This window comes from Anopheles marshallii, chromosome 3, assembly GCF_943734725.1.
Source record: "Anopheles marshallii chromosome 3, idAnoMarsDA_429_01, whole genome shotgun sequence".
Classification (NCBI taxonomy): Eukaryota; Metazoa; Arthropoda; class Insecta; order Diptera; family Culicidae; genus Anopheles; species Anopheles marshallii.
In genome coordinates this window covers 81,145,524-81,217,612 of record NC_071327.1, presented here as the reverse complement: position 1 = coordinate 81,217,612, position 72,089 = coordinate 81,145,524, and the positions used below count along the sequence as shown (strand labels likewise).

At 45.0% G+C, this 72,089-nt stretch overlaps 1 protein-coding gene across 1 annotated transcript; it reads left to right on the top strand.

Moving 5' to 3' along the window:
• Positions 1–22,529: 22,529 nt before the first annotated feature.
• On the top strand, positions 22,530–66,918 carry LOC128714962 (uncharacterized). The gene is made up of 6 exons (XM_053809844.1): positions 22,530–23,201; positions 35,023–35,060; positions 36,601–36,694; positions 39,997–40,248; positions 40,918–41,743; positions 66,809–66,918. The coding sequence occupies exons 1-6, from the start codon at positions 22,530–22,532 to the stop codon at positions 66,916–66,918; spliced, it is 1,992 nt and encodes a 663-aa protein (XP_053665819.1).
• The last annotated feature ends 5,171 nt before the right edge of the window (positions 66,919–72,089 follow it).

The following is a 72,089-nucleotide window of genomic DNA, read 5'->3' as shown; positions in this document are numbered from 1 at the left end:
CTCTCGCCCAGTACGGTAACCGCTCAAATTCCAACATCTACTTTAGATGATAGCGGACCGTTGCACAAGGACGAGTAGATACGACCCAAAAGAGGCCAGCAGCAAAACCGTGGTAAAACAACGGAGAAAAACATCAAACCCTGCAGCAAGCAAGGCAAGGACCAGCGCTACACACCGCCCGAACATTGGCCAACATTAGCCGGAGCACTCGTTTCACAACCAGCAGCCGGGCAGGCCAATGATCGGTTGGTTGGGTATGAAAGGGCCGGGAGAGGGTGGGAAGGGCAGCAATGTCCTGGTTGTAAAAACGAAGACAGACCGAGCCGATATGCCGGGAATGTTACGGCCATTGTGAACCAAAATGGATGGCAAACGATGGTGAGGTGGAGAGAGAGAAACGGAAAAAAGGAATACTTGTGCCGCCCCCTTGCTAATGTCCCTTTCCGATGGCACAGTTCCGCTGATCGGTCGTCGCCTGCTGCTGCCACAGTGCCTCCATTGTGCCTTGTGCATGATGGCACGATTTTCCAACAGGACGAGTACGACATAACGTGACCGTTTCGCAGCGAACTCACGGGGGCGCTCTACTGAACAAAAAGGAAAAAAAAAACACACACACACACAAGAGCCCCGAAAATGTCGTGAAAGCGTGCGGAGCGCGGAAAGTGGTTGTGAGGACAGTACGAAGTGCGGCATGGAAGTGAGTAAATCCCTGGCAGTAAATCCAGGTCAGCACGCCGTTATGCATCGTCCGTTTTTCGGGTTTCGGGCAACGGGCTGCGATACCAGGCAAGGACCAGCATAATGCTTTCCCAAAACACAAGCCTCACATGCAGCGATGTGCGATGTGGAATGCGTTTTGCGACTGTTCGACCCTATCAACACACACACACAGACACACACACGCATGCTTTGTAAAGAGGGGTTCTTGTCTGGGGAAAGCTTCATGGAGGCGCCTGGTGCCTGGTCGATCGAGTAAAGCGGAAAGATAAACCCAAAAATCCTACACCATGGACGTACACGCGGGATTGTCCGGGGCTTGTGGACCCCCTTTCTCGTCCCCATCTATCATGGGGTGGGTGTGAAGCGTAAACAGTGTACAGCGAGCCTTTGCAACGTTTCAGATTTACGAGAACAACGCGCAGAGGACCCGCCTTGCGGATGGTTTGTACGGTCGGTTTGATAAACGGCATTGTCTTGCAATGCGACAGTTTGTAGCCACTGCATCCGTTCGCTTTTGCGGCTTGGTGAAAGGTACACGGGACGGATGCGCGTTTATTCGCCAACCAAGCGACCTTTGTCCGTGACTGGTTCTTCTCTCGCTTCCCTCACGCACAAACTCGCGCACACACACACACACCGACACTTGCAGTGGACCATAATGAGGAAAGTGGCCCCACGGTCTGTTGCGGTGTTGTTTACACTTCGCTGCTCCTTTCAATCTTCACAAATCACGAATTGTGGCCACCGTTGCAAACGTTGTGTCAAATTGTTTTGCCGAGCCTTTTTCCTGCACACACTGTGTGACAAGCCATTTTATCCATGCCACCCGGTCGGTTGGGTTCCCTCGTTTTCTCTGCTTTATTACCGCCCACGTTCATCCTAATCTTAATCGTCCGACTTTACAATCCACCGCAAAACCCCAGAGTGCAAGCGAAGCCGAGCGAGCCACAGCGTGAAGCGGTCCGATCCGATAAGAAGCTTTCGGGAGGAAACGCAACGGACACGGCACGAGGGCAACGGCAGGCTACTTATTTGACCTCTAAGCTCTTGACTCGTGCTCGACCTCGTTGGATGATTTGCACACAAATTTTCCGGCTCGAAAATGCAGCGGGCTGCGGGACGACATTTTGTAATTCAAATTACGGCCGAAGATGATGCTCGCGACCAAGCGAACTAACCATCATGGTGGTAAACATGCTCATAACTTGGCTTGTACCATCGGATATCAAAGGAATCGTGCTTTTCGTGGGGGGTGTTGAGCTTGTAGGGGAGGTTACTTTGGGCCCCGAAAGGCAGTAACAACCGTGGGACAGATAATTATTTAGCATTGTCTTATAGTTTTATGGTGGAGTTGTGCTACAATAACTTTTGAATTATTCAACATTTTCCATCTTATTCTTCAGAATTTATTCTGAAAAATGGACCAACATTTTCAATGGAGCTTCTTTCACTGAGAAATTTCGGAAAAACAAGGTAAGAATCACCTGGAAAATGAAAGCTGAATAGCAATGAAACTCTCTTCGGTTACTCGCGCCCCAATGAAGACCTATTATTTGGCTTCTCTATTGACAGTGCCCAGTACTTCGACTGGATTTAAACCATTCCTCACCCCAAAAAGGCAAGAAAAATGGTTTAAATGTGATGGTTTTATGCTGAGGAAGATATATTAACATTGACTATCTCATTTTTTGTAGAAATAGCTTACCTTAATAGTCAGTCCAGCCATTTCGGGCATCCACTAGTAGGTTGAAATTTTGTTTCCGCGCTCGTTCGGAAATGCCTACACCGCTACAATGATGGTCTTTCTACCTCCGGCGATTTAATTTCAGCTCCAACCGATACACACGATCTGGCACGCTACCGAGCCTCTTGCAATATTCCACTTCAACCAATCACAAACCGCACGCACGCACTAACACGAACCACTTCAATCCGTTTAATTATTAAACACAAACACTTTGTCCATCCCTTGTTGGCGTCATTTACTCATCCAAAACCCTCAATCCTTTCTTACGAGAAACACATTCGAACACTTGCACACGAACACTTTAAATTAGTAAACCGAATTCAAAATTTGGACAACAAATAATCTTCGGCTTAGAGAGAGGGGGTACTTTAACGGGGGAGCATATGGGACAAGGAAATGTCCCGCTTTTCACACCCGACACATGCTGCAACACGCGTAAACACTGGGACTATTTTTCGGCGGAAGGCTTTCCAAAGCTGCAGCGCCCGCTATTGTACTTCTGTTGTCACTCTACACTGCAACACGATCAATCTATTTCCTAATGTTTTCGGGACACAAAGCGGTCCGAGTCATACAATTTTCACCGCTGTTTGATTCACTATTTTGCACCGCACTCTTTCATACGCGTTTCATTGCGAAGAAGTAAAATACGACTTGTAACGGCCTCACACCTGCAATTAGGGGTTCAAAGAGAAAGGAAGCATAAAACAAAACATACCCAGACAGTGTAAATTCCAATAGGGGATAAAAGAGCACACGATAACGCTTTAGCAAAACAGCAAACGTCACTGTGCTCGAGAACCGTTGCCCGTTTCGATTGTTCCATACACCCGCTGGACCAACAGTGCCAGACACCCTGTGGGTCACCACAGCAGAGCTGTCACGTTGTCGTCCAACTGTGAAAAGCGTCCCACTTTGGTCAGCCACGCCGAGTGACAAGTGGAAAAACTATTTATCACCCCAATCCGGCCACCACCGACCAGCAACTCCACTTCCCCCGCCCGTCTCCGATAGTCCGTTTGAAAGTTTTATTTCAACTGTTTGCACTTTTCGCCTTTTTTTCCCCGTCCATTGTGTTGTAGCACTCGTTCACTGACTCGTTTGATCATTGTTACATTGTCACACTGCCACTTTGACTTGATCATTCCTCCGGCTGGCTAGCGAACATCCTTCGTCCTCGCTGGATGACGTTTCTTAAGGGCGTATTTGTGCAGCTTCACGACCCGTACGACAATTGGATGTTTCTGCTTGCCCTTCACCCCCCTGTGTTTCGACAACGCAAGACACGGCGGCACACGAAAGGCAAACGGATAAAAGGAACATCAAATTTTGTTCCCGATCCCGGTACTGCTTCTTAACAGCCCGGTTGAGTGATGACGATAGGAATCTCCCATGGCGAAAGCACGTCGGTTTATGCTCCTTCTTTTCCGTTCATTGCATTGGACTGGCGTTGGCAGCGGAGAGCAACCTAAAAAAGGAAAAAAAAACCCCGAGCTGCGCGATCGATGCCATTCATTTCCGTCCGTTGAACGGTCCCGCAGCTGACAGTTTGGAGCTGGCAGCACTTCCGGCTCCGGGCCACCGGACAATGCCGGAATGCAGCTGGCTGGCCCTTTGCTTTCGAGCGGTTTGATCTTTTTACTTTAGCTCCAGTGTGGACTGTTTCGAGTTAACAGCATCACCCGAAGGGCAAATGGACCAACTAGACGACAACTTGGCCGACGTCGACGACGAATCGTATCGCCGTTATCGGAGCCTTATCTTCTTATCGTTCGAGCGGAATGGGTTGAAAATGGAAAATCCTTCCGGCCGGGGGGATTGAGCCAAAGCTTTCTATCCCTTCCGCCGTGCTGCGTTGTGTTATTGTTTCGCATTTTATTATCGTCTCTCGTCGCTGGGCTTGCTGCTGCTGCTGCTTCACTCGACCTCCACACGTAGATGGCCCTTGTCCTTTTTTTTGTTGCGTCTTCAGCAGGATAAGGTTTCTTATCCCGCGTCCATGCCTGCGAGCGGTCCGTTCTGGTTCGTTTGTTTGAAGTGTTTTCTTATGTCGGTATTGTTGTGGATGCGGCCAGCAAAACCAGGCGAAGTACAATCACGCTGCCGGATTGCGTGGTGCCGTGACCAGGAAAAAATAGTTTTTATTCCTGGAAGCGATGGATTCAACTGTCGGATGGAATTGTACGAGAAAAGGGATTTTGTACTCTCGCTTCGGAATGTCCCTTCTTAAGTACGTTTAATCATGTCTCACTATCAGCGATAGAGCCTGGTGCGCCATTTGCCAACGACTGTCTGTCAAAGGGAAAAAAGGGAAAAGAAAGGAGATTGTTAGTAAACGCCCGTACAATAAGCTCTCACTTCCGCTCGTCCAAGATGAAATGATTTTACGAAGAAAATAGAAAATTAATACACTATACTGCACACAAGGGAAACGATAATGCTAGTTCACTTCCCGTTTGATGTTAAATGGTCGCTTCGAGTGATATTTCCGTCACTGAATAGCTTCGATAAGAAAATATCCGTAACGACACGATCCGCTGACATCGGTGCTTCCGGGGCTAGTTAGACGAACCGGGGAAACAATGGCACAAAATTGGATTGCGAAATAATGATCGATGCATAAATGCAATTACATTGATGGAATCTCAGCTCTCATTCGTCGCGGGACGGTGTACTCCAACGCCACACAGCAGCCGATTGAACAATGATCGAACGGCATTCACAAAACAAAAGAGCGATGATGAAATTGAAACAGATGAAGCGATTGAAATCGACGCTAAAAAGCATTCAGCAAGAGACTATTACCGATTTCTTCACGTGGAAACTCGCAACCGTACCAGTGCTTTGAAGTGGTACTGCAATTTCTGCAGAAATATTTACAACTTTCAGCTCTAGATCGTTGTGAAATCACTCGTAAAGTGTTCTAGCTCGGAAGTAAACTTTTCCTACATACAAAATTTTCTTTTAATAACTTTGCTGCATTATTACAGTACTATTACAGCTTCACCCACCTCCATTTAGGCAACTTGAGCAACAAAGGCTCACTCAAGAATGAAAATTACTCCGGCTAACTTTTACAACGAGGCCAACACAGGGCTACCTCATCACCGCCGGAAATCATTCGAAGTAAATGGGGAAACAAGTTTCGAATACCTCCGAACCGGTCGCTAGCGCTTCGGTCAGTGCTGTTAAAATAGCATTGCTTAAATAATTCGTTATCAGCATCACCTATTTCCACCGTGCAGCACCACCTCCACTCAGCGAAAAAGTTATACTGCCAGCTCATGGGGCTCATCCGTGGGTCAAATATCAAACCTCCGAACAGATAACACACCGCTCCCCCCCTGCACCCATCCCTTTCGTTATCCTCTCAAAAACCGGACGGATGCGCCCACCGGATGCCGGGGGTTTCAGGAGCGAAATATTTCTGCGCGCTCTGTAAATTGTGCATCGCACTGTTAATGATAAGTTATTTATGGACGGTATTTGCACTGTGTGTGTTGTTTTATTTTATTTTCTATCCTCTTGATGCTGATGCTCACTGGTCTATGGGGCAGGTTGATGGACGCGGAGGGCGGTTTAGGTGCTTTGTTTATTTGGCTAAACACTGACACCGGTTTCGAGTGGGGGGGAGGAGGTCGAAACGTGTTCCAAAGCGCCCAGTGTATAATGCCAATTCTGGTGGAAACATGATCTCTGCCTGCGGGTAAGAGCTCAGCTTCCGGAAGACGGCAGTACCGGAGGCACATTCCACGGTGCAGGGAGAAGATTAAGTGTCCGGTTCAGTGAGTTTTCGGGTGTGAATGATGGCGTGTAAAATTTTGCCCACTCAGTAATGTGTATTCAGATGTGTTGAATTTTTGGCGAGCGTCAACTATACACCAAGAGAATTAAGGAAGAAAAAATAAAATGTTCCAATTTAAGCCAAGTTTATGAAAGTTTGCAAATTATTTTAAATAATGTAAAAAAATATCGACATAGTGAAACTAATTTGTAAAGTGATTGGCATAAATTCAGACTGATTAGTTTAGTTACCGAAACAGGAATAAAAATGCCTTCTTTTACGCAATTTGTAAAACACCTCGCCTACAGATATGCAATTGACGTAGCAACATAACATCATCATGATTGTATCTAATCTTAAGCATAATCGCCCCTTTTTACACACAACCATCTAGAGGATGTTTAAATGTGCTCGTTTACTCTGTAAAAACCATTAGCTGTCCGTGTCACGTTGCTACTGCTCGGTTCCAACCAAACAATGCCACGCTTGATCGTGCCCTGCTGTTAAAAGATTTCCCTATCTCAGCACAGCGTTGGGCGCGGAACTCTTCTTCGGCACACGTGCCAAAACAACTTCCCAATCAGTTGCCCAATTCATGATTTGTATTGACAAATTTCAATAGAAAATTTGTGACTTTCCAAGCAAAACCGGCAACAAAAGCCACTTTCCCTCAGCCGAATTCCTTAGCTAGGAGTTCCTTCACCCCAGAGTAAATGTTGCCAACTGCACAACTTGAATAGGGGGCATCGATTAAAATGAAAGAAAATCTTCGCATCTCGCTGACACGGGAAAGTCACGCAAGAGCTTGCCAAATAAAACGGACCGGCTGTAAAAAATCTGTTTCGAATAGAGCGACACCAAAATGGCCGAGAACAGATGAAGAACAGAGCGACAAAAAAGAAACACGCCTATCGGTTCGACAAATTACTCGACACAAAGTCAACGCACGTTCCGTTCATCACTCACTCCCGGGGCGTAAGGTTAGACATTCCGTTACAAGCGCCGGGGCCTTGTTTTCGCGACGTAACGCCAAAACCTAAGCGTGTAATCCACCGTATTTCCATGCTGGAACGCCACCAAGCGCACTAACTAACTTCATTGAAGCTTGAAGAAAGTTGGTCCATAAGGCACTATCATTGCAGTACGGTTGGTGGGACCAACGTAGGACAAAACCAGTGGCAAAGTTTCCGCCCTTATCCGCGTAGATAATTGCTCGATCGAGAATGGGGAAGGAATGCGCGAGGCAACGAACGAGATGTCCTTTGGGCGTGATGGCCGCTGGGGAATTGGACCATTCGCATGCGTTCCGTGTAGGTCACGTACTAGAAATCCCCTAACCCAGGACCCTTCGAGAGGTAGGAGAAATGACTTACAAAAGAAGAGAGAAAAAAACCCAATCGCGACATACAATCACTATCCTCTTGCAAACCGACAAAAGCTCCACATAACACCGCTACGTGATATTCTTCACGGTTAGGTCCAGCGAAGAGCGAATTCTCCACACACACAAAAAAAACGAACCAAATATCTAAATGGCACAATCAATTCTTTCGTGTTCGGGTTCGGGAACACCTAGCACTATCTTGTTCCACAAATAAAACCACCGAACAGATCGTGCCGAAAACGAATCACTTCCACCGCTCGAAAAGAGGGAGGCCCAATAAATCGCCCAGGTTGCAGGGGCCATTATATTTAAGCCCATAATCACCGACCCAACTTTGGTCGTTTTTTCTTTTCGCTTCTTGCTGTTTACCAGATTGTCGCCCGAAAATTCCTCTGATTTAGATAATTCTTCTCCGCTCAATATTCGCGATTGGAAGATTGGTTTCGTGTTTATCTAGCGTTAACATTGTTCCGCCCCCGTCCTAGCGAACAAACGCGTCCAATTATTCTTGAGCTTAATTGTGAAAAATGTCCCACCCGGGGGGTGCTTTGCTAGTTGGTGCTCCAAAAGGTTTGCCCCTGTCTGGTGTGTCCCGGCATTGGTTGCAATGGCTGAAAGAAATATTGTAGCACTCATTACGGTTACCAGTGGCCTGAGGTGCCCATTTTCTATATAAGCCATCGCTTGTTTACTTCCCTGAGCGTAGAAAGCCAACGGGACGATTGCCGTACCGTACTAATTGGCCACCGGCGGTCAGGGTTTTGGGAACGCTCGAAACAACCCGCGATTCGGTTGGCATGATTTTTCTACGATAATTTGCGATAAGCAGCACGTAGACGGTCATGAATTAGAACACAGAACTCCACGTGCCCTTCGGAGTGCCTTTCCAGAAGCCCGGGAATCCAGCCCGGCAATCCTAATTGGGTGTTGCTACATGGTAACGCCGCGAATAACCTTGGGCGTTGGTGACCAAACGCCCCCTGTCCCTGCTAGCGTGTGATGGCAACATTTTCAACTCATAATTACAGCTTCGAACTGCACGGAGCCACAGCACTTGGAAAGGTCGGATCGGGTAGCATTTGATTGAAAATTATAATTGGGGATGATTGATTTCGACATTTACTGAAACAATCACCCGATTGAATGATAATCAAACAGTTCCAAGTATGATTTTAATTTCGGAAAGATCACTGTTTCAATAACACAAGCACGTGCACGTCGAAAAACAAACCGGCTGAAAGATGGTGCTTTAAAAATGGATTCGTTTTTAAAATGCATTTCACACACACACACACACACACACACACATCATCCCCATTTTGTTTGCACCGCTTTGTTCAACGCACAATCAATCACGACAATGGACGTGTGGGATCCGCTTTAAATGAGCCGCATTTTAAATGCTGCAATGCGTTATTTAACTGACCGGACCGCCCCAGCCCCCTTAACGTGGCAAGGTTGTACGCATCATCGCGAGATGTCGCGATGTATCGCGTCAACGAGTCTGCCTGTGCGCTGAATGTGAATGACACATTTTTGTGCTCATTAAAAAATGCACAACTCATTTCGCTCACGCATCGCGGCCAGAGTAGATCAATTACTATTCTATGCATAATGCAACAGCTCCATCTCTCTGGGCCGGCCACCTCTGATGCTTGCAGTACCACCCTGTGGAGGGTCCAAAGCTTCCGGGTTCGGTCTGTCTTGTTGCAGTGCCATTTTATGATTGAAGCAGTGCAAATTACCATTTTTTTTTTGCAGAGCGAAACATGAGATGTGACGTGAGATTCCAACGGCCAGGTGGAGTGAGACGCAGGTCAGCGATGGTATCGATACAGAAACAATAACGCAAAGAAACCGATCTGTTTGCACTGTCGGATTGAGATGAAAGAAAAATAAAGTGTTTGATAATTGTTTCCATTGTCCTTGTCTTTCTGTGGGCGAGCGAAATATCTCTCCATTTCACTTAGCAACGGGCGCATCCTGCAGGGTACCTAAATGACACAGATAAAACCTGAATTAGGTATTCAAAAAAGTTCAGTTATGATATGAACAAAAAATTGTTTTACCCTATTAGCCACTGAGGCATTGTATAAAACAAAAATATCTCTTAATCGGCAAACTATGTCATGTTAATTGCATACCTTTGGGCTTTTAATCAATCCGCAACACAAACCGCCTACAAGTAGGCAATCATGCATGGTGCAATCGTCACTTTTTACGAAACCGTACACCCTGAGTAAGCTCAAACAACAGATTTTGTGCACCCAAAGCAAACGAAAGCACTGCCGGTATACATTCCCGCAGGTTTGCACAAACATTGGTCAGAACGCAGAACATCGGGATTTATGACAATTTGTGAACCGGCGGCACAAGCGTGCAGGTGCATCCCGTTTACCCTCCCCGGGTGTGTGATTCAACTCTTGGCGCCTATTTATTCGTGCTTCGAGCAGCTGCACTGAAACAAATAAATAAATAAACACCACAAGCACCACCAACATTTCACGACAACAATCGCCCCGGTACCGTACACGGCTGATCATTATTGCGATGATGTTGTGAGTTTAAATTTCATTTTGTTTTAATGTTGTTTGTCGCATTCACCACAAATTCCAGCCGATTGCATGCGAGGGTCCCTGTTGTTGAAAAGAGTTTTTTTTTTTACTCTATTATACTATGTTTGTCCCTAAAATGATATCCCAGTTCCCATCCCTGGTGGGATGTTATCAGGGAAGAACCGCATGAACTCATCAATGTTGACCAGTTTGTTCGGTTATTCCGCAACTTTTGTTAAGCAAACAAGGTTTCACACTAATGAAAATAGAACTACCATCAAATACACAGCCCTACGAATGACATTTTGCCGAAAAAAAGGTCCATCTTGTTTGTGGTGCTTATGTCCAACGTTTAAAAAGCAATATTGGAACATTAGAGTCAACAAACCTTGGGACTTCCATGGATGCGGTTGCAGAAGACTCTGTAGCGTTTTCATCCTCAAGTTCTGGTAGTTGAGGCAACAATTTCATCGTGTCTTACCTCACCTTACTTCACTCGAACGTAAAAACCGTTCGATTGATTACAACCCTGTTCCGTCAGGAGCAACCCCTAGCACGAGAACCCGCTGCTCACCCCTGCCACGGTGGAAACTATTTCAATTATTTCTGTTTTGAATGGCCCGAAACCGATGGTTCATCGAATTTTGATTGCAAAACTACGAACTCCGCTGTGTACATCCACAGCCTGTCGAATGTTCGTTGGAACGGTGAAATTGTGTTAATAAGTCTACCTTTGCGGAATAGAACCACTCCAACCGGTGGTAAACTATCATCCCGAACGTCCGTTTCCGCAAACAGTTACTATTGCCCCCCACCTTATCGGTGCATTATTTGCTCGACTCTTGCCACCCCCGGGGGCAGCTTCTTGCACATCGAGAGAACGTGATCGAAACGGGGAAATAACTTCGGTGGCCGGCCACAACTTTGTTTGCGCGAGGATTTATCGGACCATTTGTTGACCACCGTCTGAAGACGGCCGTTACCTGAGTTCGTGCCATATTTCTCTCAGTGTCCATTCGACGTTTCGGTCCATTGGTGGGTTTTACAACTTTACTGCTAGGGTTTGCATTTACTAGTGAAATTTTCACAAGGTGATAGGCGGAATTGAAGAATGAACATATTAAACGTTATTTTTCTGTTCAGTTATGTCCATCAAATAGCACTACTTTGTGCTTTTATTGTTAAATGATGTAACTGAAATGTGGAAAAACGCCTAAGGCTATGCAATCGACAAAACAAAAGCGTCTTACTTCTAATCAATTTAAGTGTTCCTGTGTAATCGTCCCGTCTATTTCTTACCAGAATCGCAAATCATTATTGATGCTTAGTACAATTTTCCTAAATACCAAAACAGTCGCTTTGGTAACGAGTAACGAATCTTCCAAACATTTTCCCGAAGCGCTGTTCGCTTCATCGCTTCATGTAATCATTATTTGTGAGATGATCATTAGGGATGATTTGTTTATCATTTCCTTCCTTGAAGGATGAATATTATTAGCCAAATAAAAAAACATTATATAATCAACCAACACATCGAAAAGCTAGCAGCAACAACCACACACACAAATTCCATCGCCACTCTGCTAACTATCCGACAGTATAAATCATGTCAAACGATCGGCATAAACACTTCCCCGGATTAGACGGACCAATAAAGCAGCGTCGATAGAAGCCGGTACGGGATCGTTGTCCGTATGTCTCAATTTATTTAATCGTGTGGATTAATCCCAAAACGGTCGCTTAATGGTTCCTCAAATTTGCCAAAAACCCATCGAACCACCGTCGTGTCGGATGCATGCGGAAAAAGAACACACCACCCCATCGACATACAATTTGTCTGCACCGAGCATCGAATTGACGTGCCCATGGTACGGGGTATTGGAGTTTGTTTGGACAGCAACAACGAACAAACGAGCACAACCATAAATCATCAAATAAATGCATAACCACAGCGCTGGACCAAGATGAAATGCGATCGTTTTTAAGCACTTTGGCAGATCAAGAAGAAACTCACGATTCATCCATATTTTATTTACAATCCACTATCTTGTGCAGTCAGCTAGGAGTGGAGGAAAGGCAAGATGGAAGGCGTTGTGTATATTTTATCACCCATGTTTTGCACCACAAGCACCGGGACCACCACAAGGACATCAAGTGGAGGGACGAGCATGTTGACTGGTGCCATTGCATCAGTCACTTGGTTGCAAAAAGGACTGCCGTCCTGGGGAGTAAACATCATTCAGAGAGCTCATAACTCTACCATCATCTTCAGTTCCAGTGATCATCATATACCGGAACATCGCACTCATGGCAACGGTTGGTAATGCATGCGAGAGCAAGTATGTCACCATCCACCACGCGAACGCGAACTGGCAGAATGGGCGCAAAAAGCAAATGGTTCTCACTTTTAAAGAAACCATCATGTTCGTAGTGTGGGCCATTGGAACAGCAGCACCAACAACAACAAAAAATCTCCCCCAAAAGGACTGACTTCCTTCCGTTTGGTACGAGGTTCGATTTAAAACATTTCATCTTAATGCTTTTCCCCGTCACCGATTTCTTGGGACGGTTCACCGCGGTACGGTTCTTATAGCCCATATATGGATGAGAACGAGCAGCCCATTCTTATGGCTTTTAGTGGCAGACCCACTCATGATCTTGTGCTTGCCTGGGAGTGGATTCCTTGAGCGACGTTTTTTTTTTGTACCCTTGTGCTTTCCACACATCCGGCATTCTCTGTTATGATCATTATGGTTGCTATTGCTATAGCTGCTCCTGTCTGTTACGGGACTTCCCACAGGGGAGCATCTGAACGGGAAGGAGTTGGCATGGCCATTAGCATCATTTTGATGATATGAAGCAATTGCTTTCAGTTTGGCGCAGAAGACAGGCACAGGAGAGCATTAAAATGGCCGCTTGTCAGACGCCGGTTGTGGCTAATGTCATCGCGGTGTATCGTCGTCCATAGAGCGTCAAGTTCCCCCGGTAGGTGCACACATTTATCTTCTTGACTTTCCCGTGGACGTTTTCTGGTCTTCCTTTTCCGGGGGCTCTAGCAGCCAACCGCCGGTATGCGCACCGAACCCAGCGTGTCCCCTAATGCAGTTACCGTTTCGTGCGAAATTCGCCCACTGACTGTACGGGCAAGTAATTGAGCAGAAATTGAGAACGTTTCCCATCCGCACCAGAACCGATATGAAGTACTTTGGACGCAAGTGTACCGTAAACGCCGTTGTGCAACACCACTCGTCTGCTGGCGCGTTCTTCCATGTCCAAGACACTCAACTACACCGCCAGTCAGTTGCAGAGCTTTCCCCGGGCTGGAAGGATTGCCATTTCCAGAACACCGGCTGCCATCGACCCATGACTCGCCTCCGACGCTATGATGAAGCTGAATCCTAGAATAAACTGCCTCGAACAGGACCTGGCGGTTGGGCGCGGGTTGGCGGATGTTCACTTCAATTTCACTAATTTATGGCCATTTCTGCCCCATGCTTTCGGTGGTGCTTCCGACCATCCGACGGACCAATCGATCGCCTCCCGGGCACGCTCACTGGAACCGACACGGCCCGCAAATGGAGAAGGTTTCTTCACTTCAGCCCAACCGGCTGGGCGTAACAAATATATCTTATTTTAATCAGTTTTGCTCCTCGCTCGCGAACTCATTGATTCTCGCTTCTGGGTGTGTGAGTGTGCCGTTCTGCTGGGACCATCCGTATCCTTTGCTTCGTACCGGAGGACCCCCACGACGGCAGGGCACGTGGTGGCGCTGGAGTTGGAAACAACATTTCCAATATTGTTTTCGACATTTCCCTTCCAATATATCAATTGGCCGTTTCGGGTGCGGGACGTGAGCTGTCCCGGGGCTTTTATTTTCGGACGGCTCAACTCGTCCGAATCCGGAGTGTGGAAAGCATGCCTTCTCGGGCATTGTGCCGTGAACCATTTTCCAAACGAATACTTTAGTTCTTCCGGAGGCCATTTACGTCCAGCTGAGAGTTTCTGTGTGTGTGTGCGTGGAGGTAGAAAGGAGTAGTTGAAAGGATGCATTGGGGAAGCGGATATAAATGGTAATCGAAGTATTGGTCGGAACTCACCAGACTTTCAATAGACGCTTAATGATTGTGTGATTTTATTCTTTACGGTGCAAAACAAGCACTGTAGTCGTAGAACAAGTTTCGGACACACTAACTTTACTTTAATTCAACATTAAGAGGAAGCATTTGGATGAATCAGGTTGAATTTTACCGTTCATGTAACCCAATAACTGCGTGGTATGCTTTGGAGCAGTTTGCGCTGGTATGGAGTAAGTTGTGAGTTCAAGTCTTGATTCCATCGAGGATGCGTCATATCTAACGAAATCTTTTTCTCAACTCCTACAGCTACATAAAATTCAATTTTAAACAGTGCTAACCAAAAAAGCAATCTTAGTATTAGCAGCACCTTCGTCATACCAACACTCATGACAATCGAAAATAGATTTAAATTCACAAACTCTTTTTCCAGTAAAAAACACACTTTCACATACACTAGAACTGATCGTTTCTCTACGTGCGATAGCGTAGGAAATCTTTCCGAACGCGCACACACCATTTTTCTAAGGAGAGAGGTCGCTGCTGCATCATCTTGGGCCGGCAAAATCTTGTTCCAAATTCAGCTCACTCGCTGTGCTAAATTTCCTGCCCGACTTCCGGTCAATGCGAAAATCATAGAATAAAATGGAGCTCCGAATGAGGAGGGAAACGTTTTTCGCGAGAACACCGGTCCACCCAGCTTCATTGTTCGCATTCGTGTGCTAGCACTGCCGTAGCTTCATTTGGTATTCATAAAGGCCAACCCCGGACTGGCTCGGTGAGAAAACCGTCCGATAATAAGCTTTCCGACTGCCATTTCAAAGGCCTGGCAGACTTTCGGGTAGAATCTTCGCGATTGCATCTGAACGTTCCGCGGTCGTGCTGAAACGAACCGTTGCTCAGATGGACATGGACGGAAGAGGCCGCCGGATCCTCGAAATTGTGCCGTGGAGTATTTGTGTGCGATTGTGCTAAGAGTGCGGTTTCGCAAGCGGACGCCCCGGAAAGAATGTGGATCCTATTTCAATCTTTCGGCCATATTCCGGTCAACTTATGTACGGGCACTGGTTCAAATGGGAGCATAAGCAGCGAAGGAAGCATAATCATAGCAAACCTAAAATGCTCACAAGAAAACGCTTCTTACGCGTACGCGAGCTTTTGTGCGAGAAATGATTTCCTCCCGACCCGAAGGTTTTCCCGTTTTTGCTTTTCGTGCACAAAGCTATGGAAATGAGGGAGGGGGGAAATTTCTTGGCGGTCCTCTTTGGAAGCGTACTCTTATTCCACAGATTTTACCTTTAAGTCTTCAAAGACTTTTTCGGGTTCGGGCTTTCCGACCACTTCCGGTGCGCGATTGTTTGTATAGGCCAACCAAAGTCGAGCATTACCAGCCTTCATGGAGAGTTGAATCCTGCTTACGATCCTGCAACCGAACGCTTCTAGACGGTCCACCATACACCTACACCTGACGGCTGGAACTCGCAACAGCAAAAACTGATCTTCATCATAGAGCAATGGAGTTCGCTCGCGGCCTACAATAAAATAATAATGTATGTAATCCCCGACAAAAAGGGGTTTTGCTCGGTGCCATCTGATAAACAAAGTAGCCAAAACAGGACCGCGTGCCCTATGTCTGGTAGCTCCACGGTAACAGCTTGTGACGATACTGCTGGACGAAAGTTTTATCGTCCTCGGGGCAAGGAATAAACAAACACCACCGCCAGGACGAGTCGCGGACAGGAGGAGATCGTTTGTATGCGCACACGGCTTCCCAGTGCTAGCCACTCTCCGTTTAATAAAGATATCCGACCAAGGCGGACTGCAATTATGCTGAAAGGGTACTAAAATTTTCGCTTCGTTTCGTTTATCCTTGATTGAAGCGAGGGCAACAGCGTGTATTGAAATGTTATCAATTACGCTAATAGGCTAGCGCATCTCTTCACCCCCGACGCGCGTCTGCTGGTTGGCGTGGGGTGTACGCGATTGAAGTGAATTTTCTATTACCCTTTTTTGTATTTTATTTTTATCCACCAAACCTCGAGTGGCCCTTAACCGGTGGGCTAAATGTGACCATAAACAACAGACCGTTCATGCTTAAAAAGCCAGATAAGAAACTTTACACCGTGCTTTGGAGCTGTGGTAAGCACTACTTTTGCTACCTATTTATTACGAGCCATTAGCGCCGCGAGCCCTGTTTTTTTTTTGGGCTGGGCCAACATTCGTAACCGATCATCGGTAAACGATTTCAACTGGCGCTTCGAAGAAGTCGTTAGTGGGGTCGTAAACACTAGAAACGTTTGGCTGGTGGCGCACTGGCGGGGAAATTGGCAGACGGCAGCCATCGTTCCTTTCGGCAGATGGTAGAGTGAGCATCAAATTTAAAAGCGGCATTATTGACAATGAAAACAAAAACGGAAGTGTCGTTGAACTTGTAAAGTGTCCGGTAATAAGAGGGAGGATTTATTTTCGCTATTGAACGCTCTGCGCTGGAAGAGTTGAATGCAATTTATTCTGTTGGCTTTCTTTTAATGGCTGTGGTGTTGGGTATAGTTTAAATAGTTTAATGACAGTCATCCATAGTTTTAAAAAATGAGACAATCATTTGCTTAGTAGATTTTACATACACAATCATCGATGCTTTACTAAGGTATTTAAGCAAACATTAAAAAAAAATCATTGTTTCGCAGAGCAATATTTAGCCTAAAAGGCCAAGAAAGAGGATTTGCAATACAATTTGCATACGTTTAGGCGTTCGAAAAGTTTATACGCTGTATGAAAGCAACTCGATTTTATTGCTATTTAATAAAGACTAATGGAGTAAAATTACAACTTCCACAGCAAAACTTAACTTTGATCGTCAGATATAAATTCCTGAAAAATTCTAATGATACGGTTGCAAAACATGCGTGTAAAAAAACTCGGTTCCACATTTTTATTTTATGCACGGAATTGCACAGTTTTCGAAGTGTATGCTAAGCTTTTATGTGAGTTGCATTCATTATACCTTCCCTCAACATCAATCACAAAATTCTCGCAATTCTAGCACTAGCACTGACTTTCCGGTATGTTCTGATTTGATAGGAAAAAGCAATTAATGTGATCAACTTTTATTCCGCTTCGTTTGCACAAAATACTTGAAAGTTTGAAATGTATTTTGCATACAGTGTGGAATTTGTAATTCCAAATTTCAAGCTAAAAAATATGCAGCATTTTCCACTTGCGTTAGTTTTCACATTCTTTCACTTTACCACTCTACTGTTCGTGTAAGCCTTGTAAGCCTAAATGGATGCAATCAACATTTTGCATAAATTCCAATGGCAGAGCCAGATCAATAGACATTCTACGGTGAATTTAGCAAAACAGTACCAAAAAAAAAACTGAATGCATTATCACAAAATCCACTGGGCCAAATTCGCTTACTATCGAGATAACTCACTTTTCCATCGATTCACACAAACCGAAACGCCGGCAATCAGGTTTTCTACTATCTACCCCAATCACACATACTCACACACCCGCCCGCTAGTGCAGCACGGTAATTGGAAGTGATCTGAGTGGTAATTGGGCCAAGTGGCAACGAGAAGATACTTAATTCAAAAGTCATTATCGTATGCACATAAAATTTCCCCACGGTGGGGGTGTAGTGGACGGGCGGAGGTTGGTGAAAAGCAGGGGAGAAGGAACAGGTGCTTCTGTAATGAGGCTCCCATCGGAAGTTCCTAAGCACTTCCGGCAGCAGCTCGGTAGTCGGGTCTGATCGGAGGCTGGATTCCGAAATCCTGCAAACTGGTCGATGGAAACGCTGGAAGGAAAGGAGGTGAACACACATACACAAAACGCGCAAATACAGTGTCACAAATGCCGTGGGAAATTAACCACACGCTAGTGGCTCAATCCCCTTACGAGCGAAAAGCTCGCCTGCACCACAACTCCCCATCCGAAAATTCCATCCGAAGCAATAAATTAGTGAATTCGAAGTAAATAAAGCTTAAATGAAATCATTTTCATCCTTTGCGTTTCTAGCGACCATGTGTCCTACAATTTTCCACCTCTCTCTCTCTCTCTCTCTCTTTCTCTCTCTCCCAACTATCTTCATACACTAACTACCAAATTAGTTCCCTTCGTAACCGTCCGCTTCCGTGCTGTAATGACGCGAACAAATAAAATTTATTCCAACACAATTTATTTGCTAAAAACTTTGTCAAGCTTTGCCGCATCGTACCTCCGGCGCCCCGAGCGAACCGATGCGTAACGCAACGAAGCATACAGGCGTTACGGCTGTTAGCGCGAGGCTTACACCAGCGGGCACAGCTAATATGCTGAATGTCCCATTGATGCGCGGCACGCTCCTAATCTCCTTACCGTGCCGAGCAAACGCTAATCAATAATTTTACCGGCGTCGCTGTAAGCTGCATGAGGTGGTCTAGAAATAGTAGGCCGCGTCGAATGATGTGTACCGCGCCAGAGAACGACCGACGTGGGCTCTCTTTTGAAAAACCCTCCCGGAAGCCGCATAATTTTAATTCAATCTAGAACCCAGCTTGAGCGAGCACCGTTCCGGGTGGGAAAGCGAAATGGGTGGAGAAGGGAATGGGAATATTCCCACCCGCCCCCGTTGGCCATAGACTAGTGGCAGTGAGGTGGTGACAGGCTCGACGGCTTGCACAATTTAGCGACTACCTCGATAAATAATTAAACATGCTAATAAACTTTTCCAATAATTCGTCAGCAACAACAGCTTCCAGCGAAGGGTGGCGCATCTACGCCGGGGAATGGTCGACCAACCTCCACTCCTCTCCCGCTAATATCGACCACCTGTTTTCCGGGAACGGTTCGTCACACTCGGCGTTCGATCGAGTTCGGGTTAATCGAAAGACTGATGATGGAAAAGTTATTACCGGTTGTTAAAGCATCCGCAAGGCGCATGGCCAGGCGTGACTTCATGTTATTTGCTGTGCCCGAAACAAACGGAGTCGAAAAATTTTATGAAGCAATTCGAATATTTGCGTCCTCAAAACAGAGGGCGCTGGGAAAATGGAAATAAAATAAATGTTGCACACCCCGGCTTCGCAGTTCAAACTCGCACAAAATGCAAAATTAACGACTACTAAACAGCATCAACCAAGTGGTTCGATAATGAACGGCACAATTTGTCGATTTATTAGCGAGGACAGAGAGCATTAAAATGTTGCACGCGATGCATTTGTGCCTTTTTTTTGGTTTTGTTTTTTCACTGCACAGTAAGTGCATCAATTAATGAACCTTAATTAAAGATTGTCCGCTGATGATAAATTAGCAATTCGCTGTGTGCATCAGCAGAAACATACACGCGTACATGCGCAATGCAATAGACGAGCAATAAGTGTCATTTACGCTCATTAAGATGACAATCGTAGATTGTCAGCGTTTTAATTAAATTTACTTAAATCGATACCATTTGTCGGATTGTTCCGCTGCGTTTTATTTATTAAGAATGAGGTTAGGGAATTGTCTCGTTATCATTTACAAGTTCACGGTCGGATGATATGCGCGTTTATGCCGCTCCACATCCACGGTGTACCGGTTGTTTCCATCTTGACACAATCTTGTCTATTGTTTGTTCTGTAATGTTCTGTTGGAGGCTTTACCCGTGACACGTGCTCACGAAACGATGTAGTAATCGCACCCGTCATTATCGTTGTCTGTAGGTGATAATTTCAAGTGTCTGTTTTTACTATTTGCCCTTATATCACTAGATTAGAGACTTCAAAAGGAAATGATCACCCCGTAAAGCTGGAAGTTGGTGAGTACTTTGCCGTTATCACACAAACGTTGCATTACATATTCTATTACGAAAACGAAGGGTATGTCATGGGGACAGAAGAGTTCATTATTGTTATTTAACATGACAACAATCAGCTGGAGTCATGCGAATTGATTGGTATCGGTGGGAATCGTTCACTTTGTCATCGAATAATTTCTAATCAATGTTATAACAAATGAAACTGATCGATCGAAACTCGTCTAGATCGTACACTCGCATACAAAATCAGCAGACAGAAGACTATGTTGAAACAACAAAAAATAATACGAATCTGAAATAGAATGTTTTAATCTGGTACATACTAATCTGCTCATGGCCTATGTATGAAGAAGTGAGAAGCTCCCCATCAACCAAAAGTGCGTGCAATGAAAGATGAGCCTCAGTTTCTGCTCTTCTTGCTCATTCTCACCTATCTCACTCCGTTTTCACCCAGTCAACAGATAACGCGATAATGAGCTGTCTATTGCTGCGTTTAGTCATATTCTTATACGAGCTGTGATTTTGATAAGGTATCGGTAACTAGCAGCAAGAATGTGTATTGTCCCACACCCACATGCTTTGAGAAGAATTCTACAATCTACATACCAGTGAGAGAACAAAAAAACTCCATTCGAGCGTAATGTCACGCCGACCGGTTTAGTAATGTGATGCAACAATGCACATTTCGAAGTGCATGATTGGAGCTACGGCAACAACAACACCAACACTAACACAATTCGAAAGCATACGATCGTCACACACCTATGCACACCACACGCAGGTGCAAAAACAATACACAGCTCGATCGTGGTCGACAAACCGGTCATGCGCCGTCACGCATACACTTAAACAACACGCACCGTGTATCAAACAATCGATCAAAACACAACACGCACGCATTCGGAGGTCGCTCCAACATGCGCGCCACGCATACACGACGTGACCTACAAAGCTTCTCGAAAGTAATCGAAATATCACACACGAAATTCACTACTTAACACTGAAAAAGAATTGCTTCCCGCTTCGATTGCTTCTGTTACCTCGGAACGTATTGGTCGGTCGATCGAAGATGGAGACAAATCGTCCATCCAAGTCACCGCGGATGCTGAACGTGGAGTGGCAGATGAGATTCTCGCTCCACCAAACCAAAGCGTGACGCGCTGTACAAGAGAAAACACCATACCGCTCTCTCGCTCTCCCGATTGTACGAGCTGTTTCAGTGCTTCTCAAGCTGTAACTCTGCGTTTTAAATGTGTAGCATTCCCCATCACTAGCGAAACTATAGGAACATTTGCAAACCGGCTGACTTTTAATAGAAATTGCGGCTTCTTGATGGGTGCGGCAAAAGCACAGCAAGAAAACCTCGTTAGTAAAACTCATCTCACCACGGAATGAGATGCGCGAGTCGTAATGATTATATGGATGTGCGTTTACTAACCGTAAGCAGCGTAGGGAAGATTCTACCGCGTTATCACCCACCGCTGCGCTCCGTAATAAATGTGTTTCATTATTCTGGTTACGTTTTTATGGTCGCGAAAACGAGGCAACAAAATCTTGCTACTCCGGCCGAATACCACCCGCCAGACGACATTAACTCCGATGCAATCGGGGTTGTTAGTTTTATTTTTACGACGCTACGAAAATAGACACCGCATCCCGTCTTCCTGGTTCTGATTATTTCCATGAAAACACTCAAAAATTTGTTGCTCGTGAATTGCTAGGAACGGGAAGTGCAGCTGAAGGAGTAGTGTAAATAAGAACCCATATTGTGAAGGAAACTAGCAACTAGTCGAACATTTCATAACGCCCCATCCAAGACACCTTTGCTATCGTTAACGTGGCTCACTAGTAACGCTTGTCTCGGTCAAAATCGTTGACAGACTGCGTCAAACGTTAGTTTACTCCAAAATCAATTTTCAGTTGTTTCTGCCTCTTTGGGCAAAGTCTGTGCGGATTATTTTAGTGGACCGTGTTGATTGAAGCACTTCAAACAATCCCATCCATTCTGCTAACACGATTAAGTGCTGTATTTTTATGTCTTGAAAAAATTGGGAAACCCATTCGTGGATTGTGCGTCCCCAGGTCAGTAAAATTGCGTACCAATAAATGTGACGAAGAACAAGGGACGAAAAAAAGAAAACATTGCTGTGAGGAAGGTCTGCACGCAATCAAAACAAACCCCTGCTGGTCGGCAGAAGCTGCAGGCAGGTTTGATTTTAATCTAATAAAATTGCTGCTTGCCTGAACATATTCTGGTCAGCAGTGTATCGGTGAGACACGGGTTTTGGCTACCATTTCGACACGGGTGAAACGTATTTATTCTTCCTTTTTTGTTTTTGTCACCAAAACTGTCATCCACAGCAGCAAATTCGCACCGACTAAGTGCAAACGCAAGGACGAGTATAGTTTATTGGAGAGGAAAGATTCTGTGTATGTGTCAGGAGCGGCTCCACATCCACACCTCAACCAACGAACGGAATAATGAACTCGAACTATGTAAAAAAGTGTACCGAGGTTTTGCTGAACATACCGGCCCACAAGCCGGCCACAACCAATATTGCTGCTGCCGGTGTTGTGGTTGCTCATACCGATCCTTCCTACGCCATCCCACCGCAACAACCGCAAACGAAGACCAACCCGAACAACAACAGAGCGAGCAAAAAAGCCTCCCAAAGGGGTCGAACTGCTGCTGGTGGAGGTGTCGGTGCAGGAAAGCGTCCGATTTGGCGTCACCCCGGTGCCGGTCCGGTTGCTGGTTTCGGCCGCCCTGTGGATCGTACCACGAATGAGCACAAGTTCGTCAGACCTTGCTGTCCCTCACGCCGTCCAGACACATCACATCCCGGACGTGATCGGGTCGATTGCCGGTGGGAAGAGCAGGTCGGGCAGTCTCCTCCAACGCACGTACCGCACACTCCGACCACCGGTGACATGATTGCGGACCCGATTCAGGAAGGTCGAGGAGGAGGCGCAGATAACGTCAATCATCCGGATGGAATTGGACAGACGAACGTGGAGACGCCGTCAACAAAGGTGGGTGGCACAGCGGTGGGACGCAATCGTCCACCGGAGGAATGTCACGACCGTCAACCGGTGTCCTGGTCCGGGATACTGTCCAAAGCTAGTTCTCTTCCAGCTGTCAGCGAACGAAAGGTAAAAATCTCACTTTCATACTCTTCCTTTCCACTGTCCAATCGTCAAAAATCGGAAAATGCCGCAACGATACACGAAAAATGTCCTCCAGCACTGTAACGAGATAACGATGATTTCGTTAACTGCTATTTCGGAAACCGTCACCGGGTGGTTACGCAGAGGGATATGAAGGATTTTCCTCACCCAACCCTCCTCCAAGCACCGGTGTTATTTTCGGTGTGTCAAATATCCGGTACCATACAATCGATCGATCCCTTCCACGGATGGGTTTCCAATTTTCAGATTCCGATCCACCTGGAAGTAGTGGGACAACAGCAAAACCCTGCCGGAACCAAAATCAATGTCCTGCAAAAGGACTTTAGCCGAAAGGGATTAGCAGTGTTTGCTTGGGGATGAGCTGATGTTTTAGTACGACACTTTTCGGCCTTGCCCTTTTACGCACACACACATACACACATTCATACATATATTTTTGTAAAAGAAACATCCTCCAAACTGCTGTTATTAATCTACGCCAGCATCCGTTCTGTTTGTTTTGGATGCGAGGGCATTTATTTGGCCACGGTGAAATTGTTTTTATTCGAAAATTATTCACTACTCTTGTCTGTCTGTAATCTCGTGGACACTATACGAATTTTTATCAATTTAGAATCATCTAGCCAACTACGATCATGCGCCAGGTTGGGTAAACTGTGTGATAAACTATTCATATCGCTTTTTCGTTTTAGTGGCCATCGTCGTTGTTTAATGCTCATCAAACCCATCGCAATGTGTCACGATAAATAAGAGTTGAAAAAAAACTCTCCCAACCATCATCCGTCGTCAAAACTGGTGTTAGTTTCGCCTGGTTCCATTGCAAACTTTTTGTTGTCGCGAACCGCTTGACAGGTGACATTAATCGATGTCAATATCTGTCTTACCGTTAAAAACTAATCAGGGCTCTTATTGGGCCACCTTCTATCCGCTCATCACCTGCCCTTCCTATCGCTTGATGTAGAAAGGGGCATTTTCTTCTCCCGTTGATGAACCCGCTGGTGGAAAATGTGCCCAGAACAGCAGCGCAAAACGCCACGATTAAGCGATGCAACAACCAACAACGCTGATAGCGTTATTCATAATAATAATAATGAAAAATATTTAAGCTCACCTTCACCGACAGGCGACCCTTGCCGTGTCGGCTAATGTACCGGGGAGTTTGGTAAAAGCAGAACCCAACGTATCCCGGGGTGAGGGTGAGATGATGATGGCTTCATTTTGGCCGGTTTTCACAATTAACATCGGTCACGGTCGGAAGGTTAATAATAATGCCTACTTAGTCCGGTTGCGTTCGTTCGTTCGGAAAAACATCGAACCTGGTGGCTTAACCGTGCTTAAACTTCACAAAAAGCTAAGGACGGCCCAACATGATGGCCAGAAAACGGGAAGTTCAATTTCCCGGAATTGCGTGAAAGTTAGAGTCACCAATGAATGTGCAAACCGCTCTTCGAACGCGATCATTAATTTTGTGATGTTTCGGCTTTTTGTGTGTTTGGTTGTTCTTTATTATTTTTAGGTGTCATTATTGTTAAAAACAATGGCCCTCTGAATGGTTGTGCGGGCAAACCTCAGGAAAAAGTAGTCACCTAATCGTTATGCAGTAAACCCCGTGCCATGGACCCAGTGTATCCTTGGGTTGACATCGACAAATAGTTTTCCAACCGACGTTGCGCAACAGTTTACTGTCCTATCGGGCGCTTTGATCAATAGAAGGCCATCAAAATAAAAGGGAAAAGCTTATGGTAGTTTGTAGGTTTGTGGGTAACGAAAGGGTCGCTTAAGCGTAACTATTAATTTTCCTTTCATAGCATGTTTTACAAACCCGGCTAATGGAGCATGGTGGTTTTTTGTTTATTTGTTTTGCCACCTTGCAGCGTCTTCAGATTTCAATTAACTTTTGTATATATTAAAGTTAGGTTTTTTCTTTTTCGACGATTCCAGTTTGATAATTCCGTATTTGTTGTTGCTTAAATATGATTTACATTTAGCGGAAAACGTTTCATGCTGGATTAGGTGAAGCTTATTAGATCCTGAGTGGGTCGGTTTCGAAAGCGGAAACATTAACATACCTTTTTCCGCATCAGAAATAGCCGTCCATGGGGACATCCGTAGGAACCCGTGGCGAACAAATTGTGCTTACGAAAAGCGATTCTTTACCGATCAGCTCCTCCCGAACGTGTGCATCTTTGCCCGAAACGTCCACACAGCCACCGTGCTGTCGTGTCGGCACCAACCGACCCGTTGTGGACGGGATGGCAAAATGGCAGTGTGCAAAATAATGAAAAAATAATTATATTGATTTCAATTTTCATTATAATATGCAAATCGCCCGCATCCGGTGTTGGGTCGCACGGGTCTCGGCTTTTGGGGTCGTTCGATCGGGCCGAGTGTCCAATGCTGCTGCTCTCCATATGAGTTTGTGACCGGCGAGTGGCTACCGTTCCCTACAGATACTCAACTTAAACAATGTGCGTCCTTGCGGTGTTCCGGGCACTATTGCTGGGGAGATGTTGTTAGACTTTCTGCTCGAACGTCCGAAAAACGCACTTCGATGCGAAGGATGAAGCATCCGTCTGCTCTCCGGTCCGGTAAACCACATCTAACCCCTCGGCCCACGACCCTTTCGCCCACCTTTCGGCACACCCCTGTCTAATGAGCGATGGATAATGCTGCGAGGCTTTAATTAGAGTTTAATGCAAGAATAACATCCATTGCTGGAGTGGAGACCTCAACTTCACCGTACGCGGAACAGTGCAGAAAGCACTCAGTGAGGCAGAACACACCGGACAGAAGTGGTCTATTCTGTGGCCGTTAGCACCACGGAGCTTCGGTTATATTTTCCAGCCATTACCGTGCTCCCGTCCCACACCTGGGTGTTGTCCTATACGACCGGCGAAAGACGACACACCACCTCCGGATAAAACGAGCGAGAAAATTAGTTCCTCCGGTAACAAGAGAGCGAAGGAAAAAAAGTAGCCAGGAAACCCATTTTCGAGAACAATTTACTCGCGACACTTACGATGGGTAACCTTTTAGCGTCATGATGGGTTTTCCCGTTGTATTAGACACGAGACAAACATGACATCCGGCGGCAACCCGACGGTGTGGTGTGGGTTTAATTTCACTCTTTCCGATATTTAAATGCAGTGTGATTAACGCTTCTTCACACCTGTTCATGTGTCCAGTGAATGGTACTGTGGAGCATTTCTCTTTTGTTTTCTTTCTGCGACTTTTTTTTTCATTAGCAGCACATTGCAGCCGATTGTGGTAAGGTTCTTATCCGTAACAGGCTCAAATTATCCCATAATGACGGATGTGGTAAGTGAATGTTTTTAATGCTTATTTAAGGACACATCTCTCCTCTCCATTGGGATGGTCTTTGAAAGTGTGTTTCAACTAGTTATAGTGGTTGCTATTACAACAGGAAAATTATATTGCAACAATAACGTTTTAATTGGAATGTCTCTTTCGGATCTATTTCAGATCGTCTATCATCGTAGCACTTGATAACATTATCAAGCTTCAAAGTGTACTTCATGTATCCAGCGAATGGTAAACACAGGTTATTTATGCAATTATCATTCCTGTTTTTGTGAGGTCACATTTATGGGACGACATTAAACTAAACGTGACCTTCCCTGCTTGGGCACCGATTGATGGCATTCCGAAAGGGAAAGATGTAAACCTTTAAAATGTTACGGACTTCCGCATAGCTCGATACAGGTTGAAATTTATCATCGTAAATGGTTGATTTTTGCTTTATGGGAAAAGTTTCCCATTGCCGTTCGTTTCGGCAATCGATCGTTACATTTGCCAAGCGTACCAACGGGAAGCAGCATAATTAAAAGCTTAAGCAGCATTTAAAAATGGCTCACGAGGTCATTAAATTTTCCGTAGGAATTTCGCTCCCCGGCCGGTTTGGTGTTCATAAAATTGGAGAAACATTTGCCCGTACATTTCCCGGCTTGGTGGAGGTGCGGGACACGGATGAATTGTTCGTCCACGGAACACGTCTGCCTTGAAACCTTGAAGCTTATGCCAAGTAACTGCTGATTGTGCTTCCGTGCATCGGCACGCACCTTCCACCCTGTTCGCTTGACACGCTGATGGAAGAATGTAAAAATACATAAAACAAACCACTAACTAACACCGTATGACACGAGGGAATGGTAAAGGGAACCCGGTTGATACTGTAGCCGTGCGATCGGGAATGCAGATTAGCAGTCCCTGGGAGTGCCGGAGAGTTTGGGGCCGGGGCGCGAGGGGTCGCTCGCTAAATCGCTAAACTTTCTCCGCACCATTTTGCGACAGCCAAGGCGTGGCACATAAAGCGAGACCCGCCCTACGCAACACTTCCGTGTGCAATCCAAGGACTGCGAGTCAGAGAGCAAAAGTCAATTCTAATTAATTTTATGATTTTATTAAGCCCCTCGGTTAACTTCTGCACCATTAACAGGCGGGTTGGGAGCAAGGATGGATGGAGGTGGGAGAAAGTTTTTGCTGTGTCAACCCCTTGCTTGCAGTCCGGTTATATGGGGCAAAATTTAGCATCTTGCCTTGCTTTGCAGCATTATTGGCGGTTGTGGAGACAACCTTTTCCGTCCGATCTATGTTGTTGGAGTGAGTAAAAGATGCGTGAGCTTCATTCACTCATTAAATAGTGGCCTGGTTTTATCACCTTCAAGTATTATGGTAACAAATGCCATCATAGGCAACGCCATCTGTTTGAGCACTTTCTTTGTAACTGTACGTACTTATACGGAACTTCTAAGTCTGTATTTCATTGCTTCTTATTTTGTAGACTAAAAAGAGTATACTTGTCATGCTGGTTGCCTACTTTTAGGCGCAATGAATTCATTGCGAACATTTGCTGGAAGCTTTAGCTTTGTTAGTAGCACATTTTTTAAAATAATGCTCTTAATTAATGAAGTTTAGAGAACGAGATAGAGAGGTAGCGAGAGAAATGTTGCAGATTTGCGGAAAAAATAAAAATATTTCAAAATACATTAAAATGTAATTACTCCCCATAGATTTAACTCGTTTCGTTGTGTTTCTTTACGATTTGCCGTGCACAAAAAGTGAGAACAAAAGAAATAAACTATAAATTAAATGAGCAAAACTTATGTTGGGCGCTCGCAGAAGGCACACGAGTAATGATGCGAAAAAAGCAACGTAAAACGCCCAGCAATGGGGAGAATCTTACGCGAAGAATGCGACCAGCGCAAGCGAAAGCAAAAATACAATGAAATATTAATTATGTAAAGTAGCTTTCAGAAGAATAAATTATTTGTACTTAATCAACGACGCTACGGAATGACTCGCCAAACTGACTGACCAGTGGTCGGTTTGGTAAAAAAAAAAACAATAACAAGAGCGGAAAGGTAAAAAAACAGAACTTCCTGTCCTTCAACGGCGGTAAAAATTCCCAATGAGAGGTCGAGTAAGAGAAGAAAAAAATGAATCCCGGACCAGTGACAAAAATGTATGACCACGACGTCCTGGCAAATGACGAAGCGGATGTTAAGGAAGCATCCGTCGACGATGTTACCGGGACAGATTTTTGTTTCCGTGTGTTTTTTGTTGTCGATTTCTTTGTTCCAATGACTGTACCCGGTAGTGACCAAACACCGGTGCGATGATAATGAGTAAATGAATTATTAGCCGTTGATGCTCACGTTATTTTTTTAAAGGTACCTTTTTGTCGATCGTCAGATGGCACCCAGTGGGGTGGTACCATTGTATCGCAGCTGCAGATTTTAAAGCACCACGCTGCACCGTCCTTTGCATGCTGACCCACGCTGACCTCACTCGCCAACTGGACAGGCGGACAGTGCGCTGACGTTTGTGGCTATTAACGTGTCAGCGTAAAAATATGGCTCATGGGCGTTCCAAACCCCTTTTGGTCCCGCCTGCCCGGGTGTGGGTTGATTTCCGAGGACGCGCACGAAATGGTCCGACCAATGATTGGGTTTCGAGTTTCACCGGGTACGGGTGCTCAAGTGGGTGGAATGGAACTTGATTTCGTAGTTAAAATATTTAAAAATAATTGATTTATCGATTTATCGGTTGCTGCGCGGCACCGACAACGACGATGGTGGCACGGTACAGGAAGCAGCGAAACTCGGACAGGGAGGGAACTCGCGTCGATGGTTCACTGATTGCACCGCTCAAAGCTGCCAAACCATTCTTTCGTGGTGCGGAAAAGCGAAATAGAGGCGAAATATAAAACTTTATAAAACAACATTGAAGGCGGGAATAGCACATTCCCTATCGTTCTCTCTCTTTGTCTCTCTTAGCTCGATTTCGTAAACTTTTCCGAAGCAAAACGATGCAAGTTTATCGAGCTGCGTTGGACAGTTACTGCCAAAGTATGGTGAAGTCGTGTGTATGTGGGTGCGTGTGAGGTAATTTGGTCTTTTAGGACAAGTTTTGCCCATTGGCACCCACGAAAGTACCTGAGATAATATATTTCCAAAGTTTCTGTGGATGGTTGGCACACTTGCGCGCGTTGTTTACGTTTATTGGAGTTCTAGTGCCGTAGAGATCGTTCAAGAGTGGAACATGTTTTATTAAGGATTTAGAACATATTCAGCCAGAAATTGGTGTAGACTATGAATCACAGTTGTGTAGCTGCTTCTCAAATCGCGAAACCTCAAAGTTCCGGCATTATTTTACACCGCTGGCTTGAACGGTCACGCAAAAAATACTGACAAAAAAGTATGAAGCAGTTATTTTGTCATGCAAATTGCATTACTTTAGGCGTTTCCCCATAGGCGTTATCTCAAAAGCTTCCAAAAGATTCTACCTAAATCCATGCGGTTCGTTTCACTAAATTGCTAACTGTGTATTTCTCGCTTATATTGCTTACACAAATCTTGTGGAAAATCTGAGTGGATACTTTTTATAATGTAATATAAATTCATCCATTCCTTCATTTCACCAATACGAGCTCAGGCAATTGCTTTGCAGTGATACTGTGCAAAATATAACGTCCTATAAAATTTCTCTACCGTGCTCTTTAATACACAACAATTTCCGTAGTGTACAATGATTAAGTACCTGCCAAGCTCAACAGCCAATCGATCGAACGCAAATACAGAGCACCGAAGAAAGAGCGTTGCCCGATTCGCATACACCGACAAACACACATACCCCGGGGATGTTGTTTCATGTTGATGCAGTTCTCCCGGACGAGAAGACCACGGGGTTGTGTATGTGCGTGTACTTTGGATGTGGAATCGGCATAGAACATTAGGCCTCGGGGGTTCCTACAGCGCAGAGCCTTGCGAAACTCTCCGGGAGCTGTGGCCCAGGACTGTGCCGGGTACTAAATTATGTAAACGACTTCAGGAAAACTATTACCATTCCAAAATATGAAACATCCTACTTTTCGGCGAGGGTTGGTACGAAACGTTTGGCCTTGCTTCGGGTTTCGGTAAAATCCGGACCCACTGTGAACCGAACTTGAAACCGTCGGCAATACCGGGGCCTGGTACGGCATCGGTACCGGGGAAGTTGGCCTCGCACGCCGGCAATCGATAAACATTTATCATCCCTTCGACCGTGTTCCGGTGGCAAACTTTGGTTGCCGTTCGGTTCTGCCTCGCAACAATCAACAACAACAACAAGTTCAATACACGCACCCCTATTCCGCTCGAAACCTTGAAGAACTTGAAGCAAACCCGAGGGATATAGCCCCATCGGTGTGTGGATCACTTCCTCCGTGCCTAGAGCCGGGGCTAGAGTGAGTTCTAAATCAGTCCGCTTCTTTCTTCCACTCAACCGGAAGCAAGCATCAACAAGCGCTACACTTACTCCATCCTGGCATCCGTTTTTTGGAGCATGGAGTCCAACAAATCCTCCTCGGATCTGCCGAACGATTCGCTCCCAAACAACAGATCGTCAAGCGGACCGGATCGTGGTGTGTTGGGCCGGTACAAGTTCGGAGCTGTTTTCCACACGTGGCAACGTGTGAGGGTGGGCTTGGCGAAAGTTTCTGCGAAAAAGTTATCACTTTGTGTCAATATTCGAAGCTGTCGGTGGGTTCTGGGAGGAAGATGTGGGGGGATATATGGATGCAGGGAAAGGATAAGGATACCTCTACCTCTGCTGAGTTGGGCCGTGCATCGGCTACTCGTGATTGCACGTGTGTCACGATGGTACTTTAGCCCGGAAACCCATAACTGTGCGGCACCCTAATCTTCGGCGCTCGAGGACCTTCTACAAAGCAGCGTAGTAGCGGGCATGTTTGAACAAAAACACGAGGGTGGGGGTTATTCCTTGCTTATTTGTGAGAGCCCCCGGCCCAGCCAGCGTAGGGAAGTAAAGTCTCTGACAAGGTTGTTTACCAGCAGGCGCTCTACAGCCAAGGGGTTGAAGATGGCATCTTACCACGAAACATTGGGTGGGGCACACATACACACACAAAAAAAAAGCCCTCCCACAAACGAAACATTGAAAGCAAAGCCTTGGACGACAAGTGCTGTCGCGTACGGATAATGGCATCGATGGCGATTGGTGAAGTTAACAACCTAAATAATGGCAGTAACAGCAAACACCATTTCGCAGCTACAAAACAATTGATCGATAAATACGTGTGTAGGAACTTTATGTGCGGCTGTACTTGGGAAGAAAGAATTACTCTGGCGGTGCTTCTGCCTTCAAGGGCCGCTTGCTACTCGAGCGGGTCTTACTTTTATCGGATGGTTCTCCGGCGAACGAGTGCAATTGAAGGCGATTGAGGTGTGGAGGGTAGACCTAGTCAACATGTTCGGCTGGAATATGTTTCATGAAATGTAAAGTTTTCTACGTGCAGAGCACTGTTCTTCAAACCCACAACTTCGATACGAACCTCGTATGGTTGCGATAGCAGAGTTCGCCGTTCGCCACACAATGTCCCCGGAAGCTTCCAACCTCGGAATCACTCTAGCTGGCGTGTAATGCATTGGGCGGTTCGTACGGGATGGGTTCAGCAAGAATTTTCATAGTTTTCCGCGCACTCAAACCAGGTAAAATCCCGTCACGAGCAATTCCGTCGATGCTACGGCCAAACTTATGAAACTCACGACGGTGAAGGGAAACGAGAGCACTCCAGCGGGAATGAGTGAGTACGTAGTAAGCGAAACGCTTGCCGACAAGAAAGCCTTCGACCCATCGGAAGGACCCTTCTGGTTGGTGGCTTTGTGCTTGAGTGGACTAAAACGCCAACATCAATAGTGTGATGGCGAGTAATCGGTAAGCTTCCCGGAGCTTTGTAGCTCAACATGTAAGAGCTCTCGCGCCCTACGGCGATTCTCTGGTCGGCCGTGTACGCCAGGTGCACACCCACGGGACGGATCTGAAACCCCCAACCGGTCGAAAGGTGAATTGGGCGCAGTGCGTTCGGGCCCCAATATATTAACGGAGGCATATTTTATCCTTCCCGTATCGTGTGTACCTTCGGATCGATCGTGTTTCGTGCTACCCAACACCCTTCCGGAATTGCGCCATTGTGTTACCGAGAGGAAAATGTGTCCATTTGAACTTTTGAAGAAGATGTACACCGCATCCAAAATGATGCAAAGCGAAAGGGACGCATAAATTCAATACTTACCTTTTAGCGGCGATGTGTGTGTGTGTGTGTGCTTGGTTGTGAAAAGGGTCGTATCTGGGTGGTATTCATGAGCATGTGAGAATATTCCGTAATCTCTGCAAAAAATACCCTTTTTTGTACCCTGCCGCACACAGGGCACTTTGGTGGATGTGTGTGGCTATACAGGAAGAGCTACCGTTCTCGATGATGAGTTTTTATTTTCCACCATGGTAGAGTGAAAGGGAGCGTACGAAGTGCCGGCAGTGGGTTTTCCGAATGGTATTTACCGTTCGTGCTTTGAAGTGCCAGACCACTTATGCTTCTTGCGATTATTGTTCCTCGCCGTCCTGAGCACTGGCGAAAGGCTTTAAGGATTTGGAACAACATGCGGATTGGACATTGGAAAGAGGAACGGAAAAAAACGGAACGCCCACTCCTGCGCTAAGTATTGGATTCGGCCGAAGCACGGATTAGGTGCCTAACGAGGCCCAAATCCCAGCCTCGGCAAACATTTGGGCGCGTAAGCAAATCAAGCTGCCATAAATCTTTCACTCATTCTGGCATCAATTTCCGACAGCGTTTTCAAAACACACTCGCACACCTTCTTCGACCGCGGTTTTGATGACGCGTTCTATCGGGTTGGAAATAATCAAACGCGCCGGGTGTTGTAACAAAGAAAGCACAAGCACACCAACTCTCATTACACTCTTTGCCTGATACATCAATCAAACGTGAAATTGTTTTGAAATCAGCTGTCGAATGTATCTTGATTTTGTGTAACGCCAAACATAACCATAGTACCGTAAACCGGTTGGGATGTTTTCGCCCAAGCTCTAGGAAAAGCCGACTGCCAACCCAAGTACGTGTGATGGGCGTACCGTGGTGCTTAAGCCCCCCGGAGACATATGAACCGCGTCCATTACGTGGTTTTACACAGCGCAGGGTAGTAAACCGCAACAAGAACCCAAGCGGGCTGTTGTGTTCCAGAAGTTTTTCGTAGATTTATGGCTCTCACCTTTTCCGCTTTCCCCTCCCCCTCTCCCACACTGACGACCTCGCTGACGGCCAAAGGGGACTCATTATTTTTCGCATAACAAAACATCTCACTCGTTGGTGCCTGTTGGGGTTAGGTTTGCAAACCCCTTGCAGTACGGTGGGATATTCGATACACACGGCGCAGCAGCATGTGGGTCGGTTCTGGGTGCCTGGAGTTACCAATACCTGTCGACTCACGGCGTAACTCATGTTTCATGAAGGTAAGATATGAAACGGCACACATACACACTCACATCAACAAAGCACCCCACCTACACCGTCCCCCATCCCAGACGAGGATATATTTCAAAGACGTGCCTCAATCTATCCGCTTTTGGGTTTCCCGTTCACCAATCTTTTCTTCCCGCATACTTTCCTGCGGACCATTGCGGTTCATAAATGGTCTGGAAACGAGGGTGGGCACGGTAAGATTGTTACAATAGGCTTGCTACAACAGCAAAAAATTCACCATGGCACCAAGAATCAAGCGACTCTCTCTCTCTCTCTCTCTGCTCACAGCATCCGGAACCTTCGAGTTGGAGTTGCAAAAGCAACCGGACCGGGCATATATTATCGTATATATTTTGTCACAGCAATGATCGATGGGGCTTTCCTTTCCACTCGCGATGGCGCGATGGAAAATGGGGGAAGGCAATCAAGTCGTTTTCCGTAAAGCCCAAATAAAACCGAAACCCCGTTCGGCGGGCTGGGGGATTCTCGTGTGGTGTGATTGTACAATAAATCATGGTGCTCCCGGTGCTTTCATTCTTCAACGAGCGCACCTGCTAGCCAGAAGCCCACTGATAGGGATCAAAGCCGACGTTAGCAGAACTCACCTTTTATCTAGGCGTGTACTGTTACTGACTGGCTAAACAACCTTACAAATGTTACGGCTCCCACTGAAGAAAAGCGATCAAAATCATTCATTCCCGGTTAATACCTGTTACGGTGCACGTGGTCCTATAATACCATTTGATAAGACTGTTGAGCAGATTTTAACCTGGTGAAAGCTTTTTAAGGTCGCAAAAACGCTTTTTTGCAATGGGCCCTTTTAATTGCCTACATTCAGGCGTGTAGCGCTCGAATCGACACCAGATTGTATCCAATTGATCCAATTCATCCGTGTTAAGTAAATAATTTACGCTTGTTTTCTTTCTTATCTCTTCCCGTTTTCCGTAGGACGGTACAAATTGTGTGCGCGACAGCCCCGAATGCCCGTAAGTATAATTACCATCAGCTTTCCATCGGTTCCCCCAATCATCCTCCCATTCGCTTTCGGTGCGTTGTATTTGACCGTTTCATCCATAATTGTAGTTTTTTATTGCGCTTCCTACTTGCACCTAAGACCGTTGTCTTGTGCTTCTGTCGGTCACCACCACCATGACTACGGCTCATTAGAGAGCGAGAACGTACCGGGTCGCCATTATTATCCCAGCGCCAACTTGTTTCCCACCGGCGAGAAGGAAATTCGTACCAATCGGTTCCGGGTTCTGTACAAAATGCTGGTATTGTGTGATGTGGGGCCCCTGATAGGGTGAAACAAATCGAGAATAAACGAGAGTTGAAGAAACACATCGAACCCAGCCCAGAAATGGCGGACGAAAAAGGAAAAAAAAAAACGACGAATATTAGCAAACAATCCACCGTCCAGCGTGATTGTCTAATGACGGGATGGGTGGTAGTGGTCCTGGTGTCCCTGGGATATTTCATCCGATCATTAAACGGTTCTGTTTGCCACCGTGCCTCCGCCGTACGACCCCACCAGGCTGTCCAAGAATAACAAAAAAAGGGGGCGAAAGCTCAGCGTTTAGATGATAGAATGAAAAATCTTTTCCAGCATCTTTTCGCTGGTTTCTCTCAGGAGCTTTGCCGGCAGCGCGGCACAAATAAGACCGACTGAATCCATTTTCTTCTTGCCTCCTTGTCCCCGCACCCGTGAAGGGGTGGGCAGGAACGCGTGAATGTGAAGGTTTCAAATTAATCGCCAGCATTAAATCATCGTCCATCGTTTTCGTTCAGTGAAGCGTAGCTAAATGAATCCTCATTAGATACATCGAAATATCTTATTTACGTTCGCCATTTTCTTTACCATCCCCTGTCTGCTGTTATCCTTTTCCCCCGAAGTATCACCCTTCCCGGTTTTGCTTTTTTTCTCTCTTTGCTGTCTTCCCAGTTTTTTTGTTGTTTTGTTTCACGATAACGGGGTGTATTTATAATATTTCTGCACGGGAGTAGGAGACCCAGAACAACACCAACTCTGGGACAGAATGTGTATACCAATTGTGTATGAGTATATGTGTGTGCGTGCATTGGAAGAGAACGGTTCTAGACAGTCGTGTTTGCCGTCTTTCACCCCAGCTCAGTACAGTCCCATTCCCTTAGGTCCCATTTTGTCGTTTTAGCAATGTGCAATGGAGTTTTTCCTTCTTTCGCAACTGACTGTGTTTGTACTATTTGTCAAAACTCACCCGGTCGACTCGTATCCCACCCGGCAACTCCAACTCCCTGGCAGTATTTTATCCATCCACTCTTCTCTTTTTTTCTGGCTCGTTCTGTTTCTTGCCGTCGTTGCCCTAACCAGGGTGGACTAATTCTTCGGTTGGAACTGGCGCCACCGGGCTGTGCTTTGTGGGCCGTTTGGGTTCGGCGGGGGGATAAAACTTTTTCGTCACAATCATAATAATTATTTCTTCCGTACCACCTCTTTGTTTCTCTTTTCATGCTACCGTTTTTTGTCTGCTTCTTTCTTCCCTTCAGGAACTGTCAGCTGCTGCAGCGTAACTGGCAGGACGAGCGGCACCGGCACGCCCAGGAAAGCGCCCAGTTAACGGAGCAGATTAATTATCTGCAGGTAATTAGTTTCTTTTAAGGCTCATCGTTTCGCGTTTCTTTTTGTTGCTGCTTTGCCCGCGTGCTTTGTCCCTCCTTCCCCCCACCGCTACGGACCGACGGTATATTTGTTCATTTTTATAGAACGGAACGACTCGTGTTGTTTTTGCTGAACTTATCCACCCCAGGAGAGAACGCTGGTACGATTTTAGGTTAGAAAAATTTATCATTTTTCTTTCCATTATCTTGACCAACCAACGTCGAGCGTTCCGATAATGTTAAGCTTGAAACGCGCAAAGGAAAGCGCTTGCTTACTCGGGGCAGTACTTTGTTAGCTCTTCTTTGCACCGAGGCGAGAACTTCCTTTCAGCGGAGCTTTGAACGCATTCGTAAAGCTTCACTCAGTGCAACACGGAATGGACACGGTGTTCGGTATGCTGCACGAGATTATGGTGCGGATTTTAACACGGTGCTATAAAATTTTATTTCTCCCTGGCTTTACCACGCCCGAGCGTCGGAAGATCGGAAGGCCGTGCACCAGACTTTCGCACCTTTCCACCACCCCCAGATACCCGGTACCGGTAACGAAGGCGAACGCTTAAGTTAGTACAATTTATTCATTGTCCGATTATCTGCATCGCGATGGCTTATCTAAAGCCATGGGTTGAATCGAGCGAGGCCGACCAGTGCCGATGCATCGGGAGTTTCGTTGCGATGCAGCCGAGAAGCAATCACTGTCGTCGCCGACGTCGTCCACATGCCCCCGGTTTCGGCCGACGGGCCGCCGGTTGCTTAACCGGTTAGCAACAGTCAGGGCGGACCGAACGGCTGCGACAGGCGCTAGCGCTACTTTCAAGCTCATTTGTGCACGGGCTGGGGCACGTTGCATTAAAATGGGCATGGGGCTATAAATTAAACTAGCAAACCATTAATGAAGTTTTGTGCCGCTTACCTTTTACACCTTTTTGCATAGTTTAGACTGTGCATCGTTAGAGTGTTTGTTATGGAGGAATGGTACTGAAGCGATGGTTAAGAAACGGTAGAAGCTCTAGCCTTGAAGCTAGGAGAAGATTATTCTTGTCTTCGTTCAGAAATTTCACTTTTTCATGCCGTATCACCTTGGTAGAATCTCCACGCTTACCTTAAAAGATACAAATTGTAAAAAATAAGTTAACTTTTGTAGGTAATGGTTTAAATCGATTAGTTTTATATATATTACATACATGTGCAAACACATTTAAGCTTGTACAATGTTCACCAGCTTACGTTGATTATGAATACTAGTGTTTTAACTGTAGCTTTGTAAGATTTGTTATATTATTAAACTCTAGTAAATTATTCTTAAATAGACCTTAAAAATTAACCCACACATTCGTGATGCTGTGGCTGTAACACCCTCACGTCGATCGGGACCGCAACTCAGCTCAGCGTTAGTCGGAAGCAAGTTCATCATCCGCGTGAACTTCAACCCCATCAGAAACTCGTGAAGGAAATTAATTAATCAATGTTTCCCATGTTGTTTCCAACCGTAGTTAGTCCCCGGGCAAAATAACCTTCCTAGCGACCGTTTTTCAGGAGAACCTTTGCCGTGTGCGGTGGTGGGGAGTTGTGATGAATATGTGTTTTTCTGGTGTTTTTTCCCCCTAACCCCGTGTCTGCTTTTCACGCGAAAGAGTTGAGAGCAGAAGCATTTTTTTTTGTTCGTTCCTCTCACACTTCGTGCTTTTTATCGCGCCTTTCATAAGGAAATTGGAAAAGTTTTATCGAACTCGCTTCCGAAACCTGAGCGGTTAATAAACAAGTTATGCGTGAATAGAGGTGGAGAGTGTAAAAGAAACAACAAACATTTTCCGTAGCAGTGTGTTTTTCGTGCTGTTTACGTTTTAATTTTCCAGGGAAACCCACTGTTGCCGGTTGTGGTACGGTAACGGTCTCTTGTATCCAAAATCTAATTGATGATGCAGCCGTCATTACAGATCGACAATAGGAACCTGTACGACAATGACCTCATGGTTGTTCAATCACTCTAACCACCCTCTGGTTAAGGGCACCAACACTTGCCGTTCCGTAAATGCGGAAATGTCGATGCCATACGCAGCCAACCCAGAGTACACATTGATCATTTTGCAGTTGTGCAGCAATTGTCTTGCGGTGTGTTCTCTTCCGGACCATTTCTTCGAACAGCACCACCTTTACCAACCGGGTAGACTGATAGCAGACAGTACACCTCTAAGAAAACAACAGCCAGGAGCCAGGATTTGTTCACACAGACACACACACACACACATACATACATGGCCCTTGTTAAGGCGCTCGTTGACATCGACCACATTCGACGGTAACGCGCACCGGCAACCGCAGGACACGTTCGACTGATAAAACACACATTGATTGATTGTAGTAATTACTCAGCCACAGCCCGTAACACTTTCCGTCGGCCACCTTCCACGTGCTGCAGGCAGGATAAACAGGACACGTGCCGAAAGGCCGACGGTCACGCAATTACGTTGTCAAATAAGAAAGATCAGCAACCGGACCTGGACGATCCAGACTTCCAAAACATTCCCGCTTCATTGCTTTTTATTGATACACAGACACAGAGAGAGAGAGACACGGTGCTTTATCGAGGGTGAAGGTGAGATGTGTGAGGTAATTCTGTGTGTGGATACATTTCGCACATACACCCTTTTCTAGGGTTAATCCTGATCCTGACGGCGATGGCTGAGGGGAGATGCTGAGTCAGTAACATGTTTCCGGGCGGCCGCCATGGCGCTGTTGTCAATAAGACGCCAGATGGCGATAAATTTCTTGCACACGATAGGCCTAAGCGCACTAATCTCCCTTTTGCGTATGGCAAGCTTCCATGTGTGGGTCTTTATGTAGATACGTATGTGTGTGAGTGTGTGATTATGGTGGTAATGCGTACGTGCGGAATGAGCCTTCCCGGAACTGTTTCATTTCCACACGTTAATCACCCCCTATCAGGCACATTTCTAAAATCCCATTTGGGCACAGCAGAGCCCTGACCATGGTCGGATCCCATTCGCCCATCTGCCGACAGTATTGTCGAGCGTTCTCGGGTTCGTTATCGTTCGGCATTTGTACGACTGTGTCGGATAAACGGGGCAAACGGAAACGCGTAGAATAATTATCACTTCCTTTTAATTACTAACCTATCGCTCGGTTGTCAAAGCTTGACGTTTGTGTGTATATTTTTATTTCCTTCGTCTTGGATACGGGGCCAAGGAAAACACCTAATGGGAGGTTGAGAAACTGAACCATTTCATCGGAAAGCTTGCTTTGTTCTTATTTCCTCTCCGGCAGAAACAACTGCGGGTGGATGCGCAGCTTGAGCAACGGATGGGCGAAACGATAAAAGCACGGTACGCTAGCATGGAGCAAGATATTACGAAATTAAAGCTCGCGGTCGATGAGAAAAACAGCGAGCTGGTCCTGATTAACGACCTGAAACGTAACCTAAAAGAGACGCAAAGCAAGCTGAAGCGGGTGGAACAGCAGCGGAGCGAACTGGAAAAGCGACTAATGGTGGCCCAGCTGGAAAATAAGAAGCTGGAGGTAAGTAAAACAGTTGTTTGGTGTTTCTGTTGTCTTCTCTTTATAAAGAGCAGTTTTCAGTTTGCTGTTTAATTTTGCTGTACTGTTTTTGCGAAAATTTGTAGAATTATGTAAAGATTTTTAATAAAATTGTGACAACAACATTAAAACGGCACAGCGGTGATAACGATTGCATACTTCACGGCGAATTGCTTTTCAAAAATGGCTAAATTAATGCAAAGCTTTTCGAAACAATTCACCTTTTCATAGCTTTGTTACGTACTTGTTTTCCAGTTTCGACAAGCCTGTCATCTGAGCAGCATTTCCTCAATAGTAATGATGGATACAACTTTTGTGAAAGACGAGATTTTCATCTCCTTCGTTAGGAGAGTTTGGAACTTTCTTAGAAAGACAATACTTCAAGTGTCAAGTTTTTCGGAGAACGGCGACAACCATTCCCGACAAGTATTCTGTGGAACCGAGTCTTTGCCTCGCCAAGTGTCTTTGTGGTTTTAAGTCGTACCGAAGTTAACACCTGAGATAATGACAAGGACGAATGAATAAAGCTTTGATTCTTCTTCGCGAAGTAGCATTACGTTGAAACAGTGGTGAAAAGCTGTAACGAAATCCTCTCAATTTTGTTCAACATTTATAAAAGCGCTTTTCATCAATTTGATTTTATGTTTTCAGCTTTTCTTGGACACTCAAACCTTGCACTTGCGGAAGGTGAAAACCGAGCTCAGCCACATTCACACTCTTTCTGTGAAGCAGATAGAATTTCTGGACGAACCGTCCGATGCGCTGATAATGGACGATACCAGCAGCGCACGTCGTCACCGTCATCCATCGATGCATAATTATGCACCAACCGTACAGTCCTCAGAGTGCGATACCACTACCACGAATGCGAGCGTTGCAAGTCCCGTCCAATCACTACTTTCCCTTGGGACACCATCGAAAGATCATCACACAACTCGACGAAACGTCGATCCCAAGCAGTCATCTTCGAAAACTCCCAGAATCGCACTCGAGGCGGCCACGAAACGAAAATCTCATTCCCGGTCCGTCGCCAGCACCACCTACACCATGGAGGAATCAATACCTTCGTTAGCGTCGGATTCGGATCGAGATAATGCGGCTCGTGTGCGAGGGAACGCGTCCACGTCGTCCTGCACCGTGGTATCGTACGATGACAATGGAAAACATAACGAATGTGCGGCCCACTACCCGGCACCAGAAATCAATCGTGCCGATCACGATGACAACCGCATCCGTCACCATGCGAGTGCAAGCGTTTCGGATTACAACGCCGGGCGCCGGAAGTTGACCGCGGCCAGGCAACCGGACGACGCCGTGAAATGGCAGCGCGATGATAAAGAACACCATCTCACCGCTCGCACCACAACGCAAAGCTGTGCAGTGGATGAAGGCGATAAATATGGCCATCGAGCGGAATGGTTCGGTCAGCGCACGGTAACACACGACGACCGTCAGCAATTCGTCGTCGAGATCTACGGTGAGTAGAGTATAGACACACAATCTTGCACTAGCTGCTGGTGTTTTTTTCGTGTTTTTGTTTTCACTCTGTAAGCTTACTTCTGTCGCGAAGCACACGGAAGTGGTTTTAAGGAGTGTTGTTTTTTGTTGCGCTGCTCATCGTGTCAATCAAAATTGCTCACTGATGTGGAAGAATCGTGGAGAATGCTTTTTTTGTGCTTCTGTTTTACTAGAAATGAATCACTCGCTGGCAGTCATCTGCTTGTGACGAGTCGAAACGTTCGTTTTGATAGCTGGTTTTTAATTTCGATAGCACTTCTTTGTTGGGGACACATTTTTTCAATGCGCTGCAATCCTGATAATGGAAGAATTTAATGAAGAGTTGACTACCTTGCTGGAGGCTTTCGACAAATTTGCTATACCTCTCCTACCTGTTCGTTGGGGTTTATGCATTGGAATGGGATTGGTTGCAGAACATGTTAAGCAGTACAACTCGATGTTGTTATGAAGCTGAAACCACCATGCTCACCCAACGCTAGAAGTTCGTATCCTGTCTCTCATTAAAACCACTCCAGTTGAGCATTCCAACATAGGCGACAGCTGCAACAAATCGTGCCCACTGCCAGAGCGGGCTGAGTTATAGGAATTTGTACTACATGTCGCACGGCCTGTTGACGCATACGTCACCAGTTTGACACGACTTCCTGTCACTTCTGCCAGATGGCTAGCATCGCACCCTCCCTGTAAGTGTGCCATTTTAACAACATAAACAAAACCAATTCACATCAGCTCATCAACGAACGGCGTAACAGTAGCACGCGGTCGCTTGTTTGTACCGTGTTTGGCAAAAACTCATCAAACAATTTACTTTATTTATGAAATTAGCTGCCAAACTCGTTGGCTCACGTTGGTGCATGGTGCAACAATTTGTACTTCTCCCTTCATCTCCGTTGCCCGTCCCCCGAGGGACCCGTTGGTCAACACCCACTAGTGCCTTAACGGCCGAAGCATCGGGTGCGGGTGTGGAATTCGTGAATAATTCCCCGTTGTATCGAGGTCGATCGATTGCAGTCGTTGTGCTCTCTCGGAGCGATAAACAGATAAACGATAAACAGCAGCAACAGTAGTAACAGAAATGCAACTTTGTAGTTTGCAGCCGGGCGCTTTTAATGGCATCAATAAATAATAGCACAAACGCACCCATGACATCACATGGCAAGTTTTGTTTGGCTTTTAGTTAGACTCCACGCACCACAACCCTGCCCATTTGCCTGCCTTTTGTTGCCTCCTCTCTCGTGCAACTAATAGTTTGGTGGAAAAGTCATACGTGCGCATAACGGGCTGTGTGACACATATTGGGCAAGCAGAGCACATGTACGTGCTCGGGAACGGAATCACGACCCTGACCGTACCCTCGTGATCGCGTGGTTGGTTTTGCTGTATAAATCATTGAGCACACAAATTTATCGTTTTCGAGCACTAATGTTTCATTAATTATGCTTCTTTGGGAAAGCTTTCCAGTGGTTCGTCCCGCCCTTGCTTCGGACGTTTTGCTCGCGCGCTTCAATTAATGAGCGCCGGAGTGTTTTCTTTTATTGGCAATACGCTAGTCGCATGTGCTAATTGATAGCGGGTGAGGTGTACAGCAAGAGTTTGGTTTTGATTATCGATTGGTTTCATGTGCAAAAAGCTATTACGGTGCTGTTATCCTGGTCACGGCACCAATCGCATTTTATCCAGAGAGCTGGTTTGAGGGAAGCGTGGACATTCAAAAAGAACATGTTGATGTATTCATCGAATTTCTTCCATCATATCCATCGTTTTTCTCTATAATAATTAGTTACGATAATATTGCAGTCATGTTTTATGATAAACATGCTCAAGCATTATAAAACACCAGGCGTCTCCATTGGCGATGGCCAAACTTTCCATCCCTAATAATTGAATTAATAATTTTCCTCGTATATTTTCCACGAACTGTTTAAAAGTCAAACCATGCGCTGCAACCGTGTACATCTTCTGGTGCTTGCCCAGAAGTAGATGGATTATTTAATTTGCAGCGTAACCACGCACCCATACACCCTACGATCATGTTTTTACATTGGATCATCACACACCGGAGGCTCACCACGCTTCGAGCATTATGTTGTCGAACAATGGACGCTGGTTGCTACACATGGTTCAACATTTTCCCAACCGAACCGGCCAAAGTTGCCTTCTGTTCTTCCCGTGCTCATGTTTGCGTGCCTAATCGAAATGCTTCGCTAACCTTTTTGAACGAACCGCTGCTGGGAGTATAGTTTCTTATTTTTCCGGGGTTTTTCTCTCACAGCTCACATACACACACGCACATCGACGCACGCACAAAGCCACACAAACAAGCAAAGCAGCAACTTTGTTCGTGTGAATACGCCCGTTATGGGTGTACGCGTACCATCACACACGCGTAGCAGATTGTTGGGTGTGGGCAGATGGAGGTAGGAAAGCTCGGAGAGCTTTCCATCGAGTTTTCGCTCGTGCGGAAGAACTTCAAAAAAAAAAATAAACGTACACCTCTCCCATTTGATTTGCCTCAAGGAGAACACACATTTTGTGCAAAATCCTCATGGCTGTGTTTGGTGCAGGTTCCCCCGTACATATCACCCACACATTTACACTTTCTCGGCTAACGCAGCAGAGCTACAACGAAACAATGATCGATCAAATAATCTCCGTTCCGAATCGCTCATGAATATTCAGTACCGTCGCTTCCGATATGATTTCCTCCCCACCCGTGTGGCCGTTCTTTCGGCGTGGCAGACTCATGCTGTAGGGATGGTTGAAGCTAAGCCGTAGCAATCCGCAACCGGGGACGCATCGATGAAATCGTCGTCATCGATCGAGCTACGTAGTAGTTAAAGATTCGTTATTCGTACTCACCCAAAGCCGGCGGCCCTAAAGGTACAAAATGCGGCTGAAGGCTGATCCAATGGTAATCGGAAATGACCATGTCGTTCTCAGATCGCTTGCCTGCTAATTACGATTGACAAGCAATTGGGAGAAAGGCACTGCTTGAACCCTGTTTGAACCCTGTGTGTATGGGTCCTTTTTTCCGTCAAAAGTTTCAAGAAACATACCTACCCTATTAAAGGAAACGCCGTTTAAAAGTGGACTCGACCGGGTGGACATTCAAACCCTTAAATTCTGCACGTTTTTTTTTCACCCCCAAACGAAACGCCACGGAAACAGATCCTTTGTTGCGAATCGATTGTGTGCATTCGGACGTTTCTTTGTCCGTCGTTTGTTGTTCGCTCTCGGTCACTCGCACGCTCTGGCTCGGTCCTTTCCACTGGGCAACTGGGCGAAATGTGCGAAACAGCGAACAATGAAGCGATGAAAATGCACAACGAGTGCCTGCCAAACCGGTTGTGAATATTCGATAAATGGGCCCGGCCATGTGGAGGTGGCGGCACTCCTTTCTATGCTCGTGTGATGGTCGTTTGTAGCAGCAGTTTTGTTTTGTACCGGTTGGGTGGGGTGGGAGTTCAAACACTCGACCACACCACTTCGTACGCCATGTGAACCGATAATGGAGGTAATGTGCATCGAGCGCTGTTCAACAACGGCAAACGCAACGCATATGCAGCGAATGGCATGGGGTGGAGCATAAATTTCCAACTGGAGCGGAAGAAGTGACGGACAGTGGGAAATCGTTTGCTGGAAATTTTCCACCCAATGATAGATCCCTTTTTTACTCGGAATATTTAACTTTCGAGCAGTTGCATTACGCTCACACACACATACACAACGGGCCATAACTCGACAGTGGGCAATGCAATATTAAGCTCTTTCTTTAGCTTGCTTTCGATTGTATGTGCGGTACACAATTTACAGTGCGTAACGAAATACATCATTACCGTGTTTATAATATGCGATTTGACCCTAGAACAGTTTGCACGCCTACATGTATGCAACCAACTGCACGTTGCAAGTGGTAGACGCTCGCTAATGTTTTACTTAAGTTGCAATTCATGCAATAATACCATTATATTATTACACTAGCCACCAAATCGTTATTCCAAATGGTCCCATTTTTTCGACCACACTGTAACAAAACCGTACGATAACGGTTGGGTTGTTGGCAGCGCAAAACCGGATGCACACCGGCCGAAAAAGCATTCTTTGTTAGCAAACCGTGCGTGCAACTGCGCTTCGGACTTGTATTTATTCATGTATTTTTGTAAGCATAAATGAATGGCATAGCTCCCGTGTAAGCACCGTACTGTATCGCTTTGTTTTCTCCTGTTGGGTATGTGATTACATTTTCGCGTTGATTAGTCTCTTCTCGATGCCTTGTGCTCTTACCTACCCCTCTGCAGTGGTCGAGAAAATCCACTCCCACGGCTGCAGTGTGGCTGCAAATACATACTGATTTCGAATGCAATCTGGAGTACAGTTTTGGGACTGCAAATACATATACGTTGCAGTGCCCGTGTAACCGAGCAGACCATATCAGCCACCAATCAATCTCAGCTTGGATGATCAAATTGGGCATTCTATGGCTCCGCTTTCCATGGCACGTAATTATTGACATTCCACATGCAACCAAACGGCTCAACGTTAATCTCGCTCCGGAGCCAATCCTTCAAAATGCCTCAATCTCTTGGAGCTTTTAGTCGACGATCCTACCATTTCTCTAACCACCTGCCCTGCGGCACGCGTTGGCTGTATTCCCGGAACTCGGGTGCAAAACGTTACGGAAAAGTCCATTTTCCGACCGACCTAACGATGACGACGACCACACCAAACGGTTGCGATCGTATCGTTTTCCCCGGGAATCAAATTCCAATCCCGCCACACCAATGTCCCGGCAATTTCTGTTCATTTTGCCATCCGAAAACACACTGCTCGGTTTTTTTCCGGCACCTCGACTCGTTGCTGCCGAGAGTCCAAGATTCGGAAAAAGCTGGAAACATGCCGCCTGAGAGGGAGGAACCGCAATAATGTCGGGGAACCGGCCACTCCATCAGTGCGACTTATACCGAAAGTCTTGGCAAGCCTTCAAACCGATAATAAAGCAATCTTACCAGCCCGCAATCAGGCCCGAAAGGGTGGGCCATTTTCCGGCCATCTTTCCATTAGTGCTCCGCGTGTTGCGACCGCTGTCTTCTGCCGCCGGGTCTTCAAAACAGGAAGCGAACGCGACACTTCGAACATTGAGATCGAGATCGGACACGCGCAACCAAACGACTGGAGGGAAATGTGCCCTTTAATGCGAAACGACAGTACGCCGCGACGTCGTCAGCTAGGGCCGTGGTATCCCTTTGACACGGGCTGTGGTTGCCACCGGGTGCAACTCTCGTCGCTTATATGAGCGGCCATGATTTGCATACGAAACCCATTTGCCAGACCAGGTCGTTTTCGATGGGCGATAATCATCAACCCTGCCCAACCCCGTTTTCCTGCCATCATGCGCAGGGCAGGGAGGGAAAAAAGCGATAGAAACGGTTTGAGTGAAACGAGGAAATGATAATGATAAAGATAAAGCGTGTGGTGAGCTGCAGCTGAGGTATCGTACAAACGGGGAAGACAAATGAGAGCGCTTGGGCGGAAGGAACGCTCATGCGGTTTGATACAACATGCGGCTGAAAATGATTTTTGCTTCTCAAAATGGCCCATTGCTTCCGGTGACTTGAGGGTCGTTTTGGCACATTACCGATATTCAATTTAAATATTATTTTTCCTACTTTTGCTGTGCAATCTTTGATATGACATATCAACAACATGGAGCGTCATTTAGTTTTAGGTTTAATTTATTTTCTTGAATGTCCCAGGTTTTTCTTACAATTTTTATTACGACGAAGTACTTTACCCAAAACATACAACATGACAAAATAAGTCATTTCTCAATAAGTCAAAATCTAGTCCAACAGCCAAAGTGATTCCGTTTTATAGTGGCTATGAAATTTTGAATGTGAAATATAAATTAGCAAAGTATCGGATTGCTGCAGAACGAAAGAGTGGTGCCGAATAATGTACTCTCCTTTCGCGTTTTATTACTTTTGACCTTTCATAAATCTTAAACTTTTCTTACTGATTCATCGTATCCAATTGCGTACATAGGCAGGATAAAATAAAATAGTACGCACACACACACTCACATCCAATAAGCTTAGGGAAGCGAAAACGAAGGCTTAAAACCATCCGTTTCATCCGAAAAGGAGAAACAATTTGCACATTTTTACTGCGAAACAACTTCCGGCTGTGTATTACTTCCACAAAAAGCCACAGGAAACACGACCATACCCCGTACCACCAAGCGCACATCCCTTTTAAGACACGGCGCCACCGTGTATTTGAGCTATAAAAACGATCTTCCGCTTCCCCTGTGCTTGCTGGTCGGTGTCCCAATGGTCCCGCGCATTTCGTTTCACAAATGGATGGCAACTGCCAGGATCAATCCTTCCATTCCTTCCGGCACTCGGTAAGGACACGCATCGTACTCTTCAAGGATTTCGATTCGCCGAAAAGGTAATTTCCTCGATTGATGCCAAAAGCTGCAAATCTTCATTTTTCACAAAGACAACTCAAAGGCAAATCCCGTACGGTGTGGCTGCCGGGCGCAAAGCACACACAGTCACAACTCACCCAGCATTCATCCGGCATCATTATCATTATCATCGAAGGATGTTTTCTTGTGCCATGCTCTCCAAAAGCCCTGCGCTTCCTTGCCCCTACCGGCAGAGGTCGGGCTAAAGGGGCCAAATATCATCTGCATAAAATATGCTCAGTAATCAGCGGCGGTACTAAGAGAGGGCGTGGATAGAAAGAGTTGGATTGATAATGAGCAAGAGAGAGAGAGCAAAAGATGTGAAGAAACAAATAGGTGGGAAGGGAATCGTAAAGTAATGCTGAAAAATCCTACTTGTCGATGTTAAGCCACGGGTTTTTGGAAGGAAGCTATTTTTCTTCCGAGACAACCGATGGTGGGCTGTGAAGGGCAGCGGAAATGACGTACCAGTTTCCGTTCGATGGAGGATGATGTAAACCGTGTGGGCGGCAGGTGTTGGTGGCAAAAAGGGGTAGACAAGATATTCGTTACTCTAATTTATTCATCCGAACGTGTACTACACAGACAGTTTACAACGAGCTACTCTTTTGTGGCAATTTACCTCTCATTCGCATTGCTACCCCTCAGTTGGGTGGTATTTTTTCCTCTTTTTTTTAACGATGGAGCCAAATTGTTCTCCCCAACTCCTTCCTCCGGTGATTTGGAAAAAAACGTTCATTTGGAAAATGAAAGCAAAATGTGTGCGAAACGCTTCTCGGCCTTACGCCCGTGTCACGCACTCATACATACATACATGGTACATCAATGAGCTGCTGTTGGGGTGCTTGGCAAGAGAGCGAAAAAAAGGAGGATAGATTGGGCCGTTCCCCACATACCTTACCCTTGCCATGGTGAAAAGGACCGCCAATAGGAACGTGTACGTGTGTGTAACAGCATAAGCTCACGAATCGGAACAAAGTTACAATCGAGTGACACAGCACTTTCAACCCTCCAGGACAGAGAGTCAGAATCCACCACCGCGAGATGAGGAAGCCAATTTATGCGTTCGGGAAAAATTACCAAAAAAGAAAACCTGGCCATGCGCTTGCTTCCCAATCCACCGGTGTCGGTTTTGCTGCCGTTTCTTCGCGATCTGCTAGGGAGGGCTCGATTGGAACGAATGGCGACCGAAATGTCTGACGGGGAAATGTGAAGTTTGTTCAACATTTTATTGTCCCATCTTTCCCATTTACTGGCAGCAAATTGCGGAATGAGTTTAATTTCGCTTCACTTAAAGGTAATTGAGATAAATGATTGGCATGTCGTGGAGTTTGCGCTGGCGAAAGGGTGCGAAAGTAATTGGGAGCACGGGGCATGGAGGATGCAGTTGGCGTCATAAAATAAAAACGGAGATTTAAGACTGAGACACTGATGAAACTAAGCTCGTAAAGCAAACTAACGCTCATATTGACTGGCTTCAATTAACCGCCAAATCATTTTATTGAAGTTCTTAATAGTTTGAGTCCCAAAAGAAGCAAAAAAAACCATTTGTAAAGCATATTGCATACTTTGTTAATAGTTTCAAAACGCCTGTTCCGTTTCATCGGAACGAAAGAGAGAAAGAGTGAGAGGCGACAAATTGAAATATCGCGGTTGCAGCGGGGCGACAATTAGAGTACCGTTAATCGAACTTAAGCGGGAAGCAGGTCCTGCGCACGATCAGTATGATGTGTATAGCGATACAGATAAGTCGCAAGTGTTGGATCAATAAAGTAACCTCTTGTGCGTTTAAAGAAAATACCGACAGTCTAACTATCAGTAGAGTTCCGCTGAGATATCACATTGGTCCTTCGAACCGGATATACAAGTAGCTGGATTTTGGTAATCGCTCATCATGACTCGAACACCTCGAACGCCACACACACCAGCCGCGAAATCGGTCGTGGAACCGGGATCGGTGGATGTGACTGTTGATGCGATGCCAAACATTCACATGCGTGACCTTGCGTGTGAGGAGTTAACTCGCATATTTGACAACATTTCGCTGGCGAAGAAAGAGGTAAAGGCGCTGACTGCGGTACAGTGCAAAGTGTATGGAAAAAAGGCGGATAGTGCATTAGAAGCACACAACAAGCATTATACAGAAATTATAAAGCTTGTAGGAAGTGACAGTGCAGTGCATGACGCCAAATATAAAGAAATGATGAAACTGCATGAGACAGTGATGATGGAAATAGAGAGTGCATCTGAAGCCTTTGCGGCAAAATCCATAGCATCTCAAGCAGTAATTCCTGGTCCTAGTGTCTCACCAGTGATTGTGCATGCTCCATTGCCTCGGCCAATTCCTTCGTTTAGCGGCAAGTATGAGGAGTGGGAGCGATTTAAGACAATCTTCAAGGACATTGTGGACAAAAGTGGTGAAAACCCGCGATTGAAACTCTATCACTTGGAAAAGGCGTTGATCGGTGATGCGGCCAAGGTGATAGATGAAAAAACGATTAATGACGGTAACTACGAACGCGCGTGGCAATTGTTAACTGAACGGTATGAAAATAAGCGTCGTATGGTGGACTTACATATCAGTGGACTTTTTAATTTAAAGAAGTTAACCGAGGAAAGCTATGTAGGTTTGCGTAATTTGGTCGAGTCAGTTGAAAGCCATGTTGAAAACCTAAAGTATTTAGGTGAAGATTTTACCGGTCTTTCGTGTTCAATGGTTATACATTTAATTGCAAATTCTTTGGATATTGAAACAAAGAAAATATGGGAAACTAGCATCCCTAGAAACGAGCTTCCGAGTTATGAAAAAACCTTGCGTTTCCTAAAAGAAAGAGTGTCGGTGTTAGAAAGATGCCAGGGAAGTGTCACTGCTGGTCATAAGGGACGATTACTTTCAAAGAAGCCAGGGTCCAACGAACATGCATCAATGAAATTCAATGCGGCTTCAACATTGTTTGATGAAAATGCGTGTAATTTGTGCAAAGGACATCATGAAACAAATAAGTGTTCAGAACTATTATTACTACATGGAAGGAATAGAGTGCAATTGGTTATGACAAAACGGCTTTGTTTGATTTGTTTAAAACCGGGTCATTGGAGAAACCGTTGTAAATCGCGTGTGAAGTGTAGTATGTGTCAGGGAGCGCACAACACAGTATTGCATTATAACAACAATTCTGAGAACTCGGAACAAGCAAAAGGGGAAGCCGAAAGAGTGAGCGCGAGCCAGCATGCAGATAATGCAGACAAATCGAAAGGTATTGTCCTGTTGCAAACTGTTTTGCTTTATGCGGAATCAGCGAACAAAGAGTTGTTGTTGTGTCGCGCGTTGCTGGACAGTGGGTCGCAGATTAGTTGTGTAACCGAAGCACTTGCAGTGAAATTAGGACTAAAATTGGAAAGGGTGAACGTGCCAATAAAAGGTATTGGAAACATTGACTCGCCTGTAAGGCAGAAGTGTTCGTTTACGGTGAAATCCCGATGTACCAATTTTAGTATTGGCATTACTTGTTTTGTATATCGTGAAATAACGGGTAAGATGCCGTCTGTGCAATTCGATACACGCGAGTGGAATTTGCCGAATCCATCATTGTTAGCTGATCCAAACTTCAACAAGCCTGGCAGTATAGATATTTTGTTGGGCATGGATTGTCTCCCGGAATTAGTGTTGTCAGGGTCCATAAAGCAAGCAAATACAATGCCGATGATTAGTGAAACCCGTTTTGGATGGGTGATAGGAGGACGTGTTGCAGAAGTACAAAGGGAAGAAGAAACTTATACCCATGTGACAGTAAGCGATCGCTTAGAAACGACAATGCAACGGTTTTGGGAAATAGAAGAGGTGACAAACGAGCGTTGTGTGAAAACTGAGGACGAAGTTTGTGAAGAACATTTTCTCGAAACACATTATCGTGACGACACTGGTAGATACGTTGTGAAATTGCCTTTGAAGGAATCGGTAACCCAGTTGAGTTCTTCGCGAAATGTAGCATTGCGTAGGTTTTATTCGTTGGAAACCAAGTTGTCGAAAAATCCACAGTTGCGGTCGCAATACCAGGCTTTTATGCGTGAATACGAAGATTTGGGTCATTGTAGAGTGATCGACGAAAGTAAGGACGTTACCCCAACAAGAAAATGGTATCTTCCGCATCATGCTGTTCTTAACCCGGATAAAAGCACCACAAAATGCCATGTGGTTTTTGATGCTTCAGCGAAGGTTAACGGAAGGTCATTAAATGACGTTATGATGACTGGACCCAAGGTACAACACGACTTACTCTCGATCAAGCTTCGATTTAGAATGCCTCGCTATGTGGTAAGTGCCGATATTGCTAAAATGTTTCGACAGTTTAAGGTGGATCCCTGTGACAGTCCGCTACAACGAATATTCTGGAGATCGTCATCACATGAACCGTTGCGTGTGCTGGAGCTTACAACGGTTACGTACGGAACTGCAGCGGCACCCTTTTTGGCGACACGAACGCTGTTACAACTTGCTCGTGATGAGAGAGAACGTTTTCCTTTAGCAAGTCAAATCATCGAGGAAAATTTCTATGTTGACGATGGTTTGTTTGGGGCAGACGACGTTAATACGGTGCATGAGGCGCAATCTCAATTCATCGAAGTGTTCAAAACGGCAGGTATGAAGCTACATAAATGGACAGCTAACGACGAAAGGCTTTTGGAATCTATTCCCATTGAAGATCGCGATGCACTAGCAAGGTTCGATGACTGTCAAGCTAACGAGTATATAAAAACGTTAGGCTTGATGTGGAATCCTAATAATGACGAGTTTATATTTCTGACAAAGGTTCCAATGATCGATAAAACACCAACGAAGCGAGAGGTTCTTTCTACCATAGCAAGAATATTTGATCCGCTTGGACTCATATCCCCAGTGGTTGTTATAGCAAAAATATTGATGCAGAAACTATGGATTACCAAGCTAAACTGGGATGATATAATAGATGAGCCATTGCTGGACGAATGGAACAAGTTTTTGAAGGCTTTGCCAATCGAGAATCAGATTCGAATTCCTCGACACGTAGTAAGCATCGATGCAGTCTCGTATGAAATACATGGGTTCGGTGATGCATCATTGCAAGCGTATGGAGCTTGTGTGTACATAAAATCAATAAAACAGGACGGGACCGCGCAGCTAAGGTTGTTAATCAGTAAATCTCGAGTCGCGCCATTATCGAACGTAACTATCCCGAGAATGGAGCTGTTGGCTGCATTATTACTTTGCCGGTTGGTTAAAATGGTGCTAGCGGTGTTGAACAGTTCTCACTTTGAAAGCGTCAACATGTGGTCAGATAGCCAGATAGTTTTGGCATGGTTGAAAAAACCTTTGGATCGGCTTGCCATCTTTGTTCGAAATCGTGTTGCTGAAATTAATGAAAATCCAATTTTCAAATGGCGTTACATAAGAACCGATCAAAACCCTGCCGACGTTGTCTCAAGAGGTCAGTCGGCATCTCTTCTGACCCAGAATGATGTGTGGTGGAACGGACCTGAATTCCTGAGGGGTCATGATTTACCGAATGAGTACACCAAGGATCTAACTGATGAAGAGATTCCCGAACTGTGCAAAGAAGTTACCTGCAACGCCACAGTACCGTCTGAAACCCTGCCGATTCTGGAAAAGTTTGAATCCTTTCGAAAGACGCAGCGAATATTAGCGTATGTTGTGCGATTCAAACAGAATGCCAAGCGACGTAAGGGTGATCGAATTGATGAGAAAAACCCAACAATTGCAGAACTGCGAGAATCTACGCGTTGGATTGTACGTGCTATTCAACATAAGGAGCTGTCAGATGTAATATCAGCCGTTAAAAGTGACAAACCTGTGCAACGTTACCGGAATCTCAACCTATTCCTGGATGGTGATGTACTGAGGGTTGGTGGCCGTATACGTAAGGCAGATCTGCCGTATGAGAATAAGCATCAAATGCTGCTTCCACATCGAAATGTAGTAACCAGACGCTTGATTTCAGCAATTCACCGAGAAAATCTGCACATAGGCCCATCCGGGGTGATTTCAATTATGCGTCAGCAATTCTGGATAGTGAATGCTCGATCTACGGTTCGAAAGGTGCTGCATGAATGCATTCTTTGTTTTAGAAGTAGACCAAGCACCATGGATCAACAAATGGGCGATCTACCAAGCTGTCGAGTAACAGCTGCTCCTACGTTTCAACGAGTTGGTCTGGATTTCGCTGGGCCAATCATGTTAAAATCAGGCATTCGTCGTGTCATTGCTGTAAAGGGATACATATGCGTATTTGTGTGCATGGTCACAAAGGCTATTCATTTGGAAGCTGTAGAAGACTTATCAACTGGTGCGTTTCTTTCAGCCTTTAGACGATTTGTGTCCAGAAGAGGAATTCCCGAAGAAGTTTACAGTGACAATGCAACCAATTTTGTTGGAGCGAAAAATGAACTTCGCGAGTTGTACGAATTGTTTAGGAATGAAGCAACAAGACAAGACATTTTCCAGTTCTGCCAAGAAAGAGAGATTAAGTGGAGAATGATCCCGCCTGGTGCTCCTCATTTTGGAGGGATTTGGGAGGCAGGCGTCAAGAGTGTTAAAAGTGTATTGAAAAAGGTTTATAAGTCGGCATCTTTAACGATCACCGATTTCTACACTCTTCTGTGTCAAATTGAGGCCATCCTAAACTCTAGACCGTTATACGCCCTCTCAAACGGTCCACATGATCTGGACTGCCTTACTCCTGCGCATTTTACTATCGATCGTCCATTGATTGGAGTTGCGGAACCATCATATCTGGATCTTCCAGATAATCGACTGAACAAGTGGCAGAGGCTTCAACAACTTCGACAGCACTTCTGGAGGCGATGGCAGAAGGAGTATTTAAGTGAACTGCAGACTAGACACAAGTGGACAAAACAGAGGGACAATGTAAAGGAAGGAGCACTAGTGCTGATGAAGGAAGACAACATGCCGCCACAGTTTTGGAAATTAGGACGAATTTCCAAGGTGTATCCAGGAGAAGATGGGTTGATACGAGTAGTGGACGTGCGTACGAAACACGGTTTATTCAAACGTCCTATACATAAGTTGGCGCTTCTTCCCATGCCGAATCTGTAATATCCCCTGGTAGGGGGGGAGGATGTTCCGTTTCATCGGAACGAAAGAGAGAAAGAGTGAGAGGCGACAAATTGAAATATCGCGGTTGCAGCGGGGCGACAATTAGAGTACCGTTAATCGAACTTAAGCGGGAAGCAGGTCCTGCGCACGATCAGTATGATGTGTATAGCGATACAGATAAGTCGCAAGTGTTGGATCAATAAAGTAACCTCTTGTGCGTTTAAAGAAAATACCGACAGTCTAACTATCAGTAGAGTTCCGCTGAGATATCACAACGCCCAAAATGTATGCAATCTGCATTCGAAATTTGTCTTTTTAATAATCTTATTTGTTTGCTGTAACAATACCGTCTATTCAATTGGAATTTTAGATTAATATTCCATTGTAATAATCGTGGAACTAGTTCTTACACAAAAAGTGGTCTTTCCTTGAACAAAACCTGAAGTTCCCGGCAAACACACTCACACCGACCGTGGCTTCAAGGTTAGTAAAATTTAATTTAAACCATAAACTCATGCAAACCAATACCGACGGTTGGAGTGGGTGGTGGCACCGTGCGAAACCTTATCTCTCTGCGCACAGCACTCTGCATATCGTGAAAAGCGCACCCCGAAGCCGTAGGGCATCAGGCATAAGGCATTAACTAATCTTCCTGTACGCCCAGCCGGGCAACAAGCCGGGTGGTGTGCGAGTGGAAGCGGAAACCAAGATAACCGGATCAAGGGCTGGCACAATGTTAGCCCTGGTCCGGTGCTCGGGGTGGCGTTGGGAAGTAATTGTGGTTTAATTTCGCTGCAACGATCAATTTTGGTGCGTTTGCTGCTGATGATGCCGGCTGGGTTGGTGCCGTACCGTTGAATAATATTCAACCTTCTCGGTCTCGGTCAGACGATTGGAAATATTTGGCCCCAAATCTAAGCAGTCGAAGGGGTGAATCCGGTGGTTTTGGGGGTGGAAAATGTGGACGGAAAATTCATTCGAAATTATTTGTACGCTCACTTGATGGTCGTTTTTCTTCTCTTTGTAAGCCATTTTTTCACCCGAGGCAGCGTAGATCGATGCAAAAATTTTGAGCGAAAGGAACGTTCTTTGTGAAAATCGCTGACTAGGTCCAAAGCAAATTTATTCTAACTCTCACACCAACACACACACACCGAGCCCTGTTTGAGGCACGAGTTAACGATCGAGAATGGATGGTTGAGGGGGCAGGTTGTTGGTTGCCAGGATAAAAAGGAGGCAAAGCGACCAACAACAACGAGGTCCTGAGCGGGCAACAGATGAAAATAAAACGTGGCACGTAAAATACGCATTTGTGCTTCGGTGGTAAAAATCAATGTCGGGGAAAAGGCTTGTAGGGAAGGTCGGTGGAAAACGAGACAATGTCGAACGATGGTCGTTGGCGTCTTCGTCCTTGTCGTCGGCGTCATGGTTGTGAGTAGCGCAAGCACAAATTGAATTTTAAATATTCAATTGAAGGAACATTAATCGTGGCGCACGCAGCGATGCGAAGCTGAGCTTAGAAAAGCTCATGCGCGGATGAAGGGGAGAAACCGATGGGGAGAGTGTGAGGTTTTGATGGTGATGGTACAACAATGGGATGGAACGTTTGCGCTCTCCGGAAGAGAATTTTTGACTTTCGGTGTACCTGGTGAAAACCACCACGCAACAACATCGATGGCCAACATCCTCCTCAAGCAAAGGAAATTTCCCTTTTTTGTGTAAATGGATATTGTTGGAAAAGAACGGAAAGGGATTACATGCAAAAAACGAGGGAATATTCACATTCACACATATCCACTCTGTGGGGAGGATTTTTTTTTTTTGCATGCAAAATGTCGAAAAATGTCAGTCCAATGAATTGTTCCTTGCTACGGTTCGGATAGTGGGTAGAGTGGGGTTTGGGTGGCGAGAGGGAAGGAAATGGAATCGGAGCAGAATTGAAAACCGTTGGTGGATGTAGCACAAATTTCTCGTTCGTCGGTTAAAGCACACAAAAGAATTCTCACAATGAACAGCATAAGTCTCAGTCGAATAATATAAATTTCAATAAATGAACCAACGCCAACGAACGATACGGAGCGGAACGCGGAATATTGGGTAAGTTTCCGCTGGGGTGGGCCAAAGCACTGCTGGTGAAAACGCTAAAGCATCTCCCCGTGCACTCCCTTTATGGAATGGCAACAATTCGCAGCTCGGAACAAAACTGCCAAAGCAAAAATCCCATTCAACAACGAAAGCAAATGGATGGCGGTATGGATTGTGGTGGAACCTTTTGTGCTGGCGGGATGCACAAGGAAAACTCGTTACGAGCCCGCTGTATGGAAAATGAGTGCGTTTGCTTTGCTTTTACCCCGCCGAACGTGCTGATGCTGATGGGTTTGGATCAGATTTCTTTAGATTTGCGTTTTTTGAGTGATGGAATTAATGAAATGGCAGAAAAAAAACTATCTGGAACTGAGGAAGCGTATTGGGGTCAACAATAGGCAGGGGTCAGTGAAATTATAGTCTTGAATTTCTGTTTTGCAAATGCACACAAATCACAATATTTGATGACAGATATATGAGGATCACCACTGCTAAATACGCCTGAAAGCATGCAATTAACGTGACAAGAGGGCTTTCACGCTATATTTACTCGACGAAATAGTACGATTTGCTTGGCGGAACATACGGGTTTGGCTGCAATTTCGGTTGTATGATAGTTATAAAAATCCAACTTTCGTTTCTGTATAAAAAAGTTAATGCAATAGAGCTTTTTTCCTCGGGTGCAGATTTGTGTTTTTTTTTACCACTAAAAGAAGACTAAAAGCAATCTTCGGTCGAACAATCTGTTGCCCTTGTTGAAGTAGAAAAAATGTATTTATATATATTGCAACAGCTTAGGAAAATAAGCTCGTGATAATACCGCGATAAGCAAAAACCAGATTTCGAAACCTTTGTTTAAAACTACGTGGGAAAATGGGGAAAAAATTGAATCCGGTAGAAAAATTCATCCTCCGTTGGATTAACTGTGTATTTTAGAAGCTCTGTGCTTTTTTTTTTCTTTCTTTTTGCTGCTAATACCACCGCATTCTTTCTTTTAAAATTTTATCGTTCAAACGGTAGAGTTGGGACCACTTGTCCCCTCACCTCTTTCGAGGCTCCATTCGCCAATTCTGGAGCACACAAATTCACCAGCATTCGTTGGCTATAAATTAAATAATAAATCCTTTCGTTTCGTTCGTGTAATCCGCTCCTCGTTGGTGGAAAGCTGGATCCTATTCGCGGTTCCACAGATGCAACCAATTTCCTTTTTTTAAGCATTCCCTTTCGATCGCCGGGGCATTCTCGGGAGATTGAGAAGGAAGTTTTTGTTTTGTAACAGGTCTTCTTTTTCTCGCCAGTTGTCTGTTGCGTTGCCAAAAACGGTGAAAAGGTGAAAGAATAAACCGGACAAAAAAATGGGCACTCTCGCTGCGTGGGTGCAAAGGACCACAAATAAATACTGCATATAAATACTTTCGAAGCTTTTGGGTGAAAACAAAAAAAAACACAGAAAAGCTATGCTTCACTGGTATTAAGGGGATAAGGGATGCGAATGGATTCATAAAAAAGCGGCACACACAATAAACAAAACAGCAACGCTTCTCACGCGAAAATCGTCTGATACTGAAGGATGAAGGATATTGAAAAACGAGGTGCACTGTTGATTAATTTCATTTTCCCTCTCCCCATGTCCCCTTCATTCCTCAACTCCCTTTCCTACCGTGGGTTATGTTTTCCAAAACGTTTCCCATCACCTGTCGATGGCATCGAGAGCAACTGAATGAACGAGCGAAGGAACGAAAGAACGAACGAATAGATGGATGAATGTTATTTGCAGCGTACGCAATCCGTCATCAAAGAGCAGCTTTGCTTTGGCTTTGATTTTCTTTTTTACCTCGGTTTTGTGTATCGATTGTTGCACGGGAGCAGTAAAATACGTAATAGCAAAAAAAAAACCGCACACATAATACGCGCACACATAATTACCTCATTTTGTTTCGACCGTGGTGTAGCACGATTACATGGATTGATTTCGATTATATTATGGTGGAAAATTAGCAACAGTAACTCGGCAGCTCATGCGTAAGCTCTTAAATCAGTATGGCCTGCAAAGAGAAAGAGAAAGATGGAGGAAATACACAATTTAATCTTCATTCAAGAGCTTAAATTCAAAACGATCAGAAAGCATTGAGCACTTTTAGTGTGCATGTTGCATGCGTTTAGGCGCTGTTGTATATTGAAAGGTCGTTTAATTAAACTTGCTTTTAATATTATTACCACTAAGATATCATAATTAACAAAAAAAAAACACTTTTGTTACTGATACTTTTCTCTACGTAGAACAAGAAGAAAGGAAGCTTCATTTATATGAAATTTTAAACCAGTTAAAAAAAACCATTTCAAAATTAATCTTCCACTTCGTAAACATGTATTACGTCTAGTTTGACTCATTATTCCTTTGCGAACGATTCGCTTCGAAGGTATGTTTGAAGCAACATAAAAGAACCTGCAGCATTACCATACCCCGAAAAGGTTTCTGGGTAGCCCCGTCGGGCATGAGCTTTTCCGGCGGTGAATGCGTAAAGATTTTCCCCCCAAAGCATGAACCCCCTTCCCCTAGGGTTTTGAGCCTTCCCATACATTTGCACGGTTAAGTGGGAGGGCTTTCTCGAGTCAATCATGATGTTGTCGGGAACAGTTTTTCACACATACATCCGTACGTAGATATGCTAGCACACACATCCACACACACACACCTGCTGGGAGGGAAATTTTAATTAAATTTACAACCATTATCACGATACTGCCCGGGTGCTGCTCGAGAATGCTCGGGTCGGGTTTTTGGGAGGTCGCCCTCGGGATGTTGAAACATACGGCCGCCCGTAATGCATGTATATCCGTTACAACCGGTACCTTCCCATAGCAGGGTTGTTTTGCTCATTACACGATAGGTGCAGAAAATTATGACGAAAATAATAACGTGTCTTTTGAGCTGCACGGAAGGAAGGTGACGTATCTTCATTACATTACAGCGAAACCCAGGACTAATCAGTGCTTTTTTTCATGCAGTAGAAACTTTGTCCGACACGCATGACGCCAAAGACACTTTGCGAAAGATAAATTCGATACGAACATATTTTCCATCGAAGAATTTTAATTAAGTTTAAATTTTCACGAACCATACGTGTGCGGAAAAAAATCGCACTTGTGCGGAGTTTGGAAAATTACTCTCCAAACACGTTGTAGTACTGGCAAACCTTTTCCCTGTTGTTGTTTAAACCATCCCGAATCGTTGCACCATTTTCTTTCATCAACGAAAAACTTCCCCCGAACGGCAGGGACGTTGTAAAGCGGTTCCGGGCGCTATAGTCGGTCTCCAAACTCCAAATAAACATCTCAACTGCGGATGAAATTTTGTGCTACCGTGTAATTCGGTTCGGTGCTTGAAGCTGAAGCGAAACTGAAGCGCTTTCCGTCCTTAATTCTAACCGGAAAACTTTCATCCAGCAGACGGGAGCAGGTACAAGGATTTACCTTTCCGGCGAGCGGCGAAAATTCGCGCACCCAACTTATCGTAGCTTTCCGTAGGGCTTTTCACCCGTCTGCACGGTCGGGCGCATGGCAATCGTTCTAATTACCTTCTTTCTTGTGGTGAGGCTTTAGCTACCCCATCTGCCGGCGCTTCCCCGCTGAGAAGGTGTTGAAGATACGGGAATCTTCGGGAAACTATGTTTCGTTGAGGTTTCGTCCGGGATGGCGACACTACGCCTTGATTCAAAGGAAACTATGTTCGATGTCAGATTATTCTGCATCCCCACCATTCGGGTATGGGGTTTTGAAGGGCTATAAGGGTATACGGTAGCTGATGTGTGCTTAAATAAATACATTTAGGTTGATGCTGCTTCCACGTAATCTCTTGTAGCAGCAGGGTTCAACAAGCATCGACATTTCGATGGATAAAACCGAAAGATCAATATCGTCCAATGGGTAAACATCGCTCTCAATGGAATGATTGCAGTCGGCAACAAAGCCATTAAAAGGAAATCTTGTTATGCAAATAGTATATCTTCAGACGTTTTTCTTTACCGCTTCATTATTTCTGACGTTATATTAATTATAAGTGATTATTTTAAGAAAAACGAACTTGGTCAAATATAACGCCCAGATGTATGCAATTTGCATCTCAAAATTACAATTACAATTTATCTTTATCATACGCAAAATGGAAGAGTTTAACAGTACGTTATATTTTTACTAACACTATAAATTTCCTTATAGTTGCCGATCCCTGATCTAGATGCCAGCCGTTTCCATCGTGTCCGCATGACTTCTCATCGCGATTCGCAAAATTGGGTTCACACGTTTGACGTGGTTAAAAGTTTGCCTTAGAATCGTCGTTTTGTCACCACGGAGAGGCTTCTACCATGGCCAACGCAAAGATTGTTCCCCAACGCCGACGAAACTTGAGTGAGTGATTGCAGTGAGATAAACTTTCAGCCACCACAAAAGCGAAACGTGTCGTTGCTGTGTGCACGGTTTTGGTTCTTCGTGCAGGGTGCGTTCTTCCGGCAAAGGGGATGATAGTTGATTGTTAGCTAAGCACACACACACACACTGTGCACACATACATGCAGTGTGGGATATGTGTAAGGAAGCACATCTTAAACCCGGTTTGCTTGCACATGCATCAAACCGATAGAAGCGAGTCAAATCTCAAGTTTTCCACCCGGGAAACGGTGCCGAAGATAGGTTGATTATTGATTCTGGTGCGAAAATATGTTTGCCGAGCATGAGAAAACCGCAGCTTCTTCGAACACACCCTGAAGCCATGGTTTAAGGTTTGAAATATTCCATTTCACACTCATAAACTCACACGCACACAGCACACATTATCTTTGTGTCATCATCTGACGTTAGATTGAAATCCTTCTCGTCGAACGCACAGTGCAGGATTATTTGCTTTCCCTGCTTTTTCCTTCTCGGCTGGTACGATCGTGTATTTCCTACAGGAGCTTTTCGGAATTGGAAAATAAGCTCTTTCACACGAAACAGAAATGTGTACCATTCGGCAATGCCAATCAAATTCACACCCCATTTTACAATGTGTGGCGTGTAATCAGAAAAGGAATGCGCAACACAAACGCACTGGAAAGAGCGAAGTAAAGTATTTTTAAAATTAAAATCTCTGGCACCCTGGCGCAGCTTTGCCCCAAAAGGTTCCGGCGCGATACGACCGCTATTATAACGAAACAGAAGCGCACACGTGATCCACCCGTCCATCAGCTGCGTTGGAGTGGATAATGGCCAATCAGTGTTTAATTATTCCACTTAATACACTGCACGTGGGCACAGTGCTTCATTTACGGGAAGCCGTCGAAGCCCAACGGTAATGGCATTATTTGGTGGAAGGCCTGTTTGCTGTTTTATGTGTTTTTTTTTGTGGGGAATGTGTCAAAAGGGGGTTTTATTTAAAGCTTCATGGTTTTTTGTCTAGGAATTACCACTCCGGATTCAATTGTATTTTTGGATAATTAACGCAACGGCTTTGTTTATGTTTTCCTTTTATGTGTGGGTACTCGTGCATTGTTATCCTGATGTGCATTGTGATGTTCGTGTCATTTGTGTGCTGTTCTTGAAACCGATATATTGTTCAGTGATTGATGGGAAAATGTAATTTAGCCATATTTTTCCTCTCTTTGTTATATTTTAATTGGAAAAATGTAAATAATTACTTGAAGTAATAACAATAGCAAAGTTGCAAAATTCGTAGAACAAACCTCTACACTGAAACAGCGAATTGATTTAACTCTCGCACACAACAGGATACTCTATGAAATTATGTAGCAAACGTATGGACTTGGTTGTTTCATTGGTGGGTACAATTACACCCAAATCATGGATATGAGATAATGGACATAGATATCGTTAATCAGTGATTCGTCTATACACCAGGAAGTTACTGAAGGCTCGACCACAGAAATAATGTCTACCCAAGTCATAAGATAGACTTCGTTATTCTGTGCATCAAAAGGTACATCATAGAGTATAAAGGACGTCGCGAGAATGATACCAAACGATTGAAACACATGACCAATGGCTACAATTATAACCGAACAATGTAAAGGAATTTTATTATAATGAAATGCAATAATGTTAGCGCATAAAATTATGCAAGTTCTTAGTATAACAAACTTGATATATTACGAGGTTCCTTATGGGATATTAGTTTTACTATAAAAAAACATCATAAATGTTCGACTTCTTACGAAACCCTCAGATTTATGAGATATAATTTATTTGATAATATTCGCAATTCACTCTGTCAAAAAAGGAAACAAGAGAAATAAGTGCACAAACACTACGCGTGCTTTGCAAAATTAAATTGGAACATCCAATCTCTGCAAAGCGAACTGTGGCCGAGAATAGCACAAAAACACACAGACAGACACAAAATGCATTGCAACAGTGATTTCGTTTCTTGCAGCGCACAACCACATTCATCATACGTCACCCGGTTACAAAATCCCATTCAGGTAATGGAAATTTTCCATCCACGCAGCAGCGAACAGAACCAACAGAAGACCCCAAACCATGTTTTTTTTGCCTTGCCTCTTCTCCACCCATATCCGAGCGGTCAAACGCGCTGTTCTGTGTCGCCGAAAGGTTTGCGACTTAATCTCCACCTTTAGTCATCTTCCCGAAGTCCCGGACAGCAGGGACAGATGCAAATAGCATTTACTCCCCTACCCATTGCAACCGGGTGCGATGCTGGGATGAGTGCTACGGGGGAAAAATCATCATAATTTTCCATATCTATCCTTCGCCGCTCGCCCGAACCGTCCACCTTAACCTAATCTGACTAAGAAAGCACACGCAAATTTCATGCTTCTGTCCTATTCCCGCACACACATTCTCACACCATCTTGACGCGACTCAGCATCCTGGCCACTGCGGGCCAGGTGAGGTGTAGTGCGGAAGTGAAGTGATGGCACAAGCATAAAGCACTTTGGTTCCTGTTTCCCCGAATGGAACGATGTGTATTCAAAGCTTGCAGTATGTGTACTTCAGCGGCCATGCACACATACCCCCGCGCGTAAAGTGAACTATTACCCGTGGCAAAGTGGGCCGCAGGATACATACACCGGGGCTCGACAATCGTGACGCAGCGCCACACGAAGCCAGCAAACCTCATCCTCGCCGTCGTAGTCGTCGTCGTCATCGTCCTGATCCTTTCTACACTTTTTTCCCCGGTGGCTTCACCATTACGCCCTTGTTCCGGCCAGGCTGGCCCGGGCTGACGTAGCATGCGGAGATGGTGAATTGAATCTTTTCTCATTTTTATACACACCTCTACGTGCGTTCCTGCATACTGCATGGGTCTCGAATCCCGTTGACTCGCGGCCGCCTTAAAAAAAAAACCCCTGACGTACACAACCGAACCCCGAATGTGCCTTACCGTAGGGCGCGGATCTTCATCGCACTAAAATAAAGTCATCAGAATTTTTATCTCCTTTCCAGCCCCTTTGCATCTTCACCTGCTTTGTCCCTTTCAGAGTGGAATAGTACAATCCCCTCATTGCTAAAGGATATACCGGTCGTTCCTTTGCTTTCTTTTTTGCTTCCCTTTTGTTCGTAAAGACCACCCTTCATGTGTGTGTGTGTGGTAGGAACGCGAAGAAAAGGTCGCGAAAAAATAATCCTCCGTTGATATCGTTACGTTTTCGTTTTCATTTCCCACCCTTGAGTCTCCTCCTGCACCGAGCTTTTTTCCATTCTTTTTTTGTTGGTTGTTGTCTGCCCACAGCGGTGGAAGACTTGGAAAAGCTCGCCTTCTTCACACTATTTGCAGTTGACTTCGGGACTTACGGGTGTCTCTCAGTCGCGATCCTGACAACGACAGTCTTCTTCCCAACAGGGCACGAGGTAGAATTATGTTTGAAGAAAATATGGCAAGGAAGAGAGAGAGAGAGCGGGAGAGAGAGGGGATGCAAGCGACGAAAAAGGTGGATCATTTCATATCTAGTGTTGTCGCATGTGTTTCACCCCGTGAAACCTCCCGAGACGCCTGCAGGTCTCGCTCGTTCGCAGCTGTTTGTCAATTTTAAATTGAATTTTCTTTAATTTAAAATATTTTTTCGTTCACTTTCGCATTTGAACCCCACTTTCGCCGAGGAGCATCGGGTGGGATGGAAAGGAAGGATGGAGGAGGAGGGTCTGGGAAAACATGATAGCATGCGCGGGTCGAGGTGCGATGCGTGCTCAGTGCGAGGAAAATAAAAACTGCACCAAAAAGCCCGAACTTCGCGCAAATCCCTGTCTCCGGGGGGTGGTTTTCCATGATTGGCCGCTCTTGGGGCATCTACCAAATAAAAAAAAACCCCCGAGAGAAGAGATTTGAAGCCCACAGTACCGCACACAGTGGGTGACTGTGGTGTTCGGTTGCTTATGTCAAGTTACGCTGAGCAGCTTACACAGAACGTCATCTGTCGCGAAGGTTCCGTTTTTCTCTGTGTTTCGCCTGCTGCCCAAGTGCTCTTCGGCAAAGCTTGCGAGTCATGCAGGTCACGACGATGTGTCCCGTTTCGTTGCTTTACTGCTTGGCTCGTCCACACGTATAACTCTGCTGGAGGGTACTTCGTGACACTTTCAGCGTTTCAGCCTGCGCCAGTGCCCCGTGACGGGGCTGGCAAATTGTTTTAAGAAAGTATGAAGCACGAAAAACAAAAAAACACGCACCACACTGCCCACCGCCTGGCTTGTGACTGGAATATTTAGAGGATTGCTTGGGATTGAGCTTATCTCTTGAAGTGGATGCTTATGCGCCTTTAAACCAACCAGCAAAGCAGTTGAAGTTGTTTGACGTTATTGAAATTAAGTGAAAACAACACATTCCAACCCGGTTGTGAGTGGTTGTCGACCGAAACCCCGCTTACATTGAGGGAAATTAAGCGGAACCATAATTCCGTCACGTCAACCGCGCGTCATGCAGCGTTTTGGTACGTGCAGCTGCGAAACCGGGTACAGTCGCCCAATGATGACTGCAGTGTGAGCGATGTTACCGGAATAGAATAAAAATACTTATCCTGTACGTATGTGTGACCCACACCCGACGGACGGATACCATCACGCTCGTCATCGTGCAGATCTTGAAGAGGACTGTGTGGAGGACACCACACCACACACTGGTTGGTCGGTTGGTTGGGTCAAATGAACAAGTAAAATGTAAATTACCTCCAACGGGCATCAATGTTTCCCTCACCGATGAGCTTTCACCATTACTTTTTCCCTCTGCCGTGCTCTATTTCGCCGTATTTCTTTTATCCGAGCTCGCCCGAACGTCAAGGCTGCTCACTAGGTCGGCAATGTGTATGGTTGCATTTATTTTTGTATTCATTACCAATTCCTTTCATGCATTGCAGAAAACATAACACTCCCAGTGTCACCGCGCCCATTCCAGCACAATCTGTCCATCGCGCCACTGTCGGAGGATGACCCTGACGACTCGTTGACGTCGGCACCACTATCGTAATGTCGGAGTTTGCTGCTGCAGCGGCCCCGAGTAGCAGAAAATTTACCAAGCAATTACAAGCCAAATAAAAGAGGAATGCTACACCGTTTGCGGAATAACTTTGATGTACGGTTGGTCGAGTGTGGCAGTAAGGGCAGGTAAATGTTTGTGTGAGTTGTGCATGGTACAAATTAAATTGTTCTCCCTCGTTTGACCGGTGTACGCTCCATGTGTGGGGAAGTTCTCCAAAAGGCATCGAATCGTGTGCTGATGCTAATTAATTTCACATTTTACAAAGGGCTTCTTCTTGGTTGGAGTAACGAGTTACGGGACCTGTCATATCTGCTCTATAAGGTTACTCGGATTGCTGCACAGTGTGGATCTGTCTGCCAATGCGTACAGACAGAGAGGACCTCGGTTACTTCGAATATGGAAGTCGTATGTCAATATTTACCCTTTTTCGCCTTGGAATCATCTACGACTAGGTATCGTAAGCTTATTATCACATTATCACTGGAAGAATTGGTGACTCCTACTCGATTCTTTTGATGTAATGATGAATGGGCTTCGTGGAACTTTCCTGAACTTGCTCACGAATAATGTACCCGTCCATAGTTTTAACGTAGACCATTGAAGATCCCTTGCCCTGTGAATGTTTCATTCAACTACACGGACGTTCCTTTCCGAACGTGGCAACAAATTTGCTCACTATGTTTTAACCTTGGTAAATTTCTTGCAACACCTTAAACTCATTCCGTGATACTGTTGCCTTTCTTCTCAACATTTAAACGACCAAAAGCTCATTTTCCTCCCTTACAAATCGATAGTCATTATCAGATGATGGAGCTGAGCGGTTTATATTCAACTTTAGCAATACTGTTTAAAAAATCGTTCCAAACTAATCACCACAAAACCAAGCCAACCAACCGACAAACCGATTTTAGTGCATTTTCCCCTTGCATCACAGAATCCGACAAAACTCCGACATAAGAAATCGCCCCGTTTCGATCTCATACTTTCCTTCTAATTTTCGTACTTGTGCTCGTAAAATCTCGTTTTTACGATCGCAAAACTTTTCGCTTTTGGAAATCAACTTATCTTCCCATCGGACCTTCCGGGTCTTTATTTTGCTTTGCCAAGCGGCGTGGAGTTTTGAAGCATTTTTTTTTTCTCTCTCTCTCTCTTAAATCTTACATTCTGTCCAAAAATTCTGATCCCCTAAAGGACCTCTCAGTGCCAAATGAAAAAAAAAACACACACACAAAGGAAACGAAACTGTATGTGCAATCCCGCAAAACCCTGTCCCGAAACACGAAAAAGCAATTAAAGTAAGTTTTATCACTCTTCAATTTGCACTGGATCGAGCAAGAAACATCCAACCGGGTAGTAGAAAAGAATTATGAAAACTTTCTTCACGTATGAATTATTTTCCGTGCGACCTCACCATTTACCGGTTGTTTTTGTGAGTACTTCACATCGCTGAAAGTTCTGATTACGGCAGAACGTCGAACAGAAGCGAACAAAACCACGATGGCTTCCAACCACTTTTAGACGCGAGAAGAAAATGGAATCAACTTTCCGTAGCTTGCTAGTCGTTAAATTTTTAATCGCCTGGCGGCCACAACAATACCCACATTTTGAGGATCGATACACATGTCGGATCATATCATATCGCGCGTGAAAAATTCTTTGTCAGATTTATCAAGGGATTACAGCCGCTGAAGTGCTTTCGCGTTCGGCTGTGGCCCTCGGCTCGAGGCAATATTATTTTTCTCCGTGTCAATTCCCATTAAAAAGTAATAAAGCTAGACAACAAGGCAGACTGCTATGTCCTCCATCCGTGTGACTCCGCCTTCGCCCCACGTTTTGTAGCCAACGGAGGGCGAAGTAAATCGAAGTTAAATTTAAAACTTTTCCATAAAGGAACGCATAGCATTGCAAAAGCTTGCTGACGTGTAGAGAGACGTTTGTTTTGTTTAGGAGATGTTTTGTTGTGTGGACTGTGACTGTGGTTTATTGTGGAAGGAATTTTGACAAGCGAAATGCATACATTGGCTACTGCAGTGATGCTATCGAAACGCCTCAAGTTAGGCAATTCGCATAACATTTTTTAAAGTATTGAGCCCTGGTTATAGTCAACGGCTCTTGGTTGAGGATTTTAATTTAATACACAATTGCAATTTCTTCTGTTTGCCAAATCTTGAGTCTTAGGACAATGTTTAGTCTCGGAACAGATCCTTATCGAAGCTTGACGATATTTTATTTTAATTAGCTCCAAAGTTATTTTGTTCCCTTTCGGTGGGGAAAACTTTACCTTAGCTTCATTGGAAAATATCTTCAGCAAGAGAGGCATCTCTTGTTCTCTTTGTGCGTTCTCATCCCGATAGGGGATAAACTTCTAAGTTAATTTGTCTTGATTTTTATTAAAACTTCAATCATCCCTGGAACCAACTCGTCGATGAGGTTTTTTTCCTTTTATTTTACATTTCAAGGGATCCATCTCGAAATTGTACTGAACTCTATTATCAAACTTCATCCTTGAAAGATGCCGATGTAGCATTTTGTTTCTATTGCCTTCATTGCTCCCCTGGTTATCTAATTCGTGCGCTCCGATCTAGTGCCACTGATAAATATTGTAAAATGAAAACTTCGTTTACCGTCATCCCCATCGTTTGAGTGGATGCCTTCTGACGAAGGACGATATGGATGCTCTAGGAATATTGAAAACGTTTCTCTCGAAAGCGAACACGTCTTCGAACCCATTTGTACGGTTGGAGTTGGCTAAACTAGCGTACTGTGCATCCAATGTACTACCCGACTCTGCACTCACGCCACTCGCCGTGTGCGGCCAGTGTGCCGCAAAGTAGTGTTGCAATGAGCAGAAAAAATATTGCCCTTGGCACACATTTATCTGTCTCCGGCGTATCCTTGTCGACGGCGAAGTCTCCGACGAGTTTTGGACCCGTTTCAAGTTTGTTTATCGTCTTGTGGCTGCTTCTTTCTCGTCGGAACGGACGCCTTTTGCGGCACAACCAGGCGAGATGTCCCAGCAGCGAAGCGATAGTTGTACGTACATTTTGGCGACTTATAAGCACCATGCACATAACAAAATAACGGCAAACTACCCACAACCACTGACCCAAGATAGTCGTCGAAAGATAGTCGCTTCATATTGCGAATGTCTTTCCCTATCGGGGGTGCATCTAGATTGGAAAGGTATGGGTTGTAATTTCGAGGCAAACCGGGTACTTGGGTACAGAATAAAGGAAAAAGCAGACAACGTTGTGCTGGGTTCAGCGTTCCAAAAGAAAAATGGAAAATACTGCTCGAGGTACTAGCAATAACTGTCATCTCTTCTGTTCTGGGGCAGAGTTCGCAACAACGTCAAAAAAAAACCACCAGATCTCCTTCATGCAGAATCTCCAAGAAGGCAACATGTCCTAAACGGCTCTATTTACCAATTTTGGGGCAAGTTTTGGTACTCCTGGCTCTGACTCCTTTCGAACGATGTTGACTCTTCCACCCACGTCAAGGAAGAAATCAACGAACGGTGAAATTAGGATAACGATATGTAACCTTTTCTCCCTTTTTCGTCAACTGTCGGTGTTTGTTCTTCGTGTGCACTGGAAACTTTGCTTCCTTAAAGCCGTATTTCGACGAGGGTTTCTTTTATTTTACCCAAAGAAAACACTGGTTCAGGGAATTTTCACGCACAAAAAAAATAATTCTTATTCAAACTAGCAGCATTACGCTTTCTTTCCACCGTGACAAATTATCTCCACTTTCACCAATTAATCAAATGCAAGAAGAGCCGCTCCTTGAGTGACGGATTCCAATCTGGACCGGATTCATCATTAATTAACCTCACAAATCGCACAACAAATCTCTCTACCGGTACAATGTCCACAACAAAATGGTTTAAATTTCATTCTCCACCCCAAATCGCTTTCCCTAAATCGATTTGATTCCGCATTCGGAATGCTATTTATTCAAATTTCTCTACTCAACACCGTTCATCATCTAAAAAAAACGAACAGTTTTACGCAAAACGAACAGGAAAAGCACCAAAAAAAGCTTCCACTGTGAACAAAACGAAATGATTTTCCATGATGCTTTTTTTACTCCCTTACTGGCTCGCGTTGAATTTTCACACTGAGATTTTTCCACACCAGTAGGGGAAGAAAGTTTTTCATTCGTAGCTTTTGCTTTAGGGAGGATGGGAGGAATTTGTGTGTGTTTTTTTTCGTTTGCGTTGTAAGTTTTCCTGTCCCACTTTTCTTCGCATAAAAATTGCAGCAGCACAGAATGGGGCGCATCATTTCGCATATTTCCACTACCAACAGGAACATTCCTTCTATGTGGAGTAGCAAACGAAAGCGGATGGGAAAATCTTTCCCAAATGGATCCGTTGAAAGAAAATTACTTCTCCACTGATCCGTCAACGATCGTGAAGTGTCGATAAGCCGTCTTTTGTGTCGGCCATTGGATTTAGCACACAAATACACTCGCACTGACACAGCTTAAAGCATAACTGAGATGGTCATTAGGATGATGGTTCATCTTTAGTGAACAGCTTATGCTTTTATGTATTAAACTAGATTGGTTCCTTGCGATTGCTTGGAATAGTATCGCTATTCGCTTTATAATTATTCGGTGTATTATGACTTTTTTATAATTTTTAAAAAGTATTTGCCTAATTTATGTGTAATTGCTGTACTGTTGGTAGTGTTGGCAATGCTTTTAAACTCTTTTCTCATCAATAAGACCAACATTAAAAAGTGTAAGAGAATAATAAAAATGATAACTTGTACGTATATTGCACAGCTTTAGGCGCAATACTAAATAATAAATGTTTATCCTATGAAATTAGCTACTAATTCGTCCTTTTTATCTATTACTTTTTATTCTTTTGACAAAAAATTAAACAAATTTCCAAGTTCATATTCTAAACCAATTTTCAGATTTTTGAGGATGTTTTATCTCTTTTGATCAGCTGTGGATCAAATCAAAATACCGTAATATCAAAAATGTCCTCAAATGTACGCCGAAACCCTGAAAAAAAATCCCTGTTGTCGTCGGGGTTGACGAAAATTTAAGCAAAAAGTTTTCCACCCCTTCGATGTCGATGAGTCTCGCGTATTTTTGTTTGACTTTCGTTGCTATTTCTTCCCTGTTTGTGTTGCTTCAATCGC

What these genes read in the sequence shown, in the direction of transcription:
- LOC128714962 (XM_053809844.1), top strand. Translation starts at nt 22,530, where the DNA reads ATGAACTCGAACTATGTAAAAAAGTGTACCGAGGTTTTGCTGAACATA. An exon ending in CGCGACAGCCCCGAATGCCC is followed by an intron (nt 35,061 to 36,600) that starts GTAAGTATAATT and finishes TCTTCCCTTCAG; the next exon opens with GAACTGTCAGCTGCTGCAGC. An exon ending in AGCAGATTAATTATCTGCAG is followed by an intron (nt 36,695 to 39,996) that starts GTAATTAGTTTC and finishes CCTCTCCGGCAG; the next exon opens with AAACAACTGCGGGTGGATGC.